Below are 72,089 nucleotides of genomic sequence, written 5' to 3'. Positions count from 1 at the left end.
ACTAGAACATATTGATGAATACGTAGTATTTCTGATGCATCCGATAGTACAATACCCAACGATTCATGAAGAACAGTTACATCCTAATCTGAGGTTTGATCGAAGTTGGAGAGATTACCCGACATATCAAAGTAACAAATTCAAACTGGTAACGAAAAATGTAGAAGTGCCAAGGGTAATCGATTGGGAGCCTTTGGAAAGGGTCCAACTTGCTAACTCAGTTAGACAGCATCTGATCCAAAGGTATGGCAGCTCTTCTTTTCCCGATTGGTAACATTTATTCACCATTCGTAGGCCTGTATATAAGGAATTGTGCGTTGAGCTTATGAGTACTATTTCACTTAACGCGGATGTAGATAGGATAGATGATAGAAGTTTTCTTAGATTTATACTTGGCCGTAGGATGTACAGGATGTCCATGCTGGACATGGCCAGGGCTTTACAGATATATACGCCCGCTGAATTACTATTACCCGATTGTACAAACTTGATTTATCATGGTGAAAGGGTAGATAGGAATTTTGATGCTAACGCCGTCTGGAGGCGTATGTCAGATTTTAATGTTTTTGGGCGGGCAGGAACACATACCTACTTACATATTCACAGAGCCGAGCTTCGTATAATTCATAGATTTCTGGCTAACTCGATTACACAGAGAGGTCACAACAAGGAGAAAATGACCTTACATGATTTATTCTACCTTAAGTGTATTCGAGACCCAAGAGGCTTTGTTAATATCCCCTACTGTGTTGGTTTTTATTTGTCTAAGATAGTGGAAGGAATACATGAAGGGGGAATAATAGGAGGAGGTATTTTTGTTACTCTCATTGAAGAGTATTTGGGTGTAGATAGGGATCAAGGGGGTCCACTCTTGGTTTGTAGGGAACACGATGATACTTTAGGATTGAAGGTCTATCAGGGTGCTAAGGTATTGAAGAGCAGATGCAATAAGGCAGTACCCTATGTTGGTCGTCATCCACAGGTAGAGAGAGGTTCAGATGAGGAAATGGAGGAAGCAGATGACATTAGGAATGTCATTAGGGAGGCTATGACTGACGTCTACTAGCGTATAGATGAGGTAGAAATGACAAACCAGGATAGGCATAATCGATAAGAGCAGTGGAAAGTCCGGAATGAGTACGAGCATTCTAGGCAACGACAGCATGATAGATGGGACTATCATCAGCGTCAGATCATGAGTCGGCTATCACCTCAGGATCACTACGTACCGACCCGACCTGCTTACTATCCTCCACACCAGCCCGAGATGAGACCACCATTTACTCTCTACGACCCTAACCAGGCCTACCAGTACACATATCACCAACCACGGAACCCGACCGATGACATGAACTGGAACCCCTATCCAGATTGATATAGTTCCCGTTGGTGATTTCTATGATTTTTATCTTTTTATTATTTCTATTTATTTATGTTTAAACATACAAATATTGATACTTTTATGTAAGTTTAATATTTTTATTATGTTGTACTAATATTTCATATTTGATTTAAAAGTGAGATTTTAAGTCCCATTTCAAATTACCATGCATGTTTATATTTGTATTGTATGTATTTTATTTCATATACACAACAGGGTAAAACATCGCATTTTGAAAGACTGGCATTAAGTTCAGCAAAAGCTACTAATTTTGACGACAAAACGAAAAACAAATGTGATGTAACAACAAGACGGAATGAACAAATGATGTGCACCATTTATCATTCAACAAACAAACGCCAATATGTTTGGAAACTTTGGTAAAAGTTAATCATTTTTCTACGCTAATCACCCTCAATAATTTAAATTGTTACTGATTTCTTGCAAACGAGGGCATTGCAAGATCTTAAGTGTGGGAAGAGGTTAAATTCTTTCGGATTTTTAAAAAAATATTGACTTATACACTTGGTTACCATTAAAAATACTAGTAACGCAGTAGTTGTATTAGAATCTAGTGCTCTCTGATAATAAAGAACAGCCCTAGTCTTATATACTGACTACCCAATTCTAGTAAAAATTTTCAAAATTTTCAATTAAATGAACTCAAAATCATGTTTATACATATTTATGAACGATAAAACTAGGTATTAACACCGAAATTATTGTTACCTCGGAAAGGACATAAATTGAGAAACAACCTAAAATGTTAGAATTCATTTAAAATGGAATAGAGGACAATAAAAAGGCAAAGAAAGGAAAATAAAAGCCAAGTGTGGGAAAAATTATCAAGTTATTTAAAACATATATCACATATTTTTGTACAAATAACTGAAGATACTTTTGTATTGGACAAAATTAACCGTTTTACCCGGTAAATTGTAATCTATTTGAAAGAAAGATGGATCTACACGATGAATCAACTCCATCATTAAAAGGGAGTAAAGTCTTCCGAAAAAGACACGCGCTTCTTGATTTAGGTCAGGAAGTTGTCGTCCAGACCAGTTGTAGAGTCTACGAAAAAACCTTGAAAAGTTTTCTCGAAAATCAGCAGGAAATCCACAGACCTCAGCATCAAACAGGGTCGCCAAGTGGTCAGACTTATCCTAACCATGAGAGGATCTGTCTCGTAAGATGGGGATGGCGCCTGCAAATTAGCTTGATAAGACTAATGAATCAGATCCCCAGAAAGGATAATCTCCTTAAAAGATAAAAAATCAGCTTTTAAGACTGATATTACTCAATCCTTGAGATTGACCTTTAAAGATTGAGAATTACAAACTCATGAAATTCAATGATATCTAAACTCGAGCTTGAACGAGAAAATATTTTGATCAAAATTACAAACCGATTTGTTTTCTGAAAAACCCATTTTAATGCGTTCATTACCATTGAATGTAAAATCCTAAGAATTCACCTGGAATTCATTAGATCACCTGAACCAAATCGGGTGTCAACCATAAGAACGGTGGTTGCATAGCATGGTAGAAGACAGGACCTTGTGCCAGACCGAAAAACTATAGGGTGAGCTTTACTATTGCTTCTACAAAGGATAGTAATTGCATCCGACACGATATAGACCATAATTAAAAGCATGTCACGGGACATTACCTTAACAGTTGCTTGTTTAAAGCTTTCCTTTACAACCGGACGGTAGTTTATCGAAAGGTAATATACGGAGCAAGTAAACTGGACGTGTTGCTTTCCCAATACAAGGTTAGCAAGGGGGTGACACAAAACCATAAGTTTTGAGCTAAAATTTTCAAATCTGAAACCCACCAAACCCACAAAAACATTTTGCAAACACCGGTGAAGGGTTATTCCGAAAAACTTATCTAGGGTAAAAGCTAGATTTAATTTTCAAAAGATCAAATGTTTTCATAAAGATCCAATTTCCTTAAGGATCTAAATTTTCATAGTCATGTGGGACTGTAAACCACAACGTTACTACCATTGTTCATACCGCCATATAGAAATCACTGATGTACAAAGTGTGAAGAATAAAGAAGTGATTCTAGTATTTTTATTTCAAGACTATATTGCTTGAGGACAAGCAATGCTCAAGTGTGGGAATATTTGATAATGCTAAAAATGAACATATATTTCATAGCATTATCCCTCAAGAAAGACAAGATTTTAGTTGCAATTGTTCTATTTACAAGTGATATTCGTTTAAATAATAAAAGGTGAAGACAAAAGACAGATTCGACGAATTGAAGATGCAAACGACCAAAAAGCTCAAAAGTACAAAGTACAATCAAAGTGGTTTAAATTATTGATGAGAAACGTCTCAAAATTACAAGAGTACAAGACGCAAAACGCAAAGTACAAGATATTAAATAGTACGAAAGGACGTTCGAAAATCCGGAACAGGGACTAAAGTCAACTCTCAACGCTCGACGTAACGGACTAAAAATTACAAGTCAACTATGCACATGAATATAATATATAATTAATTCTTAAAATTATATATATATTATATTATTATATAAAACCGTCGGCAAGAAAGCAAACAAACTCATGTGAGCTGGAAAAGCAGGTCATGCGATCGCATGGCCTGGTAGTTATAAATCCATGCGATCGCATGGTGAACAGTATCTGGTGACATCCTATAAATTTCGCGTGTTTTCGCCAGTTTTACACACCTTTTCTCTATCTCTCAATCTCATATATATATATATATATATATATATATATATATATATATATATATATATATTAATTTTAATTTTAATTTTAATTTTAATTTTAATAATAAGGGTATATTAGCGAATGTTGTAAGGGTGTAAGTCGAAATTCTGTCCGTGTAACGCTACGCTATTTTTAATCATTGTAAGTTATGTTCAACCTTTTTAAATTAATGTCTCGTAGCTAAGTTATTATTATGCTTATTTAAGCCGAAGTAATCGTGATGTTGGGCTAAAATATTAAAATTGGGTAATTGGGCTTTGTACCATAATTGGGGTTTGGACAAAAGAACGACACTTGTGGAAATTAGACTATGGGCTATTAATGGGCTTTATATTTGTTTAATTGAATAATAGTTTGTTAATTTAATATAAAGATTTACAATTGGACGTACCTATAAATAACCACATACACTCGATCGGACACGATGGGCGGGATATTTATAAGTACTAATAATCGTTCATTTTACCGGACACGGGAATGGATTAATAGTTAATGGACTTATTAAAACAAGGGTGAATTATGTACAAGGACACTTGGCGTAATTGTTAACAAAGTATTAATATCTTGGGTTACACGCAGTCGATATCCTGGTGCAATTATTAAACAAAATATTAAAACCTTGTTACAGTTTAAGTCCCCAATTAGTTGGAATATTTGACTTCGGATATAAGGATAATTTGACGAGGACACTCGCACTTTATATTTATGACTGATGGACTGTTATGGACAAAAACCAGACGGACATATTGAATAATCCAGGACAAAGGACAATTAACCCATGAGAATAAACTAAAATCAACACGTCAAACATCATGATTACGGAAGTTTAAATAAGCATAATTCCTTTATTTCATATTTAATTGCACTTTTAATTATCGTACTTTTTAATTATCGCAATTTTAATTTATTGTCATTTTATTTATCGCATTTTTATTTATCGCAATTTCATTATCGTTATTTACTTTACGCTTAAAATTAAGTTATATTTATTTTTAATATTTTACATTAGGTTTTAACTGCGACTTAAGTTTTAAAATCGACAAACCGGTCATTAAACGGTAAAAAACCCCCTTTTATAATAATAATACTACTTATATATATATTTATATTTTTACAAATATAGTTTTTAAATATAGCGTTAAACTTGGCTAAGATCCCTGTGGAATGAACCGGACTTACTAAAAACTACACTACTGTACGATTAGGTACACTGCCTATAAGTGTTGTAGCAAGGTTTAGGTATATCCACTCTATAAATAAATAAATAACTTGTGTAAAATTGTATCGTATTTAATAGTGTTTCCTAGCAAAAATTAATACTATTTCATATACCCCTCGCATAACATCAGCAACCGTAGTGATAAATAGTGATGACGATACTCACCTAGAGTAGTGATAGTAGTAACAAGAAGTGGTAGATAGTAAGGAACACCGGTGTAACACCGATAGTAAGTTGAAACGGTGGCGAATAACAATCTGGGAGACAGAGTTCCCGAACAAGTATGACTAATGAAGTCGTCGTCGTCCTTATACGTATGAATCTTAAGTTTACGTGTGTTACCCGAAAGTGGTAGATTACAGATTTGTATGATGAAAACTTGGTACCATTAAGAAGTTTGCCTAAGAGTGATTCAAGTATAATGCACAAGTAGTCAAGTAAGTGCTATTTATAGCAAATGTATGTCAGAATGCAATGATTAACTATCCGATTGTAGTCTAGATTCACTTGTAGTGACCCGAACTTTTCCATGTTTATATATATTAATTGAGATTGATATTTACATGACTAAATGTTTCCAAAATATTAAGCAATCAAACTTGTTAAGACTTGATTAACTGAAATATGTTTCATATAGACAATTGACCACCCAAGTTGACCGGTGATTCACGAACGTTAAAACTTGTAAAAACTATATGATGACATATATATGGATATATATATAGTTAACATGATACTATGATAAGTAAACATATCATTAAGTATATTAACAATGAACTACATATGTAAAAACAAGACTACTAACTTAATGATTTTTAAACGAGACATATATGTAACGATTATCGTTGTAAAGACATTTAATGTATATATATCATATTAAGAGATATTCATACATGATAATATCATGATAATATAATAATTTAAAATCTCATTTGATATTATAAACATTGGGTTAACAACATTTAACAAGATCGTTAACCTAAAGGTTTCAAAACAACACTTACATGTAACGACTAACGATGACTTAACGACTCAGTTAAAATGTATATACATGTAGTGTTTTAATATGAATTTATACACTTTTGAAAGACTTCAATACACTTATCAAAATACTTCTACTTAACAAAAATGCTTACAATTACATCCTCGTTCAGTTTCATCAACAATTCTACTCGTATGCACCCGTATTCGTACTCGTACAATACACAGCTTTTAGATGTATGTACTATTGGTATATACACTCCAATGATCAGCTCTTAGCAGCCCATGTGAGTCACCTAACACATGTGGGAACCACCATTTGGCAACTAGCATGAAATATCTCATAAAATTACAAAAATATGAGTAATCATTCATGACTTATTTACATGAAAACAAAATTACATATCCTTTATATCTAATCCATACACCAACGACCAAAAACACCTACAAACACTTTCATTCTTCAATTTTCTTCATCTAATTGATCTCTCTCAAGTTCTATCTTCAAGTTCTAAGTGTTCTTCATATATTCTACAAGTTCTAGTTACATAAAATCAAGAATACTTTCAAGTTTGCTAGCTCACTTCCAATCTTGTAAGGTGATCATCCAATCTCAAGAAATCTTTGTTTCTTACAGTAGGTTATCATTCTAATACAAGGTAATAATCATATTCAAACTTTGGTTCAATTTCTATAACTATAACAATCTTATTTCAAGTGATGATCTTACTTGAACTTGTTTTCGTGTCATGATTCTGCTTCAAGAACTTCGAGCCATCCAAGGATCCGTTGAAGCTAGATCCATTTTTCTCTTTTCCAGTAGGTTTATCCAAGGAACTTAAGGTAGTAATGATGTTCATAACATCATTCGATTCATACATATAAAGCTATCTTATTCGAAGGTTTAAACTTGTAATCACTAGAACATAGTTTAGTTAATTCTAAACTTGTTTGCAAACAAAAGTTAATCCTTCTAACTTGACTTTTAAAATCAACTAAACACATGTTCTATATCTATATGATATGCTAACTTAATGATTTAAAACCTGGAAACACGAAAAACACCGTAAAACCGGATTTACGCCGTCGTAGTAACACTGCGGGCTGTTTTGGGTTAGTTAATTAAAAACTATGATAAACTTTGATTTAAATGTTGTTATTCTGAGAAAATGATTTTTATTATGAACATGAAACTATATCCAAAAATTATGGTTAAACTCAAAGTGGAAGTATGTTTTCTAAAATGGTCATCTAGACGTCGTTCTTTCGACTGAAATGACTACCTTTACAAAAATGACTTGTAACTTATTTTTCCGACTATAAACCTATACTTTTTCTGTTTAGATTCATAAAATAGAGTTCAATATGAAACCATAGCAATTTGATTCACTCAAAACGGATTTAAAATGAAGAAGTTATGGGTAAAACAAGATTGGATAATTATTCTCATTTTAGCTACGTGAAAATTGGTAACAAATCTATTCCAACCATAACTTAATCAACTTGTATTGTATATTATGTAATCTTGAGATACCATAGACACGTATACAATGTTTCGACCTATCATGTCGACACATCTATATATATTTCGGAACAACCATAGACACTCTATATGTGAATGTTGGAGTTAGCTATACAGGGTTGAGGTTGATTCCAAAATATATATAGTTTGAGTTGTGATCAATACTGAGATACGTATACACTGGGTCGTGGATTGATTTAAGATAATATTTATCGATTTATTTCTGTACATCTAACTGTGGACAACTAGTTGTAGGTTACTAACGAGGACAGCTGACTTAATAAACTTAAAACATCAAAATATATTAAAAGTGTTGTAAATATATTTTAAACATACTTTGATATATATGTATATATTGTTATAGGTTCGTGAATCAACCAGTGGCCAAGTCTTACTTCCCGACGAAGTAAAAATCTGTGAAAGTGAGTTATAGTCCCACTTTTAAAATCTAATATTTTTGGGATGAGAATACATGCAGGTTTTATAAATGATTTACAAAATAGACACAAGTACGTGAAACTACATTCTATGGTTGAATTATCGAAATCGAATATGCCCCTTTTTATTAAGTCTGGTAATCTAAGAATTAGGGAACAGACACCCTAATTGACGCGAATCCTAAAGATAGATCTATTGGGCTTAACAAACCCCATTCAAAGTACCGGATGCTTTAGTACTTCGAAATTTATATCATATCCGAAGGGTGTCCCGGAATGATGGGGATATTCTTATATATGCATCTTGTTAATGTCGGTTACCAGGTGTTCACCATATGAATGATTTTTATCTCTATGTATGGGATGTGTATTGAAATATGAAATCTTGTGGTCTATTATTATGATTTGATATATATAGGTTAAACCTATAACTCACCAACATTTTTGTTGACGTTTTAAGCATGTTTATTCTCAGGTAATTATTAAGAGCTTCCGCTGTCGCATACTTAAATAAGGACGAGATTTGGAGTCCATGCTTGTATGATATTGTGTAAAAACTGCATTCAAGAAACTTATTTTGTTGTAACATATTTGTATTGTAAACCATTATGTAATGGTCGTGTGTAAACAGGATATTTTAGATTATCATTATTTGATAATCTACGTAAAGTTTTTTTAACCTTTATTGATGAAATAAAGGTTATGATTTGTTTTAAAATGAATGCAGTCTTTGAAAAACGTCTCATATAGAGGTCAAAACCTCGCAACGAAATCAATTAATATGGAACGTTTTTAATCAATAAGAACGGGACATTTCAGTTGGTATCCGAGCGTTGGTCTTAGAGAACCAGAATATTTGCATTAGTGTGTCTTATCGAGTTTGTTAGGATGCATTAGTGAGTCTGGACTTCGACCGTGTTTTCTTTAAAAATGATTGTTAACATTTTTGTTGGAAACTATATATTATTAACATGTATATATTATGTGATATATTAATCTCTTAACATGTTTGATATTGTGTGATAGATGTCTAACTCTAGCACAAATCCCATTGACTCACCTAATAATAACGAAGAGTCGAATATATATTGGACTGATTCACAAGTTCCCGAAGAAGAACCGGAAGAAGAATCAGAACCGGAAGAAGAATCAGAACCGGAAGAGGAGGAACCGGAGGAGGAAAGAGAACCGGTGGGGGAAATAATAAAACGGTTAAGTAAAAGAAAATCCTCAACCAACCGACCAAGGTTAATTATGGTCAATGGTGTTTCCGCCAAGGAAGCAAAATATTGGGAGGATTACCAATTCTTCGATGAATCGGATTCTGACGAGAATTCCGATGATGTTATAGAAATGACCCCAACTGAATTTAAAAAGGAAAAAGAAAATAATAAGGGAAAGGTTATAAAAATAGAGAAATCTAATTCCAACCCCGATGAACTTTATATGTATCGTCAACCCCCGAAGTCCTTAAGTTGTAAAAATGACCCGGGAACCTCTAAACCACCAGGTTTTTCTAAACCAATGTGGAAAATTACGGCTCGTATTAGGGGAACATCATATATCCCTAGAAACTTGACAAAACAAACAAAAACCGAAGAAGAAGAAACAAGCGAGTCGGAATAAGATAGTTGTATTCGTGTGGTGTAATATATGTAATATAGTGTGCTTATGCTTTACGATATATGTAAAAATTGCTTGTATTAATAAGTATTTTTTTTTATGAATCTAACTCTTGTCTATTTTACAGTATAAAAACATAAAATGGATAGACAACCCAATATTTTAAGAGATCTACCCGGAGACATGATTGATGAAATCTTGTCTAGAGTCGGTCAGAATTCTTCGGCACAACTATTTAAGGCGAGATCAGTTTGTAAGACATTCGAAGAGCGTTCCAAGAATGCCTTGGTTTATAAAAGGCTTTCGTTCGAAAGATGGGGGATATCACATTGGGAAATCCATAAGTTACGATGTGTTTACTTTGACGCATATATTGCGGGGAACCCAAATGCTATTTTACGCAATGGGTTAAGAAATTATTTTGACTCAATATATCCGAATATTAGACTTCGTGATTTAGAAAAAGCGGCTAACATGCAACATAAAGAAGCATGTTATGCTTACGGATTAGTAATGTTCGCTTCTCACCAAAGTGATTACAAGAACATCGGGCTACAACTATTAAACAAAACGTTCCCACAAGTGACGGAGTCGGTAATTGGGGTAAGAAATGAGGTTTTTAGATTGTTACGGGACTGTTGGACATTACGTAACCCTCGTCCCTTTGACGACGTTACAACACGCTGTCTTATCAACGGCCATAATGGTTATGTTCCACAAGACCAAGGATGGGAAGTAATCCTAGTAAAACCAGAATGCATGACTTGTTTCTGGACGTATGAATTACGTGTCTTTATTGCCTTTGCTAAACGACTTGTGTACTAGCTAGAATTATCTTCACAACCATCTTGTATCAAATTTATTGTGTGCTATATTTCATGCTATATGTAAAATAAGCGGTATTGTAAGTTTGTAAAATATTGTGTAAAAGTTTGAACGCGAAATATTATTATAATCAGTTTTTCATATAGAATTGTAGTAGTTGAATTGTATATTAGCTACTAAGTATGAACTTAACGGGTAGGTACTACCCGAATTTAAATTTATAAAACGCTAATATGAAGAAAAAGCTTTTATAAATGAGTTCATATTATGCTACGAAATACTATTAACTACTCTTAATATTCTGTATGATTAACTTGTTCCATTTGACTATTTTGAAGGAAATGGCACCGACTACTCGACACACCGTGAATATGAATGAAGAGGAATTCCGTACTTTTCTAGCTTCAAACATAGCCGTAGTACAGGCTGCGCTACATACCAACAATAACCTTGGATCTAGCAGTACAGGAAATCGTGTAGGATGCACCTACAAAGAATTCACTGCCTGCAAACCTTTGGAATTTGATGGAACCGAAGGACCGATCGGATTGAAACGGTGGACCGAGAAAGTTGAATCGGTGTTTGCCATAAGTAAGTGTACTGAAGAGGACAAAGTGAAGTACGCTACGCATACCTTCACAGGTTCTGCGTTAACATGGTGGAATACCTATCTAGAGCAAGTGGGACAAGACGATGCGTACGCACTACCGTGGTCAGCATTCAAGCACTTGATGAACGAGAAGTACCGTCCCAGAACCGAGGTCAATAAGCTCAAGACAGAACTTAGAGGGTTACGAACCCAAGGATTTGATATTACCACGTACGAAAGACGATTCACAGAATTGTGCCTATTGTGTCCGGGAGCATTCGAAGATGAGGAAGAGAAGATCAACGCGTTTGTGAAAGGATTACCGGAAAGAATCCAAGAAGATATAAGTTCACACGAGCCCACCTCCATACAACAGGCATGTAGAATGGCTCACAAACTAGTGAACCAGATTGAAGAAAGAATTAAAGAACAGACTGCTGAAGAGGCCAATGTGAAGCAAGTCAAAAGAAAGTGGGAGGAAAACGGTGATAAGAATCACCAATACAACAACAACAGCAATTACAACAATAATCGCAACAATTATCCCAACAATCGCAACATCAATCGCAACTACAACAAACGGCCCAACAACAACAACAACAACAACAGCAACTACAACAATCATCCCAACAACAATAATAACCGCAACAACAACAACAATCAGAAGCAGCTATGCCAAAGGTGTGAAAAGTATCACTCGGGGTTCTGCACCAAATTTTGCAACAAGTGTAAAAGAAATGGTCATAGCGCGGTGAAGTGTGAGGTCTACGGACCAGGGGTTAATAGAACGAAAGGAACAAATGGTGTCGGAGCGAGTAATGGCGGAGCAAGTAGTGTCGGAGCAAGTTATGCCAATGTAGTTTGTTATAAATGTGGAAAACCGGGCCACATTATTAGAAATTGCCCGAACCAGGAGAACACGGATGGACAAGGCCGCGGAAGAGTTTTCAATATTAATGCGGCAGAGGCACAGGAAGACCCGGAGCTTGTTACGGGTACGTTTCTTATTGACAATAAATCTGCTTACGTTTTATTTGATTCGGGTGCGGATAGAAGCTATATGAGTAGAGATTTTTGTGCTAAATTAAGTTGTCCATTGATGCCTTTGGATAGTAAATTTTTACTCGAATTAGCAAATGGTAAATTAATTTCAGCAGATAATATATGTCGGAATCGAGAAATTAAACTGGTTAGCGAAACATTTAAGATTGATTTGATACCAGTAGAGTTAGGGAGTTTTGATGTGATAATCAGTATGGACTGGTTGAAAGAAGTGAAAGCAGAGATCGTTTGTTACAAAAATGCAATTCGCATTATACGAGAAAAAGGAAAACCCTTAATGGTGTACGGAGAAAAGGGCAACACGAAGCTACATCTTATTAGTAATTTGAAGGCACAAAAACTAATAAGAAAAGGTTGCTATGCTGTTCTAGCACACGTCGAGAAAGTACAAACTGAAGAAAAGAGCATCAATGATGTTCCCATTGCAAAAGAATTTCCCGATGTATTTCCGAAAGAATTACCGGGATTACCCCCACATCGATCCGTTGAATTTCAAATAGATCTTGTACCAGGAGCTGCACCAATAGCTCGTGCTCCTTACAGACTCGCACCCAGCGAGATGAAAGAACTGCAAAGCCAATTACAAGAACTTTTAGAGCGTGGTTTCATTCGACCAAGCACATCACCGTGGGGAGCTCCTGTTTTGTTTGTCAAGAAGAAAGATGGTACATTCAGGTTGTGTATCGACTACCGAGAGTTGAACAAACTTACCATCAAGAACCGCTACCCACTACCGAGAATTGACGACTTATTCGATCAACTACAAGGCTCGTCTGTTTATTCAAAGATTGACTTACGTTCTGGGTATCATCAAATGCGGGTGAAAGAAGATGATATTCCAAATACTGCTTTCAGAACACGTTACGGTCATTACGAGTTTATGGTCATGCCATTTGGTTTAACTAATGCACCAGCTGTGTTCATGGACCTTATAAACCGAGTGTGTGGACCATACCTTGACAAGTTTGTCATTGTTTTCATTGATGACATACTTATTTACTCAAAGAATGACCAAGAACACGGTGAACATTTGAGAAAGGTGTTAGAAGTATTGAGGAAGGAAGAATTGTACGCTAAGTTTTCAAAGTGTGCATTTTGGTTGGAAGAAGTTCAATTCCTCGGTCACATAGTGAACAAAGAAGGTATTAAGGTGGATCCGGCAAAGATAGAAACTGTTGAAAAGTGGGAAACCCCGAAAACTCCGAAACACATACGCCAGTTTTTAGGACTAGCTGGTTACTACAGAAGGTTCATCCAAGACTTTTCCAGAATAGCAAAACCCTTGACTGCATTAACGCATAAAGGGAAGAAATTTGAATGGAATGATGAACAAGAGAAAGCGTTTCAGTTATTGAAGAAAAAGCTAACTACGGCACCTATATTGTCATTGCCTGAAGGGAATGATGATTTTGTGATTTATTGTGACGCATCAAAGCAAGGTCTCGGTTGTGTATTAATGCAACGAACGAAGGTGATTGCTTATGCGTCTAGACAATTGAAGATTCACGAACAAAATTATACGACGCATGATTTGGAATTAGGCGCGGTTGTTTTTGCATTAAAGACTTGGAGGCACTACTTATATGGGGTCAAAAGTATTATATATACCGACCACAAAAGTCTTCAACACATATTTAATCAGAAACAACTGAATATGAGGCAGCGTAGGTGGATTGAATTGTTGAATGATTACGACTTTGAGATTCGTTACCACCCGGGAAAGGCAAATGTGGTAGCCGATGCCTTGAGCAGGAAGGACAGAGAACCCATTCGAGTAAAATCTATGAATATAATGATTCATAATAACCTTACTACTCAAATAAAGGAGGCGCAACAAGGAGTTTTAAAAAAGGGAAATTTAAAGGATGAAATACCCAAAGGATCGGAGAAGCATCTTAATATTCGGGAAGACGGAACCCGGTATAGGGCTGAAAGGATTTGGGTACCAAAATTTGGAGATATGAGAGAAATGGTACTTAGAGAAGCTCATAAAACCAGATACTCAATACATCCTGGAACGGGGAAGATGTACAAGGATCTCAAGAAACATTTTTGGTGGCCGGGTATGAAAGCCGATGTTGCTAAATACGTAGGAGAATGTTTGACGTGTTCTAAGGTCAAAGCTGAGCATCAGAAACCATCAGGTCTACTTCAACAACCCGAAATCCCGGAATGGAAATGGGAAAACATTACCATGGATTTCATCACTAAATTGCCAAGGACTACAAGTGGTTTTGATACTATTTGGGTAATAGTTGATCGTCTCACCAAATCAGCACACTTCCTGCCAATAAGAGAAGATGACAAGATGGAGAAGTTAGCACGACTGTATTTGAAGGAAGTCGTCTCCAGACATGGAATACCAATCTCTATTATCTCTGATAGGGATGGCAGATTTATTTCAAGATTCTGGCAGACATTACAGCAAGCATTAGGAACTCGTCTAGACATGAGTACTGCCTATCATCCACAAACTGATGGGCAGAGCGAAAGGACGATACAAACGCTTGAAGACATGCTACGAGCATGTGTTATTGATTTCGGAAACAGTTGGGATCGACATCTACCGTTAGCAGAATTTTCCTACAACAACAGCTACCATTCAAGCATTGAGATGGCGCCGTTTGAAGCACTTTATGGTAGAAAGTGCAGGTCTCCGATTTGTTGGAGTGAAGTGGGGGATAGACAGATTACGGGTCCGGAGATTATACAAGAAACTACCGAGAAGATCATCCAAATTCAACAACGGTTGAAAACCGCCCAAAGTCGACAAAAGAGCTACGCTGACATTAAAAGAAAAGATATAGAATTTGAAATTGGAGAGATGGTCATGCTTAAAGTTGCACCTTGGAAGGGCGTTGTTCGATTTGGTAAACGAGGGAAATTAAATCCAAGGTATATTGGACCATTCAAGATTATTGATCGTGTCGGACCAGTAGCTTACCGACTTGAGTTACCTCAACAACTCGCGGCTGTACATAACACTTTCCACGTCTTGAATTTGAAGAAATGTTTTGCTAAAGAAGATCTCACTATTCTGTTAGATGAAATCCAAATCAACGAAAAACTTCAATTCATTGAAGAACCCGTCGAAATAATGGATCGTGAGGTTAAAAGACTTAAGCAAAACAAGATACTAATTGTTAAGGTTCGATGGAATGCTCGTAGAGGACCCGAGTTCACCTGGGAGCGTGAAGATCAGATGAAGAAGAAATACCCGCATCTATTTCCAGAAGATTCGTCAACACCTTCAACAGCTTAAAATTTCGGGACGAAATTTATTTAACGGGTAGGTACTGTAGTGACCCGAACTTTTCCATGTTTATATATATTAATTGAGATTGATATTTACATGATTAAATTTTTCCAAAATATTAAGCAATCAAACTTGTTAAGACTTGATTAACTGAAATATGTTTCATATAGACAATTGACCACCCAAGTTGACCGGTGATTCACGAACGTTAAAACTTGTAAAAACTATATGATGACATATATATGGATATATATATAGTTAAAATGATACTATGATAAGTAAACATATCATTAAGTATATTAACAATGAACTACATATGTAAAAACAAGACTACTAACTTAATGATTTTTAAACGAGACATATATGTAACGATTATCGTTGTAAAGACATTTAATGTATATATATATCATATTAAGAGATATTCATACATGATAATATCATGATAATATAATAATTTAAAATCTCATTTGATATTATAAACATTGGGTTAACAACATTTAACAAGATCGTTAACCTAAAGGTTTCAAAACAACACTTACATGTAACGACTAACGATGACTTAACGACTCAGTTAAAATGTATATACATGTAGTGTTTTAATATGAATTTATACACTTTTGAAAGACTTCAATACACTTATCAAAATACTTCTACTTAACAAAAATTCTTACAATTACATCCTCGTTCAGTTTCATCAACAATTCTACTCGTATGCACCCGTATTCGTACTCGTACAATACACAGCTTTTAGATGTATGTACTATTGGTATATACACTCCAATTATCAGCTCTTAGCAGCCCATGTGAGTCACCTAACACATGTGGGAACCACCATTTGGCAACTAGCATGAAATATCTCATAAAATTACAAAAATATGAGTAATCATTCATGACTTATTTACATGAAAACAAAATTACATATCCTTTATATCTAATCCATACACCAACGACCAAAAACACCTACAAACACTTTCATTCTTCAATTTTCTTCATCTAATTGATCTCTCTCAAGTTCTATCTTCAAGTTCTAAGTGTTCTTCATATATTCTACAAGTTCTAGTTACATAAAATCAAGAATACTTTCAAGTTTGCTAGCTCACTTCCAATCTTGTAAGGTGATCATCCAACCTCAAGAAATCTTTGTTTCTTACAGTAGGTTATCATTCTAATACAAGGTAATAATCATATTCAAACTTTGGTTCAATTTCTATAACTATAACAATCTTATTTCAAGTGATGATCTTACTTGAACTTGTTTTCGTGTCATGATTCTGCTTCAAGAACTTCGAGCCATCCAAGGATCCGTTGAAGCTAGATCCATTTTTCTCTTTTCCAGTAGGTTTATCCAAGGAACTTAAGGTAGTAATGATGTTCATAACATCATTCGATTCATACATATAAAGCTATCTTATTCGAAGGTTTAAACTTGTAATCACTAGAACATAGTTTAGTTAATTCTAAACTTGTTCGCAAACAAAAGATAATCCTTCTAACTTGACTTTTAAAATCAACTAAACACATGTTCTATATCTATATGATATGCTAACTTAATGATTTAAAACCTGGAAACACGAAAAACACCGTAAAACCGGATTTACGCCGTCGTAGTAACACTGCGGGCTGTTTTGGGTTAGTTAATTAAAAACTATGATAAACTTTGATTTAAAAGTTGTTATTCTGAGAAAATGATTTTTATTATGAACATGAAACTATATCCAAAAATTATGGTTAAACTCAAAGTGGAAGTATGTTTTCTAAAATGGTCATCTAGACGTCGTTCTTTCAACTGAAATGACTACCTTTACAAAAACGATTTGTAACTTATTTTTCCGACTATAAACCTATACTTTTTATGTTTATATTCATAAAATAGAGTTCAATATGAAACCATAGCAATTTGATTCACTCAAAACGGATTTAAAATGAAGAAGTTATGGGTAAAACAAGATTGGATAATTTTTCTCATTTTAGCTACGTGAAAATTGGTAACAAATCTATTCCAACCATAACTTAATCAACTTGTATTGTATATTATGTAATCTTGAGATACCATAGACACGTATACAATGTTTCGACCTATCATGTCGACACATATATATATATTTCGGAACAACCATAGACACTCTATATGTGAATGCTGGAGTTAGCTATACAGGGTTGAGGTTGATTCCAAAATATATATAGTTTGAGTTGTGATCAATACTGAGATACGTATACACTGGGTCGTGGATTGATTTAAGATAATATTTATCGATTTATTTCTGTACATCTAACTGTGGACAACTAGTTGTAGGTTACTAACGAGGACAGCTGACTTAATAAACTTAAAACATCAAAATATATTAAAAGTGTTGTAAATATATTTTAAACATACTTTGATATATATGTATATATTGTTATAGGTTCGTGAATCAACCAGTGGCCAAGTCTTACTTCCCGACGAAGTAAAAATCTGTGAAAGTGAGTTATAGTCCCACTTTTAAAATCTAATATTTTTGGGATGAGAATACATGCAGGTTTTATAAATGATTTACAAAATAGACACAAGTACGTGAAACTACATTCTATGGTTGAATTATCGAAATCGAATATGCCCCTTTTTATTAAGTCTGGTAATCTAAGAATTAGGGAACAGACACCCTAATTGACGCGAATCCTAAAGATAGATCTATTGGGCTTAACAAACCCCATCCAAAGTACCGGATGCTTTAGTACTTCGAAATTTATATCATATCCGAAGGGTGTCCCGGAATGATGGGGATATTCTTATATATGCATCTTGTTAATGTCGGTTACCAGGTGTTCACCATATGAATGATTTTTATCTCTATGTATGGGATGTGTATTGAAATATGAAATCTTGTGGTCTATTATTATGATTTGATATATATAGGTTAAACCTATAACTCACCAACATTTTTGTTGACGTTTTAAGCATGTTTATTCTCAGGTAATTATTAAGAGCTTCCGCTGTCGCATACTTAAATAAGGACGAGATTTGGAGTCCATGCTTGTATGATATTGTGTAAAAACTGCATTCAAGAAACTTATTTTGTTGTAACATATTTGTATTGTAAACCATTATGTAATGGTCGTGTGTAAACAGGATATTTTAGATTATCATTATTTGATAATCTACGTAAAGCTTTTTTAACCTTTATTGATGAAATAAAGGTTATGGTTTGTTTTAAAATGAATGCAGTCTTTGAAAAACGTCTCATATAGAGGTCAAAACCTCGCAACGAAATCAATTAATATGGAACGTTTTTAATCAATAAGAACGGGACATTTCATCACTAATGCGTCCTAACGACTCTGTCAGACACATTAATGCATTTCCTAGTTCCCTACAACCAACGCTCTGATACCATCTGTAACGACCCGGCAAAATCGTCATTGACGGCGCTGCTAACTTAGGTACCGTTACATGGTCGTAGTCCCTATATGAGACTCGTTTGACCAAAATTATGTCGCATTCATTTGAAAAGTACAAGACTTACAAAGTTAAGTTTACCAAACGGATCGACAACAAGTTTAAGTTTACAAAAGTATAATGTATAAATGAAATAACTTGCGACATAATATAAGTTGAAAAATCATAGTTGCTATAAATAGCGTAAGTATGTATGCTTTAAGTTTGAATCCAAAAGTGTTATCGCTAGCGTATGCATGTATGTATGCTTGACTCCAAGCAAGAATGAGTGTATGCAGAAGCATGCATCAAATAGCCATGTATGAACCTGAGAAACATATAGAAAAATGTCAACGAAAAACGTTGGTGAAATCATAGGTGTTTGTAATAAACGTTGTTTTTGAACCACAAGATTTAGTATTCCCATAACATTGATTATCAAAATCGTTTGCATTCCCAAAGTATTGTTCGCGAGCACCCAATTATCAAGACTTAACGTATCCTTCCATAGAACCCCATCACAATAGTGTTAGAACATACACTGTTTCTCGAAAATATATTTCATCCGTAGACGGTAGCGAACCGTCCGAAATGATGGTTTGTCAAACCCATATGGCCACAAAATATAAGTTCTCGCTTACACCCTGCAAGTGTAACTAATGATAATCGAATTGAGGATTTTTGTTCTAACTCGCTGTGGAATGTTTGTTTCATCGTACTTGTGTTCAAAGTATAAAAGTAAGTAGTACAAAATGTAACAAAGTATATGTTTCTCAGCCCACAATTTAAAAGTATAAAAAGTTGTTGAAAAGGTGGGACTATGATCTCACCTCGAGTGTACGAGTATAAATGTACTTCACAAAGTAAACGTGTGCATGAAAGTTGCTTAACCTTGACCTAAACAAGTAAGTTGTATCAATTACCGGTTACGACACAAGGTCGGTCAAAATGTGTTCAATTAGTCCGATGGCTCGTTACGACTCGATTAATATAGTATGTGGATCAAGTTGTCAAGTTTCATGCAAGAATCAAGTATAAAAGAAAGATTAGAACGATTGCATAAGTATTTGGTTAATTTGACTAAAAGTCAAACTTGGTAAAAGTCAAAGTCAACACGGTCGGGTCAGGTCTCAGACAATTTTTCTAAGTTATATAATCATATATGAGCATGTTTGCCAAGTTTAATGTTAATCGGAGGTGCGTAGCATAGTTAGAATTAAACGGTAAACGACCAAACGAAACAGAATCTGGCAGTTCATCTGGACTGTCAAGACCCGTCCTAATCCATCCGGACGAAGTCCACATCGATTATAAATGATTCACAACAGTTGATTACATCGCGAGGTACTTGACCTCAATATGATACATTTTACAAACATTGCATTCGTTTTCAAAAGATAAACTTCCATCTCATTGTAAGTTGACAGGCATGCATACCATTTCATAATATATCTAAACTATAAATGACTTGATAATATTCTTGATGAACTCAATGATTCGAATGCAACGTCTTTTGAAATATGTCATGAATGACTCCAAGTAATATCTCTAAAATGAGCAAATGCACAGCGAAAGATTTCTTTCGTACCTGAGAATAAACATGCTTTCAAGTGTCAACCAAAAGGTTGGTGAGTTCATTAGTTTAACATAAATAATCATTTCCATCATTTTAATAGACCACGAAATTTTCATTTCTCATAAATATACGTCCCATGCATAGAGACAAAAATAATCATTCATATGGATTGAACACCTGGTAACCGACATTCACAATATGCATATAAGAATATCCCCATCATTCCGGGATCCTCCTTCGGACATGATATAAATTTCGAAGTACTAAAGCATCCGGTACTTTGGATGGGGCTTGTTGAGCCCGATAGATCTATCTTTAGAGTTCGCGTCAATTAGGGTGTCTGTTCCCTAATTCTTAGATTACCAGACTTAATAAAAAGGGGCATATTCGATTTCGATCATTCAACCATATAATGTAGTTTCGATTACTTGTGTCTATTTCGTAAAACATTTATAAAAATTGCGCATGTATTCTCAGCCCAAAAAATATAAAGGGTAAAAAGGTAAATGAAACTCACGCATATAAATATTGTAAAACAGTTATTAAAAAGTTGCATGTATTCTCAGCCCAAAAATGTAATGAGTAAAAGTGAGCAAATGAAACTCACGCATATAAATATTGTAAAACAGTTAATAAAGCATTTGCATGTATTCTCAGCTCAAAAATGTAATAAGTAAAAAGGGAGTAACTGAAACTCACTATAATGTATTTTGTAGTAAAAATACATATGACGACATTGAACATGTGTAGGGTTGGCCTCGGATTCACGAACCTATATCAGGTATATATATTAATACATTTAATCATAACCAAATAAATTTATATATTATATCTTAATTTATATGTCTTATATATTTAATTTGTATATACTTAAAATAGTTAATATTTATATAGTTAAATATTATATTAAAAATCAATAATTTGTAATAGGTAAATATTTATATAAATAATTCTTAATATATATATATATATATATATATATATATATATATATATATATATATATATATATATATATATATATATATATATATATAATTTTATGTAATATTAGGGTAGTTATAATAAATATACTCATATATAGAAGATATTTATTTGTTATAATAGTATTGTTAATATAAAATTAATAATGATAATAATAATAACAACTAACATAATAATAATAATAATAATAATAATTATTATTATTATTATTATTATTATTATTATTATTATAATGATAGTAATAATAATAATAATAATAATAATAATAATAATAATAATAATATTAATAATAATAATAATTATATTTCATCATAACCTAATTATAATTTTAATCGTTTTCATATTTGACATTCTAATTATTATATTTATAACCCTAACTGATCAATATTTTAGTTAAATCATAATAGCTATCATACTTGTATCCATACTTGCAACTATATCTATAATTATATTGTTTATCATCATGTAACTCCTGATCAAAAATCATAATCTCATCAAATATTTAAAGATAATGTCAGACGTAATGGATTAAAATTATACCCTCGGTGTAAATTGAGCGGGAGAGTCGAGCATTAGTTGCACTTGGGCCTTCAAAGAAATTATAGCAGTCCACCAAGAATATTAATTTCCTGGGCCTTACAAAATTGCAAGAGCCCAATAACAGCCCGTCTAATTTATTAGATACTATCTGATTTCTCCTTTTTTTTTTAACTGTCGGTTCACCCTCCCCAAATCAAATCGACATCAGAAGAAAAAAAATACATCATCTTTCATTCAATCGATCATCGTCTTTATCATCACTAGATCAACCGATTAACAACAATCATTGATGCTTCATCATCGTCACCGTTTAATCGTCCCCGTCAGTGTTAATCATCACCACAATCGAATCAATCAAAAAATTGAAGTAGTATTTGGGGGTCTGTTCAACTATGAAGAAATCGACATTCGAGTATTTACAGGTACTGTATCATTCATCGATATAATTATCTTTGGTTATCATCATCATCAAGTCACTACAGAAACAGAACCTGTAAATGGGTGTTTCTTTTATTTATTTACTTATTTATTTATATAATTATATAATTTTATTATCCATCATCGTCCACCATAGATGGTAAATCATTTCATTCAGATTTTCGGTGATGTAATCTATCTGTTTGGTTTATATAAGAACGATTGAAGTATTCTGTTTTCTCTTAATCCAATTTGATTTGTGTAAAAAGGTTCGATGGTGTTTGTGTGATATATTGGAAGTTTGTTTGATGATAATGAAGGAGAAAACAGTAGTAACTTTGGTGAGTCTGTTGTGTTTTGTATTTCTCGGCCAGAAAGATAATCACTGTCAACAATAATGGGTTTTGCAGGTTCATGATGTTGGAGTTGTGAGATTTTAGAATCATAATAGATAATCAGGGAAAGATTAAGCATGAAATGATGTGGCGTTTTGTGGTGTTTACCTTCGTCTAGGAATAGAAGCATTGTAGGAACATAGAGGTGTTGCTGGGTATCGAACAGAAGTAAAAAGAACCAGGAGCAGATGTAGGTGTTCATGATGAAGGGTCAGGTGATTATAAGATGGTGGCGTGTTAGATGGTACCGGTGATGAAAGGTGGGAGGCTTTGAGTGTTATCTGATGGTGTTCAAGCTGTAAAACAGGGAGGAGTAGCAGCAACCGAAGTGGTTGTGGGTGACCATGAATATATGTATCAGGTATGTGTTTATATGTATATATATAATCAATCAATTAATATGATTATGATTGTAAATAAAGAAAACATTAAGCGATTAACAGCAGTTCAGAGATGGTGGTTCGTGGTAATTGTGAGGTTGAATTGCAGCTGTGAAATATTAATAATATGTGCGTTTGTAGGGGGTTCAATTGGAAGATAGAAAGAAGGTATTGACTGATGTTGTGGTTGTGTTTTGATAGCAGTGATGGTGAATCCATGAAGATGATGAAGATGGTGTCAGTTATCTTGGTTCAAAGTGTAAAATCAGCTCGACGGGGTGGTGGGTTTGGTGATGATGATGAGTTGAAATTGGTGGTGGTTCAAATGGTTGTTGATAGTGGTTTGTGAAGTGATGATGGTGGTTTTTGGGTCGGTTTATTCTCAACGAGAAACGTAGCAGTTTAACCACATCAAAGCATTCAAGGGTAATTGATAGGAATTGTTTTAGGTGCTAGAGTTGTTGCTTAAAAGCTATGAGGACAGAGTTATCAAGCTGGGTTTTATTTGTTTTCAGTTTTTAATTCAACAAAATTTTATGTGATATAATATGTAATCTGATCTAGTACATATTGCAATAGTTTAATTCAATCACAAGTTTGTTTTGTAGTATAGATTGATAGACAGAAAATCAATTGGGAACAGGAGGAGAAGACTTTTGTAAAAGCCCATAGAGATTGATAATACAATACATATTATTTGGATATTTGTATGTATCAAACCGTATTTATGTATATACATATATATACTGTATATGTATTTATATATGTGTATTTTTTATTTCGTATAAATATATGTATTTATTCATATATCTGTATCTATATCTTTATATATCAATTATATACATATATTTGTATTTGCATTTTAATTATATAAATAAACATAATAATATTAATTATATAAACATTAATATTTAATATTAATTTTATTAATAATAATGTAACTAATAATAATAATAATAACAAAATTAATAATGATTATAATATCAATAATATTAATAACAATACTTGTATAAATCAAACTTCATATATATATATATATATATATATATATATATATATATATATATATATATATATATATATATAAATATATGAAGTTTGATTTATACAAGTATTGTTATTAATATTATTGAAGTAATAATAATATTAATAATATTAATTTTATCATTTATAATGAAATAATGCTAATAATATAAATTTTATATTTTAACTTGTACTTAATTTAATTATTAATATTATATGCTAACATATATTGAATATTGAATATTTATATATTTTATATATATTACAATATACATACAACATTAATTATGTATAGATTCATATATTTACATAGATATTTATTTTTAATGGTTACTTCATTATTTTATATACTACTTTACATTTTCAACTCAAATGATTAGATTGTATTTTATTTACGTATTTAATTTAAATTATGTTTCATTACTTCTAATTATTATACATCCTTACATTTACATATATATACATATTAATTTACAACTAATTGTTCGTGAATCTTCGGGAGTAGTCCACGGTCAAATGAATATATTAACATAGTTCAAAGATTTTGAAATTAAACATTAGAGACTTTGCTTATCGTGCCGAAATTATATTAAGATCAAGTTTAAATTTGATCGAAAATTTTCGGGTCGTCACAGTACCTACCCGTTAAAGAAATTTCGTCCCGAAATTTGAGTGAGGTGGTCATGGCTAACAATAAAAATGTTTTCATAACGAATATGAGTTGATAGATAGAGCTTTATTACCATAGAGTAATATGGATAAAATAATTCGATTACTCGAAAAGTACGAGTGAAGCTATCACTAAATAGTGAAATGAGAAAGTAAAGATTCATCTTAACTTTTGACAGAGTCAAGGTTGAATTCCGGAATTTAAGGGATTTAAAGAAAATCTTCAAAATCTAAAAGATTTGATTCTTCGGCGAGTAAGGAAATTAAGATCTCTATAATTAAATACGATGATCTGCCTCGATTACTCTGTCTGATATTTCCACTATAAATTAAGCTCTTCCGTTCCGTTATTCTCACCATTCCTATACTTTCTTTCTTAGTTCATACATCCAAAATATTATGAAAATACTTAATCCCGTTCTAATCCTTGATATTTCCTAATTATCATTTCTGTCATCCTTCTTTTCAATCTTTCACCAGAAAAATCAGTTTACTTCTATTATTACCTTGGGGCGATACTATTCTTAATTCTACCGTGTCTTTATATTGCTATTCGTATTAATATCCACGGTTTGTAATTTTCGCATTGTTATTGGGCTTTATATTTTCTCTTATATTTCGGTGTTCCTGCTTCTGTCTCCTATAATCATTGTCATCCACAGTTAATGCTCTCTCTTATTTGCTGCGATTTATACCCCCTTTATATTTCGGAGCTTCATGCTTTTGTTTTCTTTTCGCAACTATTGGTCCAGAATTTGTAGGTATGGAGTTCCTAATGAACTTAATGTTCTAAACAAGAAAGAACGTAATAGCACGATTTGATTTGTCAAATTACCAGAATTACTGAGAACAGAACTATCAAGAATATATTTTCTTGATATGTTCATAAGTTAATTTGAATGAAAGAGTTATGTAACATGGCACGTGATGATGATATGATCTGTAAATCATCACGTTCCATTAGAAACTCAGCATGACTTACTGTAATATAATCACGTTGATCAAGTGTCATTATATTATACTAATTCATGCATCAATTTCTTTACATTTCTCCAGAATTTATTCATAAATTAAACTTAGATTTTTTTTTTCCAGAAGTTTTCAATATAATGAAACACAGGAAGCACGAAGAGGTATATAATTTCGGACGAGAATATTTATTAAAATATCCTCAGAAATATCAAAGATATTGATGACGATATTTTTGAAATTTCTAAGTTCGATGGTTGATGGAGAAAGATTTTCCGCAAGATTTTAATATGACTTTGGAGCAAGATATTCTCTAAAGATTTCAACGGGTCCAGAATTATCTGGATTCTTTGAATATAGGGTATGGTCCTTGTATTTGTCCTTGGTCTCCTTCATGGTTAGCTCAATCCGTTTTCCAGTTCCAACGTTTCTGAGCTTTTCCAACATACTATTCTTTATCATCAAAATTCCGACGACTAAGGTCGTTTACGGTTGCCTACAGTTTCGGCTGCTTCATTCAGCTTTTTCAACATTTAGAGTATCGATTCGCAAACTGGGTGCCTTTTCAAAATTTTAGAATTGAAGATCGTAATTCTAGGAGATTATTGTTATATGTATACATATTACTATTAATGTAGAAATGCTACGAGATTCGAAATACTGATTGCTGATTCTCAGTAATTGGTATGGCAATTATTGTTACAGGGTATAGATGAATACAAAATGAGGTTCAAATGAATATAATGATTTTTCGGAAAGTCCAAATTCATTGAAGTTGCTGGTAATTTTACTGTTAATGTGGTGAAATATAAACGGTTCTCCGGTAACAATGACGACAGGCAAACTTATATGTCGAGGTTATAATAAGGCTAATTCGAATGGAAAGTCGAAGTTGACTTGCTGGAGCTGTGACAAAATTGGCTAATTGGAAAAAAAGAGTTGAGATGTTATTTTTGGTAATAACAATGTCAAAGGAGCTAGAACAGACACGTGTTAAACGTTTACACAGATTCTGAGTGTTTTTAGGTGCATAACTATATGCATCAATCTTTTCTTCCATAGATGAAGTGCGGTTGGTTCATCCTCTCGATTGAGGTGTTTTTAAGAATCATGAAAGGTTTGAATGTAGATTGTAATCGTCAAGATACAATGAGGTTTAAGATGAAATCAAGTGGCAAACTTGAAGAATTGTTTAGTTTCATATGTTATAATCAATATTTTAATTCATTTTAATTTGTCCAATATTATTAGTCCACAGTCGATAGTCCACAGTTAACAGTCCAATAATTCATATATAGTTTAATATATAATATTCGAATTTAATTAATACGTATCGTGACCCGTGTACATGTCTCAGACTCGATCACAACTCAAATTATATATATTATTATAGAATCAACCTCAACCCTGTATAGAGAACTCGATCATTACTGCATATAGAGTGTCTATGGTTATTCCAAATAATATATATAGATGCGTCGATATGATGTGTCAAAACCTTGTATACGTGTCCTGATATTTAAAGTGCGTAAAATAAATAACTGAAATTAAATGACGATAAATAAAGTGCGTATAGTAAATAACAGAAATTAAATGACGATAAATAAAATTGCGAGAATTAAAATTGCGATAATTAAATTGCGATAAATAAAATGTAATCAGTTAGTTAGGAACAGTTAGCTAGGATTTTGTTAGCGTGGATTCTTAACAAAATTTCTCATAGTTAATTTGTTTGTTTCTAACAAATTTTATTTTTGTCAAATGTTTTCTTCATTATGCCACTTGTTGGATTCTGGTATGTCAAAATCCAAATATGAAATTGAATGAAAATGGTTATTTTGTGGTGAACGGATTCGTATAACTGTGGATGTAAATAGGATAGTAAATGACCGTTGAATCATATTCGAAGAACGTACAGTCTAACATGTTAATATGAAATCTAAATATTCCTCGGGTATTACCTACCCGTTAAAATATTTTCACCATTAACAGTTTGTACAAAAGAATTTTTAATTACCATCTTTATGAAAATATACTTCCATATATATTTTTCTTCAGATGTAATCATGGATTTAGTGAGTTAATATAATATTAATCTCATTTGATTTATCGTTAGTACAAGAATATATAATTTCTAGAACATTAGAGATTACATAATCGTCATGTCGTACGAAGATAAATAATGTAGAATGATTCGTAGAACGATGATTATACTCGAGGTACAGAATGAGATGATGAGCATGTAATGTTGAAACTTATGTTCTTGGTTATACTGTTGATGCAGATGATGTTGTTGAAGCTGGTACGTTTTGCACCATATTCTCCAAATTGATTACTCGAGCGCGAAGTTCATTGACTTCTTGTATTACTCCGGGACGATTGTTGGTCAGAACGAGCGAATGAATAAGATCTAGGATTTGAGATAGTATATAGTCGTGACGAGATACTCTGGAAATGAGGCTAAAATTGGTGTTTCGAATAGCTTCGTCGGTAAGTGCTTCAGGTTCTTTGCCAAGAGTGCAGGTTGGTGGGTGGAAAGGATCGCCTTTTCTCGTCTCCATCGATTAAATCGACTACGAACCCATCAGATGAATTAGGGATGGCTGATTGGTTACTCCATTCCGGTTACACTGCTTTCGGAGTTCGAGTGAAAATTCATATCGGAATAGTTGTCGGAATAACTATCGGAATAGCTATCGGAATCTGAAGGACTTGAAATGGTTGAGGGATTCATCTCGTACGATCAGACGAAGGATTTTTAATAAGAAATAGATTATAGGATATAGATTAGTACTCTACAATACATAATTTACATATGCATATATAATACTAAAATCCCATAAGTTACTGAGAAATCTACGGATGCTGTCAGGCAAAGGTAACAATAACAGATACGCTAAGATATGGATTAGCAGATACGCTAAGATATGAATTTGTCTATACACTATTCATGCAATCAAAGCAGTAAAATGTGTCTAGACTAAGAATGATAAGCAAGTGATTTTGTAAGGATGATAATCAGATGATTTTCGACTAGAAATGATAAGCAAAACTTTTGACATGCAGACACGGTCGAAGTCCAGACTCACCAATGCATCCTAACGACTTATCAGTTATACACACTAATGCAGACCTGGTTCGCTAAGACCACCGCTCTGATACCAACTGTGAAGACCCGTCCTAATCCATCCGGACGAAGTCCACATCGATTATAAACGATTCACAACAGTTGATTACATCGCGAAGTACTTGACCTCTATATGATACATTTTACAAACATTGCATTCGTTTTCAAAAGACAAACTTCCATCTCATTGTAAGTTGACAGGCATGCATACCATTTCATAATATATCTAAACTATAAATGACTTGATAATATTCTTGATGAACTCAATGACTCGAATGCAACGTCTTTTGAAATATGTCATGAATGACTCCAAGTAATATCTCTAAAATGAGCAAATGCACAGTGGAAGATTTCTTTCGTATCTGAGAATAAACATGCTTTCAAGTGTCAACCAAAAGGTTGGTGAGTTCATTAGTTTAACATAAATAATCATTTCCATCATTTTAATAGACCACAAGATTTTCATTTCTCATAAATATACGTCCCATGCATAGAGACAAAAATAATCATTCATATGGATTGAACACCTGGTAACCGACATTCACAATATGCATATAAGAATATCCCCATCATTCTGGGATCCTCCTTCGGACATGATATAAATTTCGAAGTACTAAAGCATCCGGTACTTTGGATGGGGCTTGTTGAGCCCGATAGATCTATCTTTAGAGTTCGCGTCAATTAGGGTGTATGTTCCCTAATTCTTAGATTACCAGACTTAATAAAAAGGGGCATATTCGATTTCGATCATTCAACCATATAATGTAGTTTCGATTACTTGTGTCTATTTCGTAAAACATTTATAAAAATTGCGCATGTATTCTCAGCCCAAAAAATATAAAGGGTAAAAAGGCAAATGAAACTCACGCATATAAATATTGTAAAACAGTTATTAAAACATTGCATGTATTCTCAACCCAAAAATGTAATGAGTAAAAGGGAGCAAATGAAACTCACGCATATAAATATTGTAAAATAGTTAATAAAGCATTTGCATGTATTCTCAGCCCAAAAATGTAATAAGTAAAAAGGGAGTAACTGAAACTCACTATAATGTATTTTGTAGTAAAAATACATATGACGACATTGAACATGTGTAGGGTTGGCCTCGGATTCACGAACCTATATCAGGTATATATATTAATACATTTAATCATAACCAAATAAATTTATATATTATATCTTAATTTATATGTCTTATATATTTAATTTGTATATACTTAAAATAGTTAATATTTATATAGTTAAATATTATATTAAAAATCAATAATTTGTAATAGGTAAATATTTATATAAATAATTCTTAATATATATATATATATATATATATATATATATATATATATATATATATATATATATATATATATAATTTTATGTAATATTAGGGTAGTTATAATAAATATACTCATATATAGAAGATATTTATTTGTTATAATAGTATTGTTAATATAAAATTAATAATGATAATAATAATAACAACTAACATAATAATAATAATAATAATAATAATAATAATAATAATAATAATAATAATAATAATAATAATAATAATAATAATAATAATGATATTAATAATAATGATATTTCATCATAACCTAATTATAATTTTAATCGTTTTCATATTTGACATTCTAATTATTATATTTATAACCCTAACTTATCAATATTTTAGTTAAATCATAGTAGCTATCATACTTGTATCCATACTTGCAACTATATCTATAATTATATTGTTTATCATCATTTAACTCCTGATCAAAAATCATAATCTCATCAAATATTTAAAGATAATGTCAGACGTAATGGATTAAAATTATACCCTCGGTGTAAATTGAGTGGGAGAGTCGAGCATTAGTTGCACTTGGGCCTTCAGAGAAATTATAGCAGTCCACCATGAATATTAATTTCCTGGGCCTTACAAAATTGCAAGAGCCCAATAACAGTCCGCCTAATTTATTAGATACTATCTGATTTCTACTTTTTTTTTATCTGTCGGTTCACCCTCCCCAAATCAAATCGACATCAGAAGAAAAGAAAAATACATCATCTTTCATTCAATCGATCATCGTCTTTATCATCACTAGATCAACCGATTAACAACAATCATTGATGCTTCATCATCATCATCGTTTAATTGTCCCCGTCAGTGTTAATCATCACCACAATCGAATCAATCAGAAAATTGAAGTAGTATTTGGGGGTCTGTTCAACTATGAAGAAATCGACATTCGAGTATTTATAGGTACTGTATCATTCATCGATCTAATTATCTTTAGTTATCATCATCATCAAGTCACTACAGAAACAGAACCCATAAATGGGTGTTTCTTTTATTTATTTACTTATTTATTTATATAATTATATAATTTTATTATCCATCATCGTCCACCATAGATGGTAAATTATTTCATTCAGATTTTCGGTGATGTAATCTATCTGTTTGGTTTATATAAGAACGATTGAAGTATTCTGTTTTCTCTTAATCCAATTTGATTTGTGTAAAAAGGTTCGATGGTGTTTGTGTGATATATTGAAAGTTTGTTTGATGATAATGAAGGAGAAAACAGTAGTAACTTTGGTGAGTCTGTTGTGTTTTGTATTTGTCGGCCAAAAAGATAATCACTGTCAACAATAATGGGTTTTGCAGGTTCATGATGTTGGAGTTGTGAGATTTTAGAATCATAATAGATAATCAGGGGAAGATTAAGCATGAAATGATGTGGCGTTTCGTGGTGTTTACCTTCGTCCAGGAATAGAAGCATTGTAGGAACGTAGAGGTGTAGCTGGGTATCGTACAAAAGTAAAAAGAACCAGGAGCAGATGTAGGTGTTCATGATGAAGGGTCAGGTGATTATAAGATGGTGGCGTGTTAGATGGTACCGGTGATGAAAGGTGGGAGGCTTTGAGTGTTATCTGATGGTGTTCAAGCTGTAAAATAGGGAGGAGTAGCAGCAACTGAAGTGGTTGTGGGTGACCATGAATATATGTATCAGGTATGTGTTTATATGTATATATATATATATATATATATATATATATATATATATATATATATATATATATATAATCAATCAATTAATATGATTATGATTGTAAATAAAGAAAACATTAAGCGATTAACAACAGTTCAGAGATGGTGGTTCGTGGTAATTGTGAGGTTGAATTGCAGCTGTGAAATATTAATAATATGTGCGTTTGCAGGGGGTTCAATTGGAAGATAGAAAGAAGGTATTGACTGATGTTGTGGTTGTGTTTTGATAGCAGTGATGGTGAATCCATGAAGATGATGAAGATGGTGTCGGTTATCTTGGTTCAAAGTGTAAAATTAGCTCCACAGGGTGGTGGGTTTGGTGATGATGATGAGTTGAATTTGGTGGTGGTTCAAATGGTTGTTATCAGTGGTTTGTGAAGTGATGATGGTGGTTTTTGGGTCGGTTTATTCTCAACGAGAAACGTAGCAGTTTAACAACATCAAAGCATTCAAGGGTAATTGATAGGAATTGTTTTAGGTGCTAGAGTTGTTGCTTAAAAGCTATGAGGACAGAGTTATCAAGCTGGGTTTTATTTGTTTTTAGTTTTTAATTCAACAAAATTATATGTGGTATAATATATAATCTGATCTAGTACATATTGCAATAGTTTAATTCAATCACAAGTTTGTTTTGTAGTATAGATTGATAGACAGAAAATCAATTGGGAACAGGAGGAGAAGACTTTTGTAAAAGCCCATAGAGATTGATAATACAATACATATTATTTGGATATTTGTATGTATCAAACCGTATTTATGTATATACATATATATACTGTATATGTATTTATATATGTGTATTTTTTATTTCGTATAAATATATGTATTTATTCATATATCTGCATCTATATCTTTATATATCAATTATATACATATATTTGTATTTGAATTTTAATTATATAAATAAACATAATAATATTAATTATATAAACATTAATATTTAATATTAATTTTATTAATAATAATGTAACTAATAATAATAATAACAAAATTAATAATGATTATAATATCAATAATATTAATAACAATACTTGTATAAATCAAACTTCATATATATATATATATATATATATATATATATATATATATATATATATATATATATATATATATATATATATATATATATATATATATATATAAAGTAATAATAATATTAATAATATTAATTTTATCATTTATAATGAAATAATGCTAATAATATAACTTTTATATTTTAACTTGTACTTAATTTAATTATTAATATTATATGTTAACATATATTGAATATTGAATATTTATATATTTTATATATATTACAATATACATACAACATTAATTATGTATAGATTCATATATTTACATAGATATTTATTTTTAATGGTTACTTCATTATTTTATATACTACTTTACATTTTCAACTCAAATGATTAGATTGTATTTTATTTTACGTATTTAATTTAAATTATGTTTCATTACTTCTAATTATTATACATCCTTACATTTACATATATATACATATTAATTTACAACTAATTGTTCGTGAATCTTCGGGAGTAGTCCACGGTCAAATGAATATATTAACATAGTTCAAAGATTTTGAAATTAAACATTAGAGACTTTGCTTATCGTGCCGAAATCATATTAAGATCAAGTTTAAATTTGATCGAAAATTTCCGGGTCGTCACATGGACGGCGTCCAGATTTGCTGGACAGCGTCCAGCATTGAAGGACTGGATGGCATCCAAGAATCTGGACGGCGTCCAGATCAGTATACAGACCCTGTTTTGCTGAAACATACAAGTGCACGAACCAAAACTCAAACTAACACAATTTGTGAACCGAAAACACTTAGAACATGTATCTTATATCGTTGGAAAGGTATTTTGACAAGGAATACAACTAACCACATATCATCAATCGAGTTCATCATTTACAACAACAAAACCTCATCAAATGATCGTTAAATGTTTATAATTAAAGTCTCAAGTTCACAAAATGCATTTTATGATTCGAGAATCCAATTTATACATATGATATGTCGTTTCGAAGGTAATCAAGCATACAATCCAACCAAACACTTACCAACAACATTTCATGGCATTCAAATCATCAAAAGTCCATTTTAAGAGCTACCAAACCCTAACCAAAACTCACAAAATCAATATTCATGTGTTTGAAGTTTTCTTAATCAACCTATACATCAAAGTGAAGCTACTGATACTAATAACACAATTAAAACATGAACTTTAACAATTTAACAACACTTAATCACCCAAAACTCAAGATTAAGCACACTCATTTCAAATGTTCAAACTAGTTACTCAAAACAACAAATCGAGCAAACAAAACATGTATTCATGTTATACTTGAGCCATATACACTAATTAATACCATTTCAAGTATATAAAATGAATTTAGAGAAATCTAGTGTTTTTTAGAAAGTTACCCAAACTTGATGAAATTGGTACCAAAATGTAGAGGATGAAGAGAGGATCACGAAAATGTAATTTGTTTTGATGTTTGCTTCTTGATTCGGATTTGGATGATGAATTAATGGAGAAGATGAAAATGGTGTTCTTGAGTTTGAGAGGATAAGGGATGAGGAGGTGGAAGTATCAAATGAATGGGTGGTGGGAAGTGGGTTGACTAGTTGACCTAGTCAACTAGTTTGCCCACTTGGCAACTTCGGTCCCTCGAGTTTAAAGCGGGTGCGGGAATTAACCAAACGAGTATTTTAAAACGCTCGAGTAAACTAGTGATGTTATAATTAAATAACAGGAATATTAAGAATGTTAGTCAACGGAAAATACGATTTTAAATAACGAAAGGTATTATTAAAAAAAAAAGACGTTGTTAAAAATAAATTTAACGGAAAAACGCGGGATGTTACAATTATTATGTTGAAATAATAATGAGCATGATAAAGATGATGAATAATCATGATGGTAGTAAGGTGATGATGTAATAAGAAAACGAAATCGAAAGAGAAATGGGGTACATAGTTTTAGTTATTGTTATAAATCAGAAAAACTGGAACGGAGGAGTGGTATAGATGTGTATTGGTTAAACAAGAGGTCGCGAGTTCGAGCCTGGGCTCGGACATTTAAAAAAAAAAAAAAAGAAGGATGCAGAAGTAAAAGTTAAAAACAATTTAAGTTGGGTGTTATTTCAAAATCGAAACATATAGCGTAATTATTAAGGATGTTATTGGGTTAGCGGGAGGTCACGGGTTCAAACCCGGACTTGAGCATTTTTTTTTATGATTACTTCCTTGAGGTAGTTTACTTATTACTCTTTATTACTATTATTATTATTATTATTATTATTATTATTATTATTATTATTATTATTATTATTATTATTATTATTATTACTATTATTATTATTATTATTATTAAGTATTATTATTATTATTATTATTATTATTATTATTATTATTATTATTATTATTATTATTATTATTATTAGAATTATCATTATTTTTATCATTATTAATTTATTATCCCTATTATTATTATTTTTAACATTTATATTATTATTTTTATCATTATTATTATTAGTATTATTAATATATCAAATAAAGATTTTCTTTATAAAATATATATTATTAACATAAAGCATAACTATATTAATATTTTTGTAATAAATATTAATTATCTATTTAATGTATATAATATAAATATAGTTAATTTAGTTATTAATGAAACGTACAAGTTACTAAAATAACAATTAATAATAATACCTAAATTTATTCGATTACCATTATACGTGTTAATATATATACTTGATATAGGTTCGTGAATCCGAGGCCAACCCTGCATTGTTCAGTATCGTCGTATGAATATTTTTACTACAAAATATCGTATTATGAGTTTCATTACTCCCTTTTTAAATGCTTTTGCAATATATATTTTTGGGACTGAGAATACATGCGCTTTTATAAATGTTTTACAAAATAGACACAAGTAATCGAAACTACATTATATGGTTGAATGATCGAAGCCGAATATGCCCCTTTTGCTTGGTAACCTAAGAATTAGTAAACCGATCTACTAATTGACGCGAATCCTAAAGATAGATCTATTGGGCCTAACAAACCCCATCCGTTGTAGCGGATGCTTTAGTACTTCGAGTTTTTATATCATGTCCGATGGATGTCCCGGAATGATGGGGATATTCTTATATGCATCTTGTTAATGTCGGTTACCAGGTGTTCAATCCATATGAATGATTTTTGCATGCATGCTATTTATGAGAAATGGAAATGAAATTCGTGTGGTCTATTAAAAAGATGGAAATGAATGATTATGATAAACTAATGAACTCAACAACCTTTTGGTTGACACTTTTAAGCATGTTTATTCTCAGGTATGAAAGAAATTTTCCGCTGTGCATTAGCTCATTTTAAGGATATTGCTTAGAGTCATTCATGACATATTTCGAAAGATGTTGCATTCGAGTCATTGAGTTCATCAAGATTATTATTAAGTCAATTATAGTGGATAGTGGATATTATGAAATGGTATGCATGCCTGTCAATTTTGGATGTAAAGAAAGTTTATCTTTTAAAAACGAATGCAATGTTTGTAAAATGTATCATATAGAGGTCAAGTACCTCGCGATGTATCCATATGTTATTGTATTCGTCCTTATGGATTGGGACGGGTCGCTTCAAATGGCCCGAAAAAGTAACCTAAGTTATTCAATTTGACAATCAAGGTAACCCCTAATTTGTCTATGTTCAAAAAGGAGTTCATTTTTTAATTTGCTCAAGAAAAGGATTACGTGTTCAAAAATTTTAAAATTGAGGTAATCTTCGTCAAATTCATTAACGATCGTGAGTCAAAAATACACGATTGGTCCCTGAAGTTTGTTAAAAAATTGCATCACTCATCCTCTTCATCATCTTCATCACCATCTTCATCTTCACCGCCACCATATGCATCATCACCTACACCATCATCATCATCATCATCGTAGGAAACAACCACCACCACCGCCGCCACCACATATCGAAGAACACTAGCAGGAGCTTTCACGAAGATGAAGATGGACTTGAAACATTGATTTTGCGATTTAGAGCTTGTTAGCTAATGATTCCTTCATGAAAAGTGTTTCAAATCATCCTCCCAACATTCGTCAAGAAACATCAAACTGAATTCGAATTTGAACAATGGAAATTCGGTTGACTTTTTATTACAAACCTTTGACTCCGAAATTCGAACTCGATATTGAGAGTTAAGATATGAGGTTTTGCAGTGAATGTCACAATGAGATTATGAACACTTCTACATTTTTACTTTTCTCGTTTTCATTCCATATCAATTTGAAAAAACAAATCTGAAATTGAAGTGTTCTTCGAATTTTGATGTGTTTATATCAAATACGAAAATGAGTTTATGCTTAGATTGATCAAACGCATCTAACTACATCATTTGGTGGATTTTTGTTGTGATTTGAGGGGTTTTTTTTTGAAGACCACCGTGAACCACGTCCCGGCGCCATGGGCGAATGTAAGCACAAGCATATGGGGTCATTTGAACCCACTAAAAAAATTATAGTAAAATACTATTAAAGCTGTATACGACACCACTAAATTTATAGATATGACCTCATATATTCTTAGAGTTAGTGGTTTTATGAAAGTTAATAGCCATTCTTTAGAAAAAAAATTTACGAAGTAATACTTAGATTTTATAGGACCCCAATGAAATTCGATCCTAGTATCGCCACTGCCTGGCGCCACTGTTCTTCGCCGGATTCAGCACAAAATGAAGAACAATCGGCTGAGATGGATTTATGTTCGATGGTGGTTTTCGACGATGATGATGAAGACGGTGGCGGTGATGAAGCAGATGGTGGCGGTGAAGATGAAGATGAAGATGATGAGTGGTGTACTTTTTAACAAACTTCAGGGCCCAATCATGTATTTTTGACTAACGATCGTTAATGAATTTGACGAAGATTACTCAAATTTTAAATTTTTTGAACACGTAATCATTTTTTTGAGAAAATTAAAAATTAAAATCATTTTGGGGCTTAACCAAATTGAGGGGTACCTTGATTGTCAAATTGAGTAACTTATGTTACCTTTTCGGGTCATTTGCCTTAAACAATATAAAACAAATTTTTAATAAAACACAAAAAATAAAATAAAATATCACATTACCATTCCACTAACAACCCACAACAAATCTCACACCACTATTACTCCACATCAAAAACCCACACTCATCAAAAATTGTATAACGCAGTTTTATCTGTAACACGTTACATTAATGCTCCAATTATACATTCAATCTTGAGGCATAAATATATATTTGTTGAATATGATACATTATACATAAACTTTGATGTTGTTCAAGATTTAAACAGGGTCCTAATGTTGATTGGGGATATGTCGTTAATATCTCCGTCCATGAGTCGGTTGGCTATGATGGCGTTGGTGGCATCAGATGGGTGATATGGGTCCCAGAAAACATACTTGGACCGATCCGAACAGTATTTAGATGTTGGTCCACATGGCACTATACCACCATGTTTACCACTTACATAACAACATGCAGAATCAGCATTATCAAAACCTGTTAATAAGATTAAGATAAAAAAAAATAAAAAATACAGTCCCTTCAGAATTCACCTTCGATAAATACAGTGCCGAATTTAGGATGAAAATTTCAGTGGAGTTTCAAAAAAAATTTCAATGATAATTATATTTGAAAGATATTTATTTCTAAAAATCCATTAATTTTACAAATATATGTGGTATTATACTTAAATTTAGGGACAAATTTTGCTAAAAGTAACTTTTTTTACCTCAATTTCATTAATAATCTATGTTTATTTTAACGTTTAAATGACTTTTTAATAAATGTTAATCTAAAAGAGGAGTATCATTATTTTTAAGTTAGAACTCCGTCAAAAAAGTAACGATACTCTATTTTCTTAGATAAATCATATGCAAGTTTGATCATTGACACTTACATGAGGATAACGAATATATGCAAGCTTGATACTTGGCACATACGTGTGCCGTTAATCATCTAAAATCATATTACGAACTTAATGAAAATTAAATAAATATCCAATTCATCATAATCATCATTCACGAGGTCTTCCATATTCTCATGTAAATGCCATTGATCAAGCTTGCATATGATTCACTTAAAAAATGGAGTATCGTTAATTTTTTGACGGAGTTCTAACTTTAAAATAACGATATTCCTCTTTTTGATTAACATTTGATAAAACAATAATTTAAACGTCAAAATAAATATAGATTACATGAAATAGAAAATTGAGGTAAAATGATTATTTTTAATAGAATTTGCCCTAAATTGTCCTACTCAACTTGAGGTATACATTATATATATATATATAAAAAATTACGCTAGTGGGGTCATATGACCCCACCCCTTATACTCTAAATTTGCCACTGAACAAATATAAGTTTTAAGCTATAGTTTGGGTTGCTGATATTGTTACAAGAGGTCTCATGTTCAAATCTTACTAGAAGCAAATTTTTGGGTGGTCAGGGTAGTGACTAGTGACTGAAAATGGTCACAAGATAATCCGGTTAGGCCATGTACATATGAGTAAAAAAGACTCTCAATACATGGGTAGTCTGAAGTTTGAACAGAAAAAAAATTCCGGTCTGTTATGGGCACCCCAACTCCATCCGGCCCGTTTAACGTGTTAACCACCACCATTTTGCCAAAGTATTGAAAAGTAATAGGCCTGACAAGTAGACCACTAACTAGATTAAGCAAGTATCTTCTGAATGTTTGATTACTTACCATATGATCTGAAATTTTGAACAATATCTGCAACGATACGATAGACATCTGCGAAAACGAACGTTGAACCTTCAAGTGAGTCGCTAAGATCTTGGAGCAAGCCTTTCAATTGAAAATTGAAGAGTTGAGCTAAGTGATTTGCCAGATATACACATTCGTCTCCGGCAGACGGATTTACATCCCTCTGATACGGAATGCATCCGATAGGTCCCACATTCGGTATCACAATCTTTCTAGCTCCCATATTATAAAGCCTCTGCATAAAGTTTAACCAATCAATAAGAATAACATGAGTTATGGGCATGGTTTACTAAATGTAGCTCAAATATACAAATTAATCAATAAGTTGATAAAATGAAATTTAACAAGATTTTTTTTAAAAGAAAACTCACACATCCTACACGAATGATTCCGCAAGTATGTACATTTTTGCTCAACTTTTTGCCTTTCAAAAAAACGTATATACGGAGTACATTTTTGTCTACCACTAGACTCGAACTCACAATCTTAAGATTAGAGGGGTTCGATACTGCTAGGTCAAATACCCTTTGGTAATTTAACATGACTTTATAGTATAATAGTAATGATTATTAATTAATATGTCCAAGTAAAAACATCATTGAGTTGGATTGGGTGATGATAATCTTACAGTAAGTTGAACTCTGAATCTTGAAATCAGGTCTCCTACAAATGCTTCTGGAGAGACTAGTTTTTGCTCGATTGTTGAAACAACCGGTGTAAGGTAGTTATTTATGAAATCGTTTGAACCGATAGTTACTGAGAATAATGCGCGCTTGAACAAATCTTCGGCTGCAGGAGCGCCAATACTCGAGATTATATATTGCCTTGTATTCGCAAAGTTGTCGAGTTGTGCATCTAAATTTATCCTGCCAACCTACAAACACGCATAATAGTATAAAAAACATCATTCTTTTTATCTTTTAACACATCAATATTCAACTTTCGAATGAAATGATATACTCCCCGCTTCTCACTACAAGTGCTCATTATTGACTTTTCAAAGATTTTCTTTATCAACTTTGACTATAAATATTTTTATGTGTGTTATATAATATTCGATGAAACTTATATGAATAAAAACACATTAAAAACTCAGTTCATTCATATAATTTTCATCAAACATTATATAGCATACATAAAATTATTTACATTCAAATTTGACAAATTAATACTTTAAAAAGTCAATATTAAACACTTGTAGGTACACGTAGGGAGTATAACTTACAAAGATCTCTCCGGTAGCATTTAGAATTCCACCACCACCAGATGCATAATTGACACCTTTAAGGACTAATGGGCCAGAAGTGGTTGGAGCCAAGTAGGGTGGTGTATAATCCTTCAAGCCCAATTCCTGGCCTGCATTAAAATTTACAAGAAGATAAATTATCAACCATAAAAATTTCAACATTTACTGTATAAAAATAAATGAATCTTGTCAACAGAAACAACTTGCAGTATAGTAGCTGCTACATGTAAAAATGGTCATTTTAGGTACAATGTTTCTATGTGGGGTCCTAAAATGGCAATATATTAATCTTGAAAAGTGCATGATTTTATAAGGTGATAAAATGTTTAAAAAAAAAGTTATCACTTGCCTAGAATGTCTACTATGGTTCGTCCGTTTGTATATCGTCCTGTTGGCATCCCAAAATCAATCCCATTTGGGACGTAGTTCGCCTTTGATAGAGATGTAATGTAGTTATTGTTACCTACTTCGACTAACGAATCACCAAAAACAAAATTAACAGAAAGTGGTTCTGCCAAACAAGAATCATGTAACCAAAGTAATACTATAAAAGTTTTCAAAACAACGGTAACAACATACTTTTCAATTTGAAACAACATTGTTTCGAAACAATAAAGTTGACAAGAATGATCAAGTTAGAAACTTTAAAATGTGGTTCCAATTTTCTTGGTGAAAAAGTGATTAATAATTTGAATGAGAATTGATCTGGAAATAAAGTAAAACAAATGAAGCAATTTATAGATATGTTTTAGATTGAATAATGGAGCAGAAGAAGCATATGAGTGGTTAGGGAGATGGAGATTTGATCACCATTAAAGTATTGTGAAACATGGGCTTCCAATTGGTTAGGTTAGAATTAATTGACAAGCCCATTCTGTTGTGGACTAAAAAGTCTAAAACACAGGAATATTTCTGTTGCTTTGGGAAAATAACAATAACAAATCATATTATATTCTTGTGAATTTATTTCACAACCTACAATTTGGACCTGTGAATCTACGAGGAGAACAGAGTTTTCTGAACCAACTAGTTGCATAGCTGTTTTATCTCTAATACAATAAAGTTTCACAAACCGATAGTCTAGTAGTTGAGATCCTGATACCAAATTCAAATTAACTCGTAACATATATTGGCGTGATTATGAAAAGGGTTGGAAACGCATAATCTGAGTAGGCCGCATAGATCTGAGTAAAAATATTAAGCTTCCCCAAATAGCCTGAATATGAAAAACTTTTTCCATTACATTTAATAGATTAAGAATTAAGATACACCAAAACCATACGGAATTTATGATGCATATATAAAGTAATATTTATTGAAACACCTTGATACTAGTGAGACACTGCAGTTAAATCGATGCGAATATTCTTTATTTTCATATCCGAACAGCAAACTTCGGTTAATCAAAAAATGTTAACCAAATCCACAGTTAGATGTTCGGTTTTAACGGTTTGATTTTTTTGCTCAGCCTTAATTGGAAGCATACTTATTTCACTTGCAATTTGCCAAGCTCATTATTGTCTTTATTTAATTGTGACTTGAAATATTGAAAACTTTGGTCATCTAGATAGCAAGTTGAATGGGTTAAATTGCAATAATGAGGATATCAAATATCAGTTTAAGGCTTATTCAGCTCAATTAATTCTAGTACATTTCTCTTACTGAAAAATTGCATACAAACTCATATCATGTTTGAAGTTTCGGACAACATTCGTATGTTAGTTGGTGAAATGTCATCAGGCTCTCCATCAAAAAGACGTTTCGCTATAATAGCGTAAGCAGATTCAGTAACATGAAACCAGTCCCAAAAAATGTACTTGGATCTATCAGGACAAACATTTGATTGTTGCAAACATGGTAGCAGACCACCATGTATACCAAGCATGCTGCAACATGCTTTATCTGCAATTTCAAATCCTAAAAAAAAAAAAAAAAAAAAAAAAATATTAATCTTATAATAAAGTTTAAAGTTGGTACCTTTTTTGCCTTCTGTGCACAATTTAATTACTCACCATATAATTTATAGTTTTGAACAATATCATGAAAGATATGATAAACATCAGCATAAATGAATCTTGATCCTTCTAGTGTTACTGTAAGTTCTTTAACCATTCGTTTTAACCGTTGATTAAATTGTCGTGCTAGTAGATTTGGAAATTCAGCACATTCTTGTCCTGAAGATGGATTTAAATCCCTTTGATTTGGGCAGCATCCAATAGGCGGAACATTTGCAACCATGATCATTCGAGCACCTCTATAATAAAGTCTCTATATGTAGTAAAAACAAATTAAAACAATCCAAGAAACACTAGAACTTGTCATGTATGTGAGGACTAAGAGTCTGTTTACTTTCCACTTTATGATATGTTTCTGTACAATTCTTAATTCAGCAAGTAAAATTATTATTTCTTTGTCACTTAATCTGAAAATGGTCTGTTTGTAAGAGATAGACCCCTAATAATAGTAAACATATGAAGTTCACAACTTGATGGGTCAGAAATTGACAATTATATGAAGTTAGGTCGAGTAAATTTACCGTAAGTTGCTTTCTATAGGTTGAAATCATACGTCGAATGAATTTTTCTTGGGGCTCTTTTTTTAAAAGATGTGGTAGTAGATAGTTATTTATGAAATCGTTTGAACCCGTTGTTACTGCAAAAAGAGAAGTAGCGAGCAACGTCTCTGCTGCGGGACCACCTATGCTTGATATAATCTCCATTCTTGTCTTTTCAAAGTTTTCAAGTTGTTTATTCATACTGATTCTACCAATCTGTTACAAAAGATGAAAACATGTAAGAGTTTGGGTAACAATTACCCATGTTTCATCTAATTTGATGAAACAATAGCTTAAGTTGTTCTGCTATGTTAATACTAAAATTTTATTGTACTTATACATGATTATAACAAAATGTACAATATAAATCAATTGTTTTATATTAAGATATGAAGTTATTGATCATCGATATATAGTTCTTACATAGTTCGCTCCAGATGCATCTAGGATTCCGCTTGAACCTGAAGCATAATTGACGCCTTTCAAAACCACGGGGCCCACAGTTGTTGGAGCCAAGTAAGGTGGAGGAAAACTTTTAAAACCCAATGCTTGTCCTAAAAAACAAAAGTTTGTTACATTGAAACTGTAACAATAGTTTTCACATAAATGAAAGAAACTTGCCTAACATGTCATCAACAGTTCTTCCATTCGTAAATCGTCCTGTTGGCTTCCCGAAATCAATACCCACAGGCTCATAATCAGCCTTTGAGATTGTTGTGATGTAGTTATTGTTACCCACATCAGCCAACGAATCACCAAAAATGAAAAATGCAGAAAAGTTTTGAGCTATGCATGTTTGTACATAAACCAAGACGGTTAAAATTGTCGCCGTTCTAAACGTCCAACGCGACATCAATATAAGCAATAACTGTTCGTCAAGATAAAAATTTTGAAGAAAGATTTGTAATTTGTGGAAAGAAACTCTACTTTTTCAAGAAAGAACTATGCATACAATGATGAATTAGTCCTAAAACTGAACTTATTGAGTAATTTGAGTTCATGCTGTTAGGGATATATATACAGTAATTTTGGACGTAATCTCTTATTGAAATTACATTTTTGTTCATACAAAAAGGTAGGCAATTTAAAGCATTAGCTAGAAGTACCAGAAGTATTATATAAAAATTAGTTATGAGTAGGGCCTTTAAACTAAGCTCATTTTGGGTAAAAAGTTGACTAAACATACTAACAGACTTGACCCTAACCGAAAATTGACATCCTTAAGCCACATATGTTTATCATTTCCTCAAGCTATTTACAAGTTAAACCTTGTAAATTGCAACTAAATCATTAATCATGGGGTGTATTGAACTTAAAGAAAAGTTCTGATTAGTAACTGCATTAAACAAAGTACAAAAAATTGAACAATGAGGTTCCACAATTATGTTATTTCTCGTAAAATTCTGATATGAGACTCAATTACGTAACGATAGACATATGAACAATACGTCAATAAGCTTTGAGCTGGATGATACAAATACACAAAAGATAAACACCTCTGTTTCTAGTTCATAAACAAAGGCCAACAATGGTGAATTACAAATGTGGTACGGCGTATACAACAAAAATCACTTGGTGTAAAGAACGTCTTCCCATGGGTGACGGTATAGTGGTTGTTTCAACCTCTTCTGGTCGAATGTATGCCTGCAAATTTACAACCATTAGCATTCAATTTTCATGAGTTGTACTCAGTTCAAGATGCAATTTCAAAATACAACAATAAGGCAAACTACAATCCTTAATTGATATGGTTCACACGGGTGACTAGTTTGTTGCACTGTTGTAAAAGTCGGCCGAGTCGACCGACGCGTCGGTTTGCAGACTAGCCAGTCTTGACTCGTCCAAAACGCCTTAAAAGTCGGTCAGCGCTAAAAAGTTGGTTCAAAGTCGAGCTAAATCAGCCGAGTTGAACCGAGTCGGGTCAAAGTCAAAGTTAGGTAAAAAAGTTTTAAATTTTTAAAACTAAATTTTGAGCCATATATCTTATGTTTGAAATATTTGTGTTCTACGTTTGATATATTTATGTGTAACATATATGTTTAATTTTTTTATTACAAAAAGTCAATGTTGGTCAACCCCGTCTCGTTCCTGACTCGAACGACTCATCCCTCCAAGATCCCGACCGACTTGTCCCCGACTCGCGACTTTTGCAACATGGGAATCTTGAAATGGAAATGTAAGCATCAACTCAACATACCCGATCAAACCGATGGAACGGGCCAATACAAAGAGACCGTTAAGATAACCGATTGAGACAATCTCGTCAATTTCTTGTTTAGTAAACATTCCGCTTCCAGCAAGAAGATCCAAGAAAAGTGTACCGATTGCGCCATCAACATTCATTACTAAGTTGTTAGCTTTAGAAAGAGTATAGGTTTCAACTTCAACAGCATATTCCATGTACTTTGTTGACGGGAAATTAGTGCGAGCAAACAGTTGTAATAACTCCACTCTCTTATCTCTGTTATCGCCTCTCTTGATTCTGTTTTCACAAAAAAAAAAAAAATAAATAAATAAATTAAAAAAAAAAAAAAAATTATAAATATCATCCAGATACTCAAGGAACACTAATTCAGAATACCACTGAAACATTATTATCGTACCTGTGACCAATTCCAGGTACACGAATGCCCTTCTTTTTCATGCTTTCGACGAACTCATATGGGGAAAGCTTCTGTGAAGACAACAGATTTAAGATACTAAAGTGTGAATTTGGATATCAACAAATGGATGATATTTCTACCATCAAAACTGATAAATCCACCACAACTATCCATAGGTACTTGTACTGTACAAGTACCTAATGCACAATTGTGGAAATATCAAATTTCTATTTGAAAACTCACCCTGTCATAAGCGTCCTTGAAGTACCGAGCAGCATCATCAACGGCACCACCAAAACGTGGACCGATAGTTAACAAACCTGGATCGGAAAACGAATTAATCGATATCGTACAACAATCATACAATTGGTTGCGAAAGTAATTTTCTAAAATAGATACCAGAAACAAGGCTCGATACAAGATCTTTTCCTGCCCTAGCAGTTACAATAGTGTTATGAGCACCGGATACACATGGCCCATGATCAGCACATAACATGACGCAAATCTGGTCAAAGGTTATATACGTTATGAGACTACCACTGAAAAAAGAATAACATTCCAGAAATATTTTTACTAACAAACCTCGATGAACTGTGTGCAGTAGCGGGGAAGACTGCGTTTGAACCATAAAAGTGAGATGACATCACCAACACCCATTCCTTTTTCAACGATCGAGGACATTGGGACACCAGCATAGCATGGCTCTTCACCTGAACGATTGATTATAAGAAAGTTAGCCATTAGCACATTTCTAATTGGGTTGAAATTATGATAAGCCAAAGGCAATATTACCTCTGTCATCAGAGATAGTTGATATAATATGAGTTGGTGCTCGTACTTTTCCACTCTTAATGGCACTGTTAAGATCCTCGGGGATTTGTGGAGGCGTGATCTCCTTAACGGGACTGATCTTGCCCTCATCGGTCTATCAGATAACCCAAAAATGTATGTTAGTGGAGCACAAATGACAGCATGTGAACAGTTTGTAACGTATAAAGGCCGCAAATTTGAACTGGTCGGACGAGTTCGGCAATGGGTCAAGTAGTTTAGAGAAATAACTTTTCAGTAAGAATGTGGTGGAGATTAGCAAGTATTAATGTGCCAGCGCACGGGACCACAAATTTTTAGTGGTCTTCAAATTTTACAAACATGATAATCAGCATTTTTGTAAAATATGTTGATTGTTTTCCTAATGGGGTTACTGCATATAAACTTTTAGCAACCATTCTCGTAACTGCAGCAACTGTAAAATAAGTTTATCAGAACTTAAGTTGCTGATGTCATACTTCAAGTTTTTAATGTCAACTGAGTACAATTACCAGATACTATTGATTATGAAGATTAGATCAACAATTTTGATTCGAAGAAACCTTGTAGAATAACATCCTTCAAGGAAAAATGAAGTTTTTTAACCGTTGTCAATTTGTTGGATTTTATATGTTTATATTTATAATTATAATAGTTTTCTTAATATTAATGTATTATTCTGTGTACAAATAAATTGTCTAGTGGGGCCTATTTTTCTAATATCCTGCAGGCTTCTATTTGATTTGCTGGCCCTGATGATTATAAACATTTAATTATTACATTGATGATCTAAGTTCCTAATTAAGACAAAATAAAATGTTTCTAAATTTTGAAATGCATTCTGAATGACTTCAACCATTTTGACCCTCTTAATGGGTGGGAATCTGTATTCGTTTTAGCCAAAATTTTAGAGAAATCGTCTATTTGAACCATCAGAGACAAAGTATAACCCGAAGTGAATAGTAATGAAGGTGTGAAAACATACCAACTTCAGAAATGTTTCCTTAATCGAAGTTTCAAAAGCTTCATATGATGTGGGGACAATGGCGCCAGCATCCTTAAGTGCTTGGTTTTTAGCTTGTGCAGACTCCATTTCACCACCACTCTTGGCGCCCTGAAACATCAAGTCCAGATTAAATATAATATTAATATAATATAATACATTAGATAGACAAAGAAAATTAATGTTCTAACCCTTCCAACAAGAGTAAAAAAACATCATTGCCACTCACCGCATGCCCAAATTGAACTTCTGACTTAAAGAGACGGGCACAAGTTCCACTGACCCAAGCACATACTGGTTTATTGATTTTTCCGGCTTTAAGGGCTTCAACTAAGGAGTACTCATCTCTGCCACCTAGTTCCCCTAGAACAACAATCATTTTCACCTGAAATGGACCAAATAAGAACGTTAAGAAAAGTGTGTAAAATTAAGATAAGTTAAATCTGTTATCACAGGTAAAGTAATAACTCGGCTTAAAAGGTGAAAACCGAATTACTCATGTTTTGAACATTCATGTTATATGCAAGTTTTGCTTATAACGTAAGTGAGTATGCACTAGCAATCTACTATGAGTACATCCCTAGTTGACTCACAAAGTACCTGGGGAATGTTGTTAAACCGCAAAACGTGATCAGAAAGAGTAGAACCGGGAAAAACATCTCCTCCAATAGCAATACCTACAAAATTTATAAATCAGCATTAAGATCCAGATATACAATGGTATTATCCATAGATTGTAAAAAAGTTGCAACTCGACGTCCATGTTATATATCACTTGTCTTAACATACCGTGCAATAGTTAGTAAGAAAGTAGGAGATTCTTGCATACTCAAATTAACAGTTTGTAAAGATTGTGACGGGCACAGATAGGTAAATAATAAATACTGTTGCAAAATTCTAAAAAGGACTTAGGAGATTCTGAAATAAAAAAACACTCTGATTTTTATTCATCTAGATCATGTTGACACATTTATGATTTATGATTCTGAAATAAAAAAACACTCTGATTTTTATTCATCTAGATCGTGTTGACACATTTATGATTTATGATTAATTTAAATGTTAATAACACATTTTTTCGTGTGAATCAACTTGAACCCTATCCGACCCAATTGGTCCACCCATTTTGCCTCTTTGAAGTGTCAGTGAGATAAAGATTGCATGCTTAGATACCTACCTTCATAAATTCCATCAGTCACACGGGCAATTGTATTGTACAACTCATTTGACATGCCACCCTGCAGTTAAACCAAAGCTAATGTTATTTTCTTTTCAAAGAAATAAACTGTGATTATAAATTCTTTATTTTAGATAAAATTGTTGAAGATCAAGAATGTATACATACAGATTTGGAGACAAATCCAACACATCCAGGCCTGTAAAGTTTGCATTGTATTATGTTGTCAATTGTTCCTGCAGTATCACCAATCTTAAATGCTCCAGCTTGGATGCCACCAACAGTTGCAGGGCCAATAACAACCTGCAAAAAGAGCAGCTTTCTTTTTTAACACATCAGTACACGACTAAAAGTATTAGTAAAGGGTACCCCACCCCCCCCCCCCCCCCCCCCCCCCCCCCCCCGAGCATTCAATGGCATCCATGTAGATCAGGAAAAGGCTCTAACTAAAAAAGAGACTAGGTTCTACCGTATAGACCGGATCAAACAGATCAATTCATGTTGTAATCTATTGGTAATGTTCAAACTGTAGTATAAACAACATCTAACATGAAACAGGTCAAATGTATCAAACGGGATTAATAAGTCAAATAGATCAAACAGGTAAAACATGTCAAAAGTTGCCTGCAGTGTATACAAATGCTTACAACGTCCTAAATCCTAATCTAAATTAACGTTATTTTCATTTACTAATTTAACTACAGTAACTAGCTACAGATTTTCTTAAAATAATTGGACCAAATAGTGCAAGTAGGTCAGCTCAAACCCATGTTGAACAGCACTTAGAAATCACCGTTTGTGACCCAAACCCATTTTGACCCCTAACCAACCTGCCCAGCACGTCCACTTTACCACCACTAATATGAAAATGTGAAATGGGCTACGCTACACTTGATTTGGAGGGGACTTGAAGTAAGACACGAATATAATGAATTTAAAAGGTGTATATGAATAGCAACCAAAGTTTCTTACCTTGTTGTTTGATCTAGCGTATGCAATCAATTCTTTGGTGTCAGATTCAGGAACACCCTCGGCAATAATAGCCACAACTCTGATTGTAGGCTGTTTTAGAGCAAGATTGGATGAAGCGGCAGCACTGTAAAATAAAAAGGATTTCTATAAGCAAGCAAAAAAAAAAAAAAAAAAAGCATAACAAAGAGAATAGTCTTCCTAAGGTGTTTAAACATGTCAAATACTAAAAAGGACCCAAAAAAGGAATCTTGTTGAAGCTAAAATCAATGCCATTAGGCTTTTGTAATGGTGACAATGAGTGAATGCATTGAAATAACTTGAAAATCAAATAAGGATCACAATACATAACACCACAAAATAGAACCTGGAACTGACCTTCTGTATGATGCGAAATTGATGAACACATCAGCAGTAGGATGTGCTGCACACGCTGCTTCAACACTACAAAACCAACGTAGGACCCATTAACAATGAAAATAGTTTTTGACCATGTAAAGTCAACACTATAAGTGTATAATACCTATATTGAATTGTATACAAGATTACAAGTTTAACTATCTTATCAAGATGCAAGATATAGAGAGGGTACAAATATAACATACGTTGAATGAACTGGAATTGCAATTTCCTCCTGGCCAAAAAATAGTTTCTGAAATCCCTCGGCACCAGGGTTAATAATTCCAGCAACTGAAGGTGTTTCCCTCCCTATACGATTTAAATTTTGCATCAAACTTGGTGGTCAAAAAGTTGGTTCTTAACTTCTTACAAACATAAATCTAACATTTAGGGGCATAGTAACATAGGCATAACGGATTAACGGTGATTTCACATACCACAAAGGAAGTCGAAATCAAGCATCCGTTGAATTGGTAACTGCTTATAGTTATAGAACAATGCTTGAGTTGTACGGGAGAACAGTTGCCCTGTAGCCATTGTTGCTCTCCCAACTTACCTGTAAATAAGCAAAAAATAAAAAGCTCTTTAAAATGAAATTAATTAGATGAAGTAATTTGTAATCTTGAATAAGCAACAATTATTAAATGTTCTCAAATATACTTCGATAATGACAGGTTAACAGTTTAGTATGACACCAAACAAAGCCAACAACCTTGTGTGATGATGACAAAAAACAAATTTGGTGAAAGCCACCAAAACAGACGAATTTTGGAATTTTTATGCGACATCCCAGATGAAAAGAGTTGGAACTTTCGTAAAATGATAACATTATAAAATGCGTTTTATTATTACGCTGACGGGATATCAAAATTTACCAGCTTAAGATTTGCAAACCTTTCATTATGCTTTTACAATCAAGTGTAATTTGTCAACTTAGAAGTGTGCAAAGATAAACCATCTGCCATTACTAAAAAGTCAAATCTGTGGTCCTAGCATATCAAATTATTTAGACAGACTTATGATTCGAAAAGTGTTGACATAAACAAACAATGCCTGGATTCTTTTTTAAATTTTATTTTGCAGGCTTCTGTCATGTAAAAAAATATGAATATAATAAATATTTAATATCAATAATTGATATTAACATAATTAGTGCTCTAAATCTGAATTACCATAGCATATGTCCTCTATGTGGATTAAACTGCATACAGTATTACTACGTACATTTTTAGCTCAATTCCGCTGCAACTGCTTATATATACAAAGCAGCTAACAATGTTTTAAACTTATGATACAGTAGAACTGATATAGCATTGATGTACTAAAATCAAATTATCTAATTGACATTTTACAGGTGAGCAATTAATGTACAACAAGGTCTTAAGCATTAGGTACATTCAAGTATGTCCCACTAAGTTCTTAAATACGCAAAACATTTCTGAATCTAATCCAATCAGCTCAGTTTCAATTGGATCCTAACTCATAGGCAAATCAGTAAATCAGATCATATGCTGTAACATAAAACCCTAACAGATCTGTATCAGATCAAAATGAACTACGAATGCATAATCAAATCACACAGTTTAACTAACGATTATCATACAATCATAAACAGAGCTTAATCAATAACTACCGGATCTTTTTATTAAAACAGAAAAATAGATACAGAAATTGAAGTGTACGTATATCAGTGTGTGTAAGGGTTTAGCATTACCTTGAGAATGTAGGGATTTGTTGAAACACGTCAAATGTGTGAGTAGTAGGTTTATATGAGGTGTGGAAGATGTACAAATAGAGGTGGTATATATATATATAGAAGGATGAAGTGATTTGGCGTAAATATTTAATTTTAATTTTAATTGAATGTGTAGATACATGATGGTGTATGTATAGGTTTTATAGTAATTTTGAAACAAACCTGGAATTGGAATTGTGTGTGTGTGAGAAGGGCGGGTGGCTGGTAGTTGGTTTGGTGAGTTAGACGGTCCAAAAAAACAGGTGAAGAAATTCAAGTCCACAATATGGAGCTTTCAATATTCTATTCTATTTTATTTTAATGTCATTGGAAACTAATTTTTTTTCCTCCCTTTTTTAATAGGCGTTAGGTAGGGCAATTTCTGAATCAATTTGAAGTTCCGTAGTCCTGTCAGGCTGGATCTAGATTCGTAAGAATGTAACTTGCTCTCTCCATCATGAGTTTTCTAGGTGTCGGTGTTCCCAACAATGACATACTTTTTCTTCAGAATTAGCTGTTACATCAGCGTTATATTAGCACTTCCTTTTCAAAACTAACTCTGAATTAAATACTACTAACAATGACATACTTTCTCATTAAAAATTAGGACGCATTGTATTAATTATTTAATTAACTGTACAAGTTCAAAAGCAAAAAGTACCACAAAAACCTTCACTCCCATCTGTCCAGCAACATTTCACACCAAGACATTCAATCGGACGAAAAGGAGGGCGGTGGCCTAGGCGCCTCGCTGCCAACAGCGCCCAGGTGGGCGTAAGGCTGGGCGGCCCCCAAGCACCATCCGTTGGGAGCTCTCTTATTATGGTGCTTCGCTAGTGTCGAAGTGTGTGAAGACGCAAGGTTTTAGTTGTTCCAATGATTTGTGTCATACTTGTTGCATTAAGAATTTGTTTTTTTTTTATGTTGCATTAGTTTGCTTTCAAGTTGATTATATTTGTAGCTTTTGCATGTGTGGATGTATCAGTTGGTAGTTAGTTGGTTATCAATGTATGTCTTTTAAACATTTTGTGTCGTAACTCAAGTGGCCTGACATTCTTTGTTAGAGGTCAGGAGTTCGACTCTCGAAGACTACAACATCGTATACAAGGCTCTCATGACTTTGAAATCCACTCAAGGTCGTCTTTCGCACATTGCGTTGCGGGGGGAAGGGGTTTTACCGGCCATGCCCACAGATTGGTCCGGGTTTCTTCCAGGGCAGCAGTTGGGGGCGGATTATATAACTGCGAGAAATGATCGTGTTAATGGTTAGTTTCCCATGAGTGATCTCACACTGTTATTAAAAAAATGTATGTCTTTTAAATAATCGTATGACCTACTGAATATGATCTGTATCATTTATAATTCCACTATATCATCAAAGATATTTTAAATTAATTACGAGTAAAACTTTTGTTGTAAATTATGTTTAATAATTGCTCGCTATCAGACTAGGCTTTCAAGGTAACTATAAGTCAGCCCGTAAGTAAGAAGATAAGGCTTCATCATCATATCATCGTTAGTGAACGCCCGTGGGTCACGCATGCATTTTTCAATTTCCTTTTTTATTTATTTTATAGTCGTTATAAATTAAAAAAAAAAAAAATGAAATGTAACTGTATAAAAGAAGATTCGTTACTAATCTTCTTTCTTTTCAAAAAAATAAAAATAAAAATACTCAATTATAATTATAAATATAACCTATTTACACTACCATTTTATACAACTATTTACAACAATTTTATCCAACTTTTTAACATCACGTCATCTAACAAAAAAATATCTCTACTAACAACAACGATTTATACAACCTTTGTTAAAAATCCTATCTCGTCACCGAACCTTCGTCTTCTAATCAAGCTAGCAAGTTGAACTTGGTTAATAATAATAATAATAATCAATAATTATAGTTATAACTATTAATTATTTAATTATAATTATCTAATAGCAAGACGTTTAAGCCTCATTAAATTTGTTTAATTCAATTTACGTTATGTTTATTTACCGGTTCAAGTACTCTGTTTATTTAAGCTAACAATATTGAGATGTTACGGTGTTAATGTTTAAACTTTACAATCTAACAACTTCTTGTGTGAGCAAACCAATTAAAAGATCCAAAAAAGTCTCCTACCTCCCATTCGCGAATTTAAGTATTTTTTGTATTAAAAAAAACACACTACGTATGACCTTATTTACAAACTTATCATAAAATATAACTTTATCGGACTATTTGATAGCATTGACTATGACTATTGATTTACTATATATATCATGTTTATAGGCATTGGCGATTTAATGATTGTTAGTTTGTCACTATTGTAGTTGATTCCATATTTATTTATGGAGTTTTTACCGAACAAGTCAAAAGTTGCAATACGTTATAAATAAGCAGAGTGGTGATTCTAGGATTAAAATGCAATGGGGTCTTGAAATTTTTTCACTACTAATTATATTTGAGTGTTATTTTTGTGGTAATTTATACCAAAAAAATATATGGTGTCCGAGTAGTTAAATTTAGTGGTGTCCTAAATAATTTAAAAAAAAAACTATAAATTTGAAAAATATATGGGGTCCTGCGGATAATTTTAGTGGTGTCCTATACAATTTAAAGAGTATTTTCTACTAAAAAATTTTAAACTAGTAGTGTCCCGTGACTTTACGGATATACACTTAGAGTCGCCAATGAATAAGCATCATAGTGTGCAGTGTGCTCGAGATTGTTTATAATAGGATAGGATAAAATAGTTATAGTTATATGACATATCAAATTCTCACACCAAGATTTCACTTTATCGTATCTACATGAGGTAACAATCAAGCTATTTTGTAATTATAGCTACAAAATAGCGTCGAATTATAACTGGATACGAATATACGATATTATAAATGTTTACATCATACTTATAACATCTAAATGGATGATAACATGATTGTCAAGTGACAAATATTCCATCAATTTCATGTTTTAAAACTAGTCATTATCATTTCATTAATGCATATAAAATCAAAATCATAAACTTATATGGGCAATAGTAAAAAAAAAAAAAAAAAAAAAAAAAAAAAAACTGAATATAGAAGCAAACTGATCAAAATACACTCAGAAAATATTGTGAAATGACATTTCAATCTAAATAAGTATTATAGCTCCTAGTCTATTTAGATAATATTGAAATTTAATATTTTGTGTTATATATTTGCTATTTTCCTTTTAATATGCTATCTCAAGACTTACACGGTATTTGTTTAATTGGCTCTTAATGATTTAGGATTGAATGTTAAACCTTTTAACACATTTGTTCGTGACTTCATGATAACTAATGTTTTTGAATGACAAGAAAATATGTTATGACCCATTTTTAGATGTGTTTAGTAAATATAGCTAGTAGTTGATACTTGATAGTTAGTTTTTAGATATATTTGAGTGTTTGGTATAGCTGCTATTGCGAATAAATTAAAAGTAAATTAATAAAAAAAATATGAGTTTTTTTCTCAAGTGTTTTAGGCTCCGTTTGGTTCATAGGATTCCGGCGGAATTTGAATTGAATTTAGACATGACGCGTGTCTAAATTTAATTCCAGTTCCACCGGAATCCTATTGGATTCCATGAGCCAAATGAAGCTTTAGTTTTAGTAGCTTTTAACTACTAGTTTTTTCGAGTCCCTCCCCTTAAAAATATTTGTGGCATTTATTATCCTGAAAGCCGGATTGTCCCGGGGAGATTTTACTGTAACATCCTCAGACCGGGCCTAGCCGTAAGTTGACGATTTTGCCCTTAGGCCTCGCTATTTGTGCTTATAATTATTTATCGTGATTATTTATTTCATGGCATTGTTAGATTCGCTTTGTGATCAGAGTTACGGAACAGTTCAGTTTATTTGTTTTGGACCCCATTTGGGTCGCCAAACGAGGAGCGTTTGGGGCCAGATTACTGATAAATACTCGTGTGTTGTGAGGTAGGGAAATAAATCCCAATTAAGTGAACTAGTGTACTGCATGATATCTCATTCTCTCCAACTCTTTAGAAATTACCAAATACACTCCATACCTTCTTCATCTTCAACCATCAAACCCTAGATTCCTAATTTTGTTCTAGAGCTCAATTCATTTAGAATTTCTTGTTGCTCATGATTTACTGAGTCTTTTGAGATAAGAATATAAGTGTTTCAAGCTTTAATCTTTGGGAGAATAGGGATATTGTGTTAGGTTTGCTAAAAGTGTAATTTGGGTCAAAATAGTTTGATTTAGATGTTGTTTGTGACAAAATCTTGTGGGTTTATGTTTCTTGATGTTTGGTGTACTTGATTCGGTCAGTTTTGAGGTCAGAAACGAGCTCTAGAGCAAGAATTGATGAATTTTGGGTGAAACCTGTAGTTGTGTTCATCTTCTTCTGCAGATGAACATGGTCGGCCGAGTGTCTTCAGACACTCGACCGGCAGTCTCGACCATCGACCGAGTGTGTAGACCATCGACTGAGTGTGTCTGGAAATAACCATCGACCGAGTGTATAGACACTCGGTCGAGTGTGTGTTGACAGTCTTCCGACTGTCTCTGACAGTCGACCGAGGGTCTTTGGCAGTTAAAATTTTACTAAGTGTTGATGTATAGTCGTCATGCTGTCCGTGTGTCTAATTTTGATTAGAACACTGTACTAACTTGATTTGCCTTATGTTCAAGTGATAAAGATAAGGAAGCAACTCAGTGATAGATTATCTAAGCTAGTTGCTGGTATTCAGTGAATGGGTCTATCTCCGGATAGAGTATTAAGTAGCTGACACGCTACTTGTTCAGACTGTTATTACCATGTTGATTTATTATAGTAATGTTCATTGTGATTGCCATGCGTAGTTAGATATTGTCATGCTAGTTGAGACGATTGCATGACTGATTATCTGTGATCTTATGTGCACTGTTTGTTAGACACCAACTGAGGCGGCAAGGTTGGGAACCCATCGAGGCGGCAAGGTAAGGTTTATGTGAGGTCGACCGTGGTAGCGTGGTCGAGTCATGGTATTACTGTCTGTTCAGTATAGCATAGAAGGACGCATGTGTTGCGTCTGGACGGTTATGCAGTGGATTCAGTAAAGCGGGCTATCGGTAAACTGTAGCCTGATCAGCTAAGTCGTGTGCTCGTACAACTCATATTGTCATTTGTGGCTGATGTATGCTAGTTCAGACGTTAGCATAATTATGACCCTTGCATGTTCAGTTTGCTTATGCTTAGGCCATGTTTGTTTTTGACATAATTGACTTAATGGTATGAAATTAATTTAAAAAGTCATGGAGAGGTATTTGTTTTTAACTTACGAAATAAGACACGACTTAATAAAACAACTGAATTAAATGTGAATTTCCATTTAAGTTCTTACTTTTTATTAACTGCTCTTATAACTGCTCACATATAGGGTTAATCTAGTAATTTTAATTATTCAGATAACTTTTCAGCAGATAAAACAAACACTAATTATTTATTCATCACTTATTCCTCACAGACATCATATATCCGTTCAGATTCAGAACTTAATAAGAAAAAAATCAAACGGGCCCTTGGTCTGTTAGATAGTATCCATTCATTTAGCAGTTGTGCTAATCCCTCACATTTCCACCCATTGCAGGTTCAGGCACTGCTAGTTAGATGGGTGTTACGGTCGGGTCAGAACACATGTTTGACTGAGGGCTTAACTCTGATGTTTTCTTACTTCGTCTTAAAACTGGTTGTGACCAGAGTTTTGTAATGTTTTCATGTAACACCGTCCTTGTGTAGCGTTGTAATGTATGTTAACACTAGTAGTTTGTAAACTGTGTTTTTGTAAGCATTAACCAGGGCTATTTTGATCATTATCTTTACTTCCGCTGTGAATAAAAAAAATCAGGGTGTTACATTTACCGACCCGTATTCAAGACTCAAATCCGACCCGCCTGCCCCTCTGTAACATCCCGTATTTTTCCGTTAAATTATTTTAACGCCCGTCTTTTTTATTTTATTTTAATAATACCCTTTTATCTAAATTCTAAATGGAGAGAGAGACTCTTCACGTATTACTAGTATTCGCCACGAGGGTGAATATCCCTGACGAACGTTTTCAGTAGCTGATAAGAAACTTGTTCCAACAAACGTTTTCGAGCCCTAACTAACTTGTTCAAACATATCTTAAAGAATTCTATTCCAACCCGGTGTACGTTTATCAATTATCTCGGATCGAAATACTCGTTTCACTTCTAGTTTCACAAGAAGCCTTGGGAACACGTTTAGACATGAGTACCGCGTATCATCCATACCCCGACGGACCAAGCGAACGTACGATTCAAATCTTGGAAAGACATGTTACAAACTTGTATTGTCGCCTTTAGTTGATCCCTATTACAACAGTAGTTACCACTCGTGTGTTGACACCGCACTTTTCGAAACCTTATATGACCGCAAATGTCATTCTCCTATTCGTGAACCGAAGTAGGTGACAAGCAAATCACCGGATCCGAAATCATTCAAGAAACAACCGTTGAGATCGTTCAAGTCCGAGAAGGGTTCAAGACGGCCCGTAGTCGCCAAAAGGACTATGCCGATGTTAGGCGTAACCCTCTCGAATTCCAAGTGAGTAACCGCGTAATATTGAAAAACCGCACCTTGGAAAGGTGTAATCCATTTCGGAAAATCGAGAAAAGTTATTTCCGCAATCTTAATCCTTTTGAAATCTTGGGGCGTATTGGAATCGCTTCCCACCGTTTAGATCTTCTGGCTCAATTAAGTTTCCAATTACCCTACGTTCCATGTAACAAACTTAGAGACGAGTCCTGCGGAACAGGAACGTGCCATTCTTCTAGATAAACTTACTATCGATGACGAACTCCTCTTCATAGGAAAACCGGTTGAAATTGTGGATCGTAAAACCAAGCCTTAATACAATGTAAAACCCCGACTATCCAGATTCGTGGGAATGCCAAAAGAGGACCAAATAAAAAGGAAGTACCTTCACTCATTCATAGAATTGACAACACTAGGTCTCGAGGAAAAGACGTCAACTACTACTTCCAACTAAATTTCGGGACGAAATTTCTTTTAAGGTGTGGGTAATGTAACATCCCGCATTTTTCCGTTAAATTATTTTAACGCCCGTCTTTTCTTTTTTTTTTAATAATACCCTTCGTATCTAGATTCGTATCCTCCGTTAGCTAACATTATTAATATTTTCCGTTATTGGATTATAACATCTTCCTTTAATACGCGTTTTTAAAATATTTCGTTTAGGTAATTCACGCACCCGCATCCGAAATCGAGGGACTAGTTTCGCCATTTGACCAAAGAGGTGGCTAGTAGTTGACTAGTCAACCACCTCACCACCTCCACTCATTCATTCACACTCTCTATCTCTTTTCTTACTTCCCTTTTCTCTCAAGAACTCAAACAAGGATTCATCATCCATTTCACCTCTAGGAAGCTCACAACAAATCCGACTACATATTTGTGATCCTCTCTTCATCCTCTACAACTTGATACCAATTTCATCTCATTTGGGTAACTTTCTAAAATCACTAGATTCTTTGTTCTTGATGTTTTTAACTTATAAAAGTGTTAATTAGTGTCTATGGCTCGAGTCTAACATGAATATATGATTGTATGCTCGATCTTGATGTTTTGGTGTAACTAGCATGAACTTGAAAAGTGTGTGTTTCATCTTGAGTTTTGGATGGTTATATGTTGTTAGATGTTAAAAGTTCATGTTTTAATTGTATTACTAGTATCACTAGCTTCATTTTGATGTGTAGGATGATTAAGAAAAGTTCAATAACATGATTATGAGTTTGTGAATTTTGGTTAGGGTTTGATAGACTTAAAATGGACTTTTGATGCCTTGAATGCTATGAAATGTCATTAGTGAGTATTTACTTGTATTGTATGTTTAATTACCCTCGAAACGGCATATCATATGTGTAGATTGGATTCCCGAATCATGAAATGCATTTTGAGAAATTGAAACTTGGAAAATGAACTTTTAATGATCACTTGACGAGATTTTGGTTATTGTAAATTATGTTGTTGCTTGATAATAAGTGTTTAGTTGCGTTCCTCGTCAAAATACCTTTCCGACGATATAAGATACATGATCTAAGTGTTTTCGGTTCACAAATTGTGATTATTTGAAGTTTGGTTCGTGCACTTGTGTGATTTCAGCAAAGCAAACCTGAGTACCATTCTGGACGCCGTCCAAACCTTGGGACACCGTCCAGACCTTCATTACTGGACGCCGTCCAGCATATTTGGACGCCGTCCAAATGGACTATCTAGGGCTGTTTTGGTTGGTCATTTTACGAAAAATTCTAACTATGCTACGCACCTCCGATTAATATGTAACTTGTTCTAACATGCTCATATATGATTAAAAACCTCAGTGTAACAACCCAACCCGATATACAATCGACCACGTGAAATTTACCAAAATAAAAAAAATTCTTTGTTCAGCAGGTGGCGCGGCGCGCCATAACCTTGCGCGGCGCGCCAAAGTGGCCTGTCCAAAAAGTCTTGAAATGCTAAAATGTTTGACCACTTCCCGACGTATTTAGGCAAAACACTATTCACAACATATTCATATATGAAAAACTAACATGTTCCATTCATAAAATAAGTTTTACGAGACCGGGCCCACATCGGCCGTTTTACGACTTTCGTACGAAAATACAAGTTTTCAACCACATGATTTGTAATACAAAATAAAGGCCGAGCATGGCGATTGGGGATACGCTACCCAATCCTAATCAATCCAAAAGCAAGCCTTCTAAAGCAACTACGCAAGTCCACTAGTCCCCGCTTACCCGAGCCTCCGCATCCATGCAATCTATAAAAAAGTCAACAACGAGAGGGTAAGCTAATGCTTAGTGAATGCAATACTTATACATATACATATGTAATTTACCTACACGCATCCACTTACAAAACCATGCAAACAAAATGCATAAACGAGCTAGCAACACCAAACATACGACTAGCAACAACGTTAGTATATAAATCGTCACAATATTATACTAAAATCATAACAATGCATAAATATAACAAACCGTTCCCCGCTATGGCACTACCGACTTGTAGACGACCAATAACGTCGAGTCTCACTCGTATGTTGTCACCGACTTGTGACTCATTAAAGGGTGTCACCGACTTGTGAACTACCCACCAATATCTATGGGTCACCGACTTGTGAACGCCATGTGACATCACCGACTTGTGAAGCGCCACTAAGTGTCACCGACTTGTGAACACTATAGGGTGTCACCGACTTGTGAATCACCCAAGGGTATCACCGACTTGTGAACCCCCATCAATACATATGGGTCACCGACTTGTGAACCTCCATGTGACATCACCGACTTGTGAAGCGCCACTAAGTGTCACCGACTTGTGAACACTATAGGTGTCACCGACTTGTGAATCACCCAAGGGTATCACCGACTTGTGAACCCCCATCAATACATATGGGTCACCGACTTGTGAACCTCCATGTGACATCACCGACTTGTGAAGCGCTACTAAGTGTCACCGACTTGTGAACACTATAGGGTGTCACCAACTTGTGAATCACCCAAGGGTATCACCGACTTGTGAACCCCCATCAATACATATGGGTCACCGACTTGTGAACCTCCATGTGGCATCACCGACTTGTGAAGCACCACCTAGTGTCACCGGCTTGTGAACACTATGAAGTGTCACCGACTTGTGACATAACGCCCACTACTCACGATGTGGCACCAAAGGCCCACATCGCGTACGAGTAAATAAACCACATACATACATGTATAAATATTCCACTCACCTCGATTACTTGAAGAAGTGCAACTCGCAAACTTGAACTCCTTCCACCGACTTCATGTATATCACCTACGCAAATCATACATGCAAATAAGCTACAACTTAAGCCTATTCGACTTAACACATCACAAGTGTAATTTCGACTATATACACTTGACCAACTTTGACTAAGTCAAATCTCACCCGAACCACTCATAATCACAATCGAATAGTGATTATGTCCAACTAATACATTTTGCACAAGGTTTGATCAACCAATCCCCCATTTGGACTCACGACCCGCCCAAATTGACATAAAGTGCAATCTACGCCTTTTTGCACTTTTAACGATACTCGAAAGTCCAAAACTAACGAGACCATTTCCCGCGTTCCCGAAATGCCTAAATACACCTCTTTTAGGCTTTAAATGCATTTTAGACCAACATTTACACAAAAACCCATTTTGACCTAAAACTAGTCAAAACACCCAATTTGTGAACTTACACCCCAAATCACTAATAATCCAAGTTAGCTAGTGATTTCATCAATAAAATTAGTTTACAAACTAACAATATCATCATCCAATCCTAAACCCACCAACATCAACAATAACTAGTTACAATTACCCATTTCACCTCCTAAAAGAGTTTTATAACTAACTAGTTCAAAACCCTAAACTTGAATATCAAATTACAAAGATGAAGTTCGGAGTTTAAACTTACCAATACCGCCAAAATGATGCCGTTGACGAGTAGAACAACTTTAATACCCGAGGTTTGGCCCCGAAACACCCTTCTTCTTCTCCAATTGGAGCTCTCTCTCTCTAAAACTCTCCTCTCACTCTAGGGTTTGAAGATGAGAGTGTTTGATGAGTGAAAATGAGCTCCAATGGAGCTCTAGATCAGTTTTGATGACCCCAAACCGACCCTAATTGAAAAGACCAAAGTACCCCTCATTTAAACCTTTTAAAAAGGCTGAAAATTGCCTCTGCAGCAATCGGCGCGCCGCGCCAGAAGGTGGAGCTCCGCTCCAAATAACTGGAAATTGTGGTCGAGCCCAAAACAGGTTTCAGCAACTTGTTTTGGCCATAACTTTTCGACCGTAGCTCCGTTTTCGATGAATCAAATATCGTTGGAAACGTAATAAGATATTCTTTCCAATGGTAAGGCTTTGAAACATCAACTCAAACTTTATTTTGGGTTGAAAAGATACGTACACACCTTGTACCTCAAACAACGTCCAGTTTTCTTCGACATTCGAGCAAGCAACACGTACATGCTTCGTACACTTCATATACGCATCGTACACCATGAATACATTATGTACAATAAATATTTGGGTCTTACAACTCTCCCCCACTTAAATTGGATCGCGTCCTCGCGATCTAAACCTCATCGCGAACAAAAACAACACACTTTCCTCAAGTCTTCGAGTTCTCACACAATTTCGGACCCTTTGATGCCGCCATTGCATCCTATAGATCACGCTTTACCACCATGCAACGTTCCAATCGCACAACTATCCTTCAGAAATTCCTTGGCATACTCCAACTCATGACTTAGAGTTCTAACGCCCACCGCCAATACTCTAGAGAGTTCGTTCCCGAACGCACTCTACACTAACACGCCCCTACATGAGACAGTCCAAACTAACACTCTACGCCCCTAGTTGGCTCCCCAAACGAGACAACTTCCGGCAAATGGCTCAAACACGCCTACCAAACCGAAGAAACATCGTACCCTCCGGGTACATACTCCCCCACTTAGGGTTTTAACCCTACCTTATCACCGTCAAGACGATAATATCTTGTGAAATTTCAACATTCCACACACACATGACCGGCACCAACGTTGGTCATACTCAAAATTTTCCACGGACTTACCTCAAGATACTCGAAACTCGACCTTTTGAATCGGTCAAACGTCGATGCCCGCTAATCTTCACAATAAACCATCTTCGTACCTTCGGGTTTTCTCGTCGGTACCCAAGTACAAAATAATCACAACATCGGAGTGAAGCATTCCACTTGCAGGTATACGGAGGGCACCTGACGTAGTGTTATGTAACTCCCATTACTACCACCGAGTCTCAATCACTCGACCCTTTCGGGTCCCTCCTCGGTGTCATATGACACTTGACTATTCGAAGTCACACAAATCCAATGGACATTACGGCTCAACGCCTACAACTTTCTAGTGACGCCTGCTTGTCACTATTCGCCTAGGCCGCAAAGCAAGCCTAGCAATCCTTTCACTTACAATGGTGATGCTTGGTGCCACCAAGACTTACACCCCAACTCGTATCCTCTCAACCGTTAACACGGTTACTTACACACACCAAAGATAGTCAACAATCGTGACTCTTCTCGCACACCTACATGATCAATGTAAGCTCCTCTTGAATGGCATGCCATCCTACGCTAACCCTTATGGAGAACAATACAAGTAACCCTTTAATCATCCCATGGTTACACCCGACTTGGTTAAGCCTCCAACACCAACCCAATTAACCCGACTCGGTCAAGTCAAATACACTATGTCGACCCGCCTCGGTCAACACCTAACAACAATCGATTAACCCGACTTGGTTAAGTCAAACACACACGGTCAACCCGACTTGGTCAAACCCTAACAACAGTTGATTAACCCGACTTGGTTAAGTCAAATCCGCCCGGTTAACTCAACTCGATCAACATCTAACATCTAACGACTAACCCGACTTGGTTAAGTCAAACACACTAGGTCAACCCGACTCGGTCAACGCCTATCATCTAATTGATTAACCCGACATGGCTAATCAAACCGCAATGGACTAACTCGACCTAGCTAGTCACTACCACACATGGATAAACTCAATCATTACCCCAAAATCACCCGCATAAAGATAGTACTAAAGTCGAATAGTACCTGAATCAAGCGTCGCTAGATTTTCGCGCCCCGTCACTATTCCACTCGGGACATTCCGACTTCCGGTGTCCCTCCTTCCGGCACTTAAAACATGTGACCTTGCCCAACGGACAATCACGAGACTTATGCCCCGTTTGTCCACAATTATAACACGCGAATTTAGAACCACCCGTGTCACTCATCTTTACGCTTCCGACACCTTCGGTAGCGCTTTTACTCTTCTTGTTCGAAAACGCAGTCGCTTCGAACTTCCGTTTACTAACATCGGACACGCTTGGCTTCGACACCTCCGGTTCGAAACCCCGAGCCAACTCAAACAACTCTTCAAAAGACTTAGCCATTCCCCGACTAATCTTACCCTTAAATTCGTCATTCAGTGTACGGTAGAAATCTTTCATCAACTTGTGATCGTCACCAACGTACTCCGGACAAAAACGAGTCTTTGCTAAAAAGGTAGACTTGAGAGTAACCAAGTCCATCGAACCCTGTCGCAAATTGTGTAACTCGTCCCGGATTCTATCAAGATCGGAAGAAGTTCGGTATTCATCAAAGAACTCCTTTTTGAACTCATCCCATGACAAGCTCATACATTGTTCCTCGCCATACAATTGAATCTTGTCATCCCACCACAACTTGGCTTCTTCACGTAACATACTAGAACCGTACCTCGTTTTCTTCTCGGGAAGACATTCACTAGTACGGAAAGCCCCCTCGATGTCGGAAACCCAACATGTACTCTTCAACGGATCCCTTACCCCATTAAACATAGGAGGTTGTGCATCCTTGAAGTTTTTGTAATGGAAGTCCCGCCTCCCATTTCCTTCACTCCCTTCACCTCAGGGATAAATATTTCTAGCATCAAGCGCTTCCTCGATTGCGACCTTCACCCTTTCATCAATTAGATCGGTTATTTGTCCATCAACCGATTCCCGGAAAACCTTTCTAACATCCTCGAGAAACTCCGCTTTTTGACGTTTAAAGATGGCCTCAACCTTAGCCGTGAACTCAACGTCTTCGTCTTGATCTTCGTTGGCTTGTTTGCTCCTTGTCGTCATTCTAAGAAACGAACTCGGTTAGGAACACAACATGAATAACTTACACACACCACCACGATCAATCGTTCATAAACATATAATATGCCACCGTTCGTACATCCCATCTAGTTCAACACTTGTTGTACATCACTTGCATGACTTGGTTTGCAACCGTAATAATGGTCGCGAAGCATTATTACGCTCACACGCCATGCCGAACTCATGAATACAACAATCATCTCGCTAGATGTTCAACACAACACAACATGATTAGTAACACATAATCAACACGTAGTTAAAGCACCTATTCTCAAAGGCACTAACTAGAAACCCGAACCGACCCGTAATCCTACAAGTCCCGCATAATAGTCCACACAAAAAGTCTAAGTCTAGGCGCCTATCTCAAGTCACCTAAATCCCTTACACCATGCTCTGATACCACTTGTAACAACCCAACCCGATATACAATCGACCACGTGAAATTTACCAAAATAAAAAAAATTCTTTGTTCAGCAGGTGGCGCGGCGCGCCATAACCTTGCGCGGCGCGCCAAAGTGGCCTGTCCAAAAAGTCTTGAAATGCTAAAATGTTTGACCACTTCCCGACGTATTTAGGCAAAACACTATTCACAACATATTCATATATGAAAAACTAACATGTTCCATTCATAAAATAAGTTTTACGAGACCGGGCCCACATCGGCCGTTTTACGACTTTCGTACGAAAATACAAGTTTTCAACCACATGATTTGTAATACAAAATAAAGGCCGAGCATGGCGATTGGGGATACGCTACCCAATCCTAATCAATCCAAAACCAAGCCTTCTAAAGCAACTACGCAAGTCCACTAGTCCCCGCTTACCCGAGCCTCCGCATCCATGCAATCTATAAAAAAGTCAACAACGAGAGGGTAAGCTAATGCTTAGTGAATGCAATACTTATACATATACATATGTAATTTACCTACACGCATCTACTTACAAAACCATGCAAACAAAATGCATAAACGAGCTAGCAACACCAAACATACGACTAGCAACAACGTTAGTATATAAATCGTCACAATATTATACTAAAATCATAACAATGCATAAATATAACAAACCGTTCCCCGCTATGGCACTACCGACTTGTAGACGACCAATAACGTCGAGTCTCACTCGTATGTTGTCACCGACTTGTGACTCATTAAAGGGTGTCACCGACTTGTGAACTACCCACCAATATCTATGGGTCACCGACTTGTGAACGCCATGTGACATCACCGACTTGTGAAGCGCCACTAAGTGTCACCGACTTGTGAACACTATAGGGTGTCACCGACTTGTGAATCACCCAAGGGTATCACCGAATTGTGAACCCCCATCAATACATATGGGTCACCGACTTGTGAACCTCCATGTGACATCACCGACTTGTGAAGCGCCACTAAGTGTCACCGACTTGTGAACACTATAGGGTGTCACCGACTTGTGAATCACCCAAGGGTATCACCGACTTGTGAACCCCCATCAATACATATGGGTCACCGACTTGTGAACCTCCATGTGACATCACCGACTTGTGAAGCGCCACTAAGTGTCACCGACTTGTGAACACTATAGGGTGTCACCGACTTGTGAATCACCCAAGGGTATCACCGACTTGTGAACCCCCATCAATACATATGGGTCACCGACTTGTGAACCTCCATGTGGCATCACCGACTTGTGAAGCACCACCTAGTGTCACCGGCTTGTGAACACTATGAAGTGTCACCGACTTGTGACATAACGCCCACTACTCACGATGTGGCACCAAAGGCCCACATCGCGTACGAGTAAATAAACCACATACATACATGTATAAATATTCCACTCACCTCGATTACTTGAAGAAGTGCAACTCGCAAACTTGAACTCCTTCCACCGACTTCACGTATATCACCTACGCAAATCATACATGCAAATAAGCTACAACTTAAGCCTATTCGACTTAACACATCACAAGTGTAATTTCGACTATATACACTTGACCAACTTTGACTAAGTCAAATCTCACCCGAACCACTCATAATCACAATCGAATAGTGATTATGTCCCACTAATACATTTTGCACAAGGTTTGATCAACCAATCCCCCATTTGGACTCACGACCCGCCCAAATTAACATAAAGTGCAATCTACGCCTTTTTGCACTTTTAACGATACTCGAAAGTCCAAAACTAACGAGACCATTTCCCGCGTTCCCGAAATACCTAAATACACCTCTTTTAGGCTTTAAATGCATTTTAGACCAACATTTACACAAAAACCCATTTTGACCTAAAACTAGTCAAAACACCCAATTTGTGAACTTACACCCCAAATCACTAATAATCCAAGTTAGCTAGTGATTTCATCAATAAAATTAGTTTACAAACTAACAATATCATCATCCAATCCTAAACCCACCAACATCAACAATAACTAGTTACAATTACCCATTTCACCTCCTAAAAGAGTTTTATAACTAACTAGTTCAAAACCCTAAACTTGAATATCAAATTACAAAGATGAAGTTCGGAGTTTAAACTTACCAATACCGCCAAAATGATGCCGTTGAGGAGTAGAACAACTTTAATACCCGAGGTTTGGCCCGAAACACCCTTCTTCTTCTCCAATTGGAGCTCTCTCTCTCTCTCTAAAACTCTCCTCTCACTCTAGGGTTTGAAGATGAGAGTGTTTGATGAGTGAAAATGAGCTCCAATGGAGCTCTAGATCAGTTTTGATGACCCCAAACCGACCCTAATTGAAAAGACCAAAGTACCCCTCATTTAAACCTTTTAAAAAGGCTGAAAATTGCCTCTGCAGCAATCGGCGCGCCGCTCCAGAAGGTGGAGCGCCGCTCCAAATAACTGGAAATTGTGGTCGAGCCCAAAACAGGTTTCAGCAACTTGTTTTGGCCATAACTTTTCGACCGTAGCTCCGTTTTCGATGAATCAAATATCGTTGGAAACGTAATAAGATATTCTTTCCAATGGTAAGACTTTGAAACATCAACTCAAACTTTATTTGGGGTTGAAAAGATACGTACACACCTTGTACCTCAAACAACGTCCAGTTTTCTTCGACATTCGAGCAAGCAACATGTACATGCTTCGTACACTTCATATACGCATCGTACACCATGAATACATTATGTACAATAAATATTTGGGTCTTACACTCAGAAAAATAGTTCGAGACCCGACCCGAACGTGTTGACTTTTTCGTTGACTTTGACCCGATCAAAGTTGACTTTTAATCAAACTTAATCAAATACTTATGCAATCATTCTAACTTGTTTCTATACTTGTATCTTGCATGAAACTTTGACAATTTGATTCACATGCTATATAATCGAGTCGTAACGAGCCATAGGACTAATTGAACATCTTTGACCAACCGTGTTTACCGTTATTGATACAACCTACTTATTTAGGTCGAGACTAGCATTCTTTCTAGCACACGTTTACTTGTGAAGTACCTTTTTCTTTCGTGTACTCAAGGTGAGATCATAGTCTCACTTTTACTCTTTTAAACTTACATTTGAGATGAGAAAACATAAACGTTTCATTTTACAAAGTGAACACAAGTATGAAAACAAACATTCTACATACGAGTTAGAACAAAATCCTCAATTCGATTATCATTAGTTACACTTGCCGGGTGTAAGCGAGAACTTATGTTGTGTGGATCCATATGAGTTTGACAAACCCTCATTCGGACGGTTCGCTACCGTCACTTCGGATGAAATATATTTTCGAGAAACAGTGTATGTTCTAACACTATTGTGATAGGGTTCTATGGATGAAAAGTTAAGCCTTGATAATTGGGTGCTCGTGATAACAATTTTTTTGAAATGGTTTACTATTATTGAAATGCTATAAATCTTGTGGTTCATTTTACTTACTCACTTACTTACTTAAACCTATGATTTCACCAACGTTTTCGTTGACATATTTCTATGTTTTTCTCAGGTCTTTGAACGATATGCGATACATGCTTCCGCTCATTATTTTGATACTTGCATTGGATGTCGAGTATATATGCATACATGGAGCGTCTTTTGACTTTACTTTAAACCGTGTCGCATAGGTCTCATTTGTACCTATAACTTTGTAACGTAACTAATGGTTGAACTATTCTTGTAAACTTAGAAACAATCTTTACATTTGAAATGAATGCGACATATTTTGGTCAAACGTTATTTTAAAGACTTATGATCACGTAACGGGACCTAAGTAGTTGGCGCCGTCAATGACGATTTTGTCGGGTCGCTACACCCTTGGGATGGTTTAAGGTTCAGATCCCTGTAATGCGGTTCGGATTTTCACCCGAAAGCGCGTGCGTGACAAATGAGAGTATTCGATGCCAACAACTTGTCTTTAAATAAAAACTTCTAGTTTTTTTTTATTCCATCTGAAAACTTTATGTTTTTTTATTAAAAGAAGTTTTTTATTAGATTAAACTTTTTCAATAAAAGCTATGAACTAAAAACTTCTAAACCTAAAAAAAAAAACTCTTTATCAAACGGATAGTGATATTTCCAAATATTTTTTTGATAGATACACATATTATATTCTATTTTTCATAAACACCCTTTACATATTCAATCAAAAAATTTGTGTAATACATGATTTAAGAGTATTTTAGTAACTTTGTTTGGATCTATCAAAAAGTGATTTGAAAGTATCAATCCCCTTATCAAACATACATTTAGGGCATGTTTGGTTAGAAGTTTCTTAGAGCCTTTAGAAGCTTTTAGCAAAACTTCATTTGTCTAAAAAAGCTTATAGCTTTAAACATAGAAAAAAAGTTAGAAGCTAAAAGTTATTAGAACTAACATTTGAAAAAAAAAATCATAGAATTTTTTGAGTTTCCTTTTTATTTTTAACAGTTCTAATAACAGATAACAGCTACATATAAATATATCCAAAATAATGATTAAACAACGCTATACGTTTATCAAACAAGTTATTGGAGCATAACATTTGAATCATTAAATTTTTGACCAATTTCAATACTTAAATCATTTTATGTTTATAAATGCATATCTAAATTAGTTTTCATAGACTGAGTTATGAAAATTCTTAAAGCTAAGCGATACCAAGGAGAAATTCACTAAAATCAACTGATAAATCTATCTTTCAATATAGAAGGAGAAATTTTGGTTGAGATTTGACAAGATTCTGTATTAATACATAGTTAGATTCATCGTATCTATAACTTTAATTTAATTTTGTATTAGATATTAGATTAGATTAGAAAAGCCGCCGTAAGCATAACTATTAGCAATATTTCTTCTTGATAGATACAATAACTAGATTTAAGAGTCCGTGTGTTGCACGGGAACTCTTAAACAAACAAACTTGAATCGTAAAATGTTATATCAATTAGCGATATGATAAAATATATTATCACAAGATTTATGAGCCTGTGCGTTGATGAGTATCTATATGATACATAACAATAAAAAAACCTTTCATTATTGATATATAATGTGTTGAAAGTACTAAAGTTAAACTAAATAAGTAGAAAACATACTTATTCACCAACCTTTAGTAGTACAAAAATATCATAGAAAAGTAGAAAAAAAAATGTTCACAAAGTTTGTATAATAAAAGGAAAAAAATTCATTCCTCGTCCCTGAACTTTACATCAAAATTTGACTGCTCGTCCTTTTTCTTTTTTTGTGTGCATCCCTCGTCCCTAATGTATCACAATTCTACATCCCTCGTCCTCCCGTCTATTTTCTGTCTATTTTTCCGTTAACTGAAGTCATGTGCTAAGCATGTGAGGGTAGTTTCGTCATTTTATATATTTCTTTTATTTTTTTATTGTAATTATATTATATACTACAAAATAAACCCAAATTTCAGATCTGCTTTCACCCTCTCCTTCACCTACGC

The 72,089-nt window shown here is 34.2% G+C and overlaps 3 protein-coding genes across 3 annotated transcripts; all 3 read right to left on the bottom strand.

The window, feature by feature from the left end:
- Nucleotides 1–38,511: 38,511 nt before the first annotated feature.
- On the bottom strand, nt 38,512–41,813 carry LOC139859281 (GDSL esterase/lipase At4g16230-like). The gene is made up of 5 exons (XM_071848078.1): nt 41,564–41,813; nt 41,194–41,324; nt 40,597–40,842; nt 39,948–40,203; nt 38,512–38,735 (listed from the first exon to the last, which is right to left on the bottom strand). The coding sequence occupies exons 1-5, from the start codon at nt 41,811–41,813 to the stop codon at nt 38,512–38,514; spliced, it is 1,107 nt and encodes a 368-aa protein (XP_071704179.1).
- A 1,082-nt stretch (nt 41,814–42,895) lies between these two features.
- Nucleotides 42,896–44,621, bottom strand: LOC139859280 (GDSL esterase/lipase At4g16230-like). Its single transcript, XM_071848077.1, has 5 exons — nt 44,390–44,621; nt 44,192–44,322; nt 43,751–43,984; nt 43,227–43,482; nt 42,896–43,131 (listed from the first exon to the last, which is right to left on the bottom strand). Exons 1-5 carry the CDS (start codon nt 44,619–44,621, stop codon nt 42,896–42,898), a joined length of 1,089 nt encoding a protein of 362 aa, XP_071704178.1.
- Nucleotides 44,622–45,141: 520 nt separating this feature from the next.
- On the bottom strand, nt 45,142–52,568 carry LOC139856951 (ATP-citrate synthase beta chain protein 2). Its single transcript, XM_071845661.1, has 17 exons — nt 52,441–52,568; nt 51,164–51,282; nt 50,933–51,035; nt 50,706–50,771; nt 50,331–50,454; nt 49,527–49,661; nt 49,359–49,419; nt 48,782–48,858; nt 48,411–48,566; nt 48,164–48,292; nt 47,164–47,296; nt 46,954–47,081; nt 46,771–46,876; nt 46,615–46,691; nt 46,372–46,442; nt 45,966–46,250; nt 45,142–45,412 (listed from the first exon to the last, which is right to left on the bottom strand). Exons 2-17 carry the CDS (start codon nt 51,261–51,263, stop codon nt 45,337–45,339), a joined length of 1,827 nt encoding a protein of 608 aa, XP_071701762.1. The 5' UTR covers nt 51,264–51,282; nt 52,441–52,568; the 3' UTR covers nt 45,142–45,336.
- Between the last annotated feature and the right edge of the window lie 19,521 nt (nt 52,569–72,089).

The sequence above is a fragment of the Rutidosis leptorrhynchoides genome, chromosome 7 (assembly GCF_046630445.1).
Source record: "Rutidosis leptorrhynchoides isolate AG116_Rl617_1_P2 chromosome 7, CSIRO_AGI_Rlap_v1, whole genome shotgun sequence".
In the NCBI taxonomy this organism is placed as follows: domain Eukaryota; kingdom Viridiplantae; phylum Streptophyta; class Magnoliopsida; order Asterales; family Asteraceae; genus Rutidosis; species Rutidosis leptorrhynchoides.
Note: the sequence above shows the minus strand (reverse complement) of the source record. Positions and strands in the feature narration are given on the sequence as shown.

Excerpts from the sequence above, each read along its gene's own strand:
- LOC139856951 (XM_071845661.1), bottom strand. The coding sequence starts at position 51,263 with ATGGCTACAGGGCAACTGTTCTCCCGTACAACTCAAGCATTGTTCTAT. Across the intron at positions 48,567-48,781 it reads GGTTTAACAACATTCCCCAG|GTGAAAATGATTGTTGTTCT; the intron begins GTACTTTGTGAG and ends GGTCCATTTCAG. Across the intron at positions 47,082-47,163 it reads AACTATCTCTGATGACAGAG|GTGAAGAGCCATGCTATGCT; the intron begins GTAATATTGCCT and ends TCAATCGTTCAG.
- LOC139859281 (XM_071848078.1), bottom strand. The coding sequence starts at position 41,813 with ATGTTGTTTCAAATTGAAAAGTATGTTGTTACCGTTGTTTTGAAAACT. Across the intron at positions 41,325-41,563 it reads AACCATAGTAGACATTCTAG|GCCAGGAATTGGGCTTGAAG; the intron begins GCAAGTGATAAC and ends ATTTTAATGCAG. Across the intron at positions 40,843-41,193 it reads ATGCTACCGGAGAGATCTTT|GTTGGCAGGATAAATTTAGA; the intron begins GTAAGTTATACT and ends GCGTGTTTGTAG.
- LOC139859280 (XM_071848077.1), bottom strand. The coding sequence starts at position 44,621 with ATGTCGCGTTGGACGTTTAGAACGGCGACAATTTTAACCGTCTTGGTT. Across the intron at positions 44,323-44,389 it reads AACTGTTGATGACATGTTAG|GACAAGCATTGGGTTTTAAA; the intron begins GCAAGTTTCTTT and ends TTTGTTTTTTAG. Across the intron at positions 43,132-43,226 it reads TCAAAACTATAAATTATATG|GATTTGAAATTGCAGATAAA; the intron begins GTGAGTAATTAA and ends TTTTTTTTTTAG.